This window comes from Hylobates moloch, unplaced genomic scaffold, assembly GCF_009828535.3.
Source record: "Hylobates moloch isolate HMO894 unplaced genomic scaffold, HMol_V3 SCAFFOLD_12, whole genome shotgun sequence".
NCBI lineage: Eukaryota > Metazoa > Chordata > Mammalia > Primates > Hylobatidae > Hylobates > Hylobates moloch.
In genome coordinates, this window is record NW_026652287.1 from 41,643,395 (window position 1) to 41,713,006 (window position 69,612).

General features: G+C 52.3%; 2 protein-coding genes across 8 annotated transcripts in view; both read right to left on the reverse strand.

Annotated features, from left to right (window-relative positions):
- Window positions 1–1,336, reverse strand: part of LOC116479491 (unconventional myosin-If) — a 42,509-nt gene extending 41,173 nt beyond the window's left edge. The window contains exon 1 of the mRNA XM_058424578.1: window positions 1,206–1,336. Within this exon, the coding sequence (XP_058280561.1) occupies window positions 1,206–1,208 (3 nt within the window). The 5' untranslated portion in view covers window positions 1,209–1,336. The remainder of the gene's footprint in view (window positions 1–1,205) is intronic.
- A 2,930-nt stretch (window positions 1,337–4,266) lies between these two features.
- Window positions 4,267–35,501, reverse strand: ADAMTS10 (ADAM metallopeptidase with thrombospondin type 1 motif 10). Of its 7 annotated transcripts, none has more exons than XM_058425418.1 (26): window positions 35,450–35,501; window positions 30,392–30,578; window positions 29,781–30,127; window positions 28,492–28,648; window positions 25,384–25,601; window positions 21,466–21,549; window positions 21,219–21,364; window positions 20,770–20,813; window positions 20,535–20,640; window positions 20,301–20,447; window positions 19,990–20,131; window positions 17,110–17,217; window positions 16,304–16,449; window positions 16,146–16,209; window positions 14,229–14,331; window positions 13,792–13,925; window positions 13,583–13,706; window positions 11,161–11,241; window positions 10,903–11,066; window positions 10,689–10,815; window positions 10,469–10,598; window positions 9,795–9,999; window positions 9,446–9,622; window positions 9,209–9,368; window positions 5,930–6,047; window positions 4,267–5,019 (listed from the first exon to the last, which is right to left on the reverse strand). In XM_058425418.1, exons 2-26 carry the CDS (start codon window positions 30,477–30,479, stop codon window positions 4,290–4,292), a joined length of 4,050 nt encoding a protein of 1,349 aa, XP_058281401.1. In that variant the 5' UTR covers window positions 30,480–30,578; window positions 35,450–35,501; the 3' UTR covers window positions 4,267–4,289. The 7 variants fall into 7 exon arrangements, 6 of the variants coding, with proteins under 6 accessions (XP_058281401.1, XP_058281400.1, XP_058281404.1 ...); XM_058425417.1 differs by lacking the exon at window positions 35,450–35,501 and adding an exon at window positions 32,911–33,027; XR_009209012.1 differs by lacking the exons at window positions 5,930–6,047; window positions 35,450–35,501 and adding exons at window positions 6,994–7,134; window positions 32,911–33,027 and having other exon boundaries at window positions 4,941–5,019.
- Window positions 35,502–69,612: the final 34,111 nt, after the last annotated feature.

The window sequence follows — 69,612 nt, forward strand, 5'->3', positions numbered from 1 at the left end:
CTCTTGCCTCAGCCTCCTAAGTAGCTGGGATTACAGGCGTGTGCCACCACGCCTGGTTAATTTTTTGTATTTTTTAGTAGAGACGAGGTTTCACCATGTTTTTCCAGGCTGGTCTCGAACACCTGACCTCAAGTGATCTTCCTGCCTCAGCCTTCCTAAATTGCTGGGATTACAGGTGTCAGCCACCACACCTGGCCCTCACTGACTTCCTGAAAGAAGGTGTCCCTGAGACTAACACCACTCTTGCCCTATGTCCCTGACTCCACCCTGGTAAGCTGTACCTGCCAAGAATCCTGCAGTGGCCGCTGTCCCAGCCAGATGCTCTCATCCTCATTGACCAAATGACGAGAAATGAAAGCTGAAGTGGTCTACACAGCAGAGAGCTGTGGGGTGGGGTTTGTAGTCAGCCCTGGCCACCTCTTACTTTTCGTCTTATGGTGCTGCGATGCTGCTAGGAATAGCCCCATGATCACGACAGTCGTCTCCCCATTGCCACCATCAACAGACCTCAAACTCGACAGGCAGCAACACCTCTGGCTGCCATCCTCGTCTTGGGATAAGGGATGGCCACCAAAGGGTGGCATGGACGTATTCAGCCTCTCCTGCCTCTGCTGCAGCCACACCGCCCGTCACCGGCACAGGGAGGGCGTCACTCCACCCCATAGCCTGTTAGACACAGCTTCCCATCTCAGCTGAGAACTCTGTGCAGAACCCACAGACCCTGAGAATGTTGCAACTGAAAGACCCCTGAAGAGCAACTTCCGCTTCTAGACGGACTTCCAAATATGACATCTGTGGGAACCGGGGCCAAGAGAGGGGAAGTGACTGGCCCAAGGCTACACAGGGAGACGAGGGACTGGGCTGGACTGGGAAAGGGCTCCCTTAATTTGCAAGCAAAGGAGAGTATGTCCTTGTCCCTGCAGACTCTGTGATTCTCCCTGGGCCACCTTCTGTCTTCCAGGTCCTGCCCTATCCTTGGATCTCTGTCTACCACCCTGGCATCCCCACCAGCTACAGATGGGAGCTTGCTCCCTGGTAAGGGATGCTGGAGGCACCTGAGCTGCACTGAGAGACACCCCCGCCCCCACAGAAGTCCACCATGCCCCTCCCCTCACCCCAATTTCTGATGGTCATTTTCAGGACACCTCCACCTGGCTGGTGTCCCTCATCTTTGCACTTCCAGATCCCATCCTTGAAGGACTTACCATGGTGGGGGGCTGATGTCTGGGCTCCTGGAGGCACCTGAATGTGTTGTGATGGAGGTGCAGGTTCAGGGGGATCTTGGGGGTGGCTTGGGCATGGCCCTGCTTCTGCCCCTTCACCGGACTCCCAGCTTTAGTTCCTCTTACAACAGCCCCTTCTCACTTCCTTTGGCGGGAGGGGCCGAGGCCATGGGGGAGGGAAGCTGGGTGTGGAGGGGGGCGGGGAGCTGGCTGTTTGGGGCTCTGAGCCTGAAGGGAGGGGTCAGAACTTGATGGCAGCCACTACTGGACCTCAGAGGCCCCTTCCCCAACTCCTTGGGGACAGGGCTGCTGCAGGAACATTCGGGTCAGCTGGCTGCAGGACCGACCACCTCTTTTCAGGGCGATTCAGGAAGCATTTGGGCTTCCCAGGTCTCTTTTTATTTTTTTATTTTTTATTTTTTTTTTGAGACGGAGTCTCGCTCTGTCACCCAGGCTGGAGTGCAGTGGCGCGATCTCGGCTCACTGCAAGCTCCACCTCCCGGGTTCACGCCATTCTCCTGCCTCAGCCTCTCCAAGTAGCTGGGACTACAGGCGCCCGCCACCACGCCCGGCTAATTTTTTTGTATTTTTAGTAGAGACGGGGTTTCACCGTGGTCTCGATCTCCTGACCTCGTGATCCGCCCACCTCGGCCTCCCAAAGTGCTGGGATTACAAGCGTGAGCCACCGCGCCCGGCCTCCAGGTCTCTTTTTAAAACGAAGGAAGGGGCCCAGGGGAGGTGGCTCATGCCTGTAATCCCAGTACTTTGGGAGGCCAAGATTGGAGGATCACTTGAGTCCAGGAGTTCGAGACCAGCCTGGGCAATATAGCAAGACCCCATCTCTACAAAAAATGAAAAGAAAAAAAAAATTAGCTGGGCATGGTGGCATGAACCTGCAGTCCCAGCTACTCAGGAGGCTGAGGTGGGAGGATCGCTTGAATGGAAGGTGGAGGCCTCAGTGAGCCATGATTGTGCCACTGCACTCCAGCCTGGGTGAAAGAGTGAGACCCTGTCTCTAAAAACAAACCAGAAAAAACCAAAAACCCAAAAAAACAAAAACAGGGAAGGGTGCCTTCTTCAGCTGTGTCTGCTCTGGGCATCCCTGGACAACCTCCCTCATTATTATTACTATTATTATTATTATTTTGAGACAGAGTCTAGCTCTGTCACCCAGGCTAGAGTGCAGTGGTGCAATCTCAGCTCACTTTAATCTCCGCCTCCTGGGTTCAAGCGATTCTTGTACCTCAGCCTCCTGAGTAGCTGGGAGTACAGGTGCCCACTGCCACGCCTGGATAATTTTTGTATTTTTAGTAGAGACGGAGTTTCGCCATGTTGGCCAGGCCGGCCTTGAACTCCTAACCTCAGGTGATCCTCCCAACTCGGCCTCCCAAAGTGCTGGGATTACAGGCATAAGCCACCATGCCCGGCCCAACCTCCCTCTTTAGATGACCCTCAGAAGTCACACGTGTTTGTGTGCAGAAGTGGAGGGTACCAGGAAGCAGGTGCATCTGAAAGGTCCCTGACTTTGGACGTCACATCTAGATTTAACAGCCACCAGCTTGGCCACTTCCTAGATGACTTAGTCACTCCCTTTTCTCACTGTAAAATGGGAACGTGGGTCCCCCCCAGCAGAGCCTGGCCCATGTACATGTCAGCCCATGAGATGGTCTTTGGGACACCAGCCAACCACCTGAGGATCCTCTTGACATGTGAGGAAATGGCAGTTCTAAGAGGTTGTTACTTCCCCACGCCACCCAGCAAGGAGGTGGCCGAGGCAGGACCCGACCCTGGGAGACCGTGGGGGGACCCATGTTCAGATCCATCTTTGGTCCAGGGCGATAAACCCGCATCCCCCTTGAAGATGTTAATATGCAGCGCCCCTAGTGGCCACAGCTGGGAAGGAGCCCGTCTCTGCTGGAATCTCTTGAGCGAGTTTGCAGAATTGATGGGCTTGGTGCATGCAATTCTCAGCAATGCCTCCAGGCACTCAAGAGTGAATATGAATGGGTAGGAGGGCCCCACTTTGCTGGGGGCCATCAGGGGAGGCTTCTAGGAAGAGACAACGTTTGTGCTGCACCGACGTGTAAGCTGGAGTTAAAAAAGGTAAAGAGGGGCAGGAGCGTGCACCTGGCCATGCTAACCGCTCAAGCAAAAGCCCAGAGATGGGAAAACCACAGGGCAATTGAGGAAGTTCAGGGAGGCTGGTGTGGCTGGAGCATGCGGAGTGACGGAGAGTGCGATGGCCAGGGTGGCAGGTGCTAGACCGTGTGGCTTTAAGAGCCTCTGTGAGGGCCAGGCATGGTGGCTGATGCCTGTAATCCCAGAACTTTGGGAGGCTGAGGTGGGAGGATCGCTTGAGCCTGGGAGTTCCAGACCAGCCTGGGCAACATAGCAAGACCTCGTCTCTACAAAAAATTAAAAAATCAGCTAGGTGTGCTGTTGCACCTATAATCTCAGTTACTTGGCAGGGTGAGGCAGGAGAGTCGTTTAAGCCCAGGAGTTCAAGGCTGCAGTGAGCTGAGATCGTGCCACTGAACTCCAGCCTGGGTTACACAGTGAGACCCTGTCTCAAAAAAAAAAAATCTTCCACGAGAAGCTGTTGTACTTTTCTCCTAAAATCCCTGGGTTCCTGTCTGCATTGTTAAAAGTCCGCTTCTGGCTCGGCACGGTGGCCCATACCTGTAATCCCAGCATTTTGGGAAGTTGAGGTGGGAGGATCGCTTGAGCCCAGGAGTTCCAGACCAGCCTGGGCAACAGAGCGAGACCTCGTCTCTAGAAAAATTAAAAAATCAGCTGGGTGTGGTGGTGCACGCCTGTAGTCCCAGCTCTTCAGGAGGTGGAAGTGGGAGGATCGCTTGAGACCAGGAGATCAAGGCTGCAGTGAACTATGATAGGCATAGCTGGGCGACAGGGACTGTCTCAGAAAAAAAAAACAAAAAACTCCCCTTTTGCCTGCTGGGTAGACCCGGGAAAATGGGTGGTCCTTTCCAGACCTGGGTGGGGGCTACTGGATGCACTGACACACACACACACTGCAATTCGTAGAAATCTACACAAGACAGAACTTTACTGATGTAGGGCTTCCTGGCAGGAGTGTGTGGGCCCCAGGGCAGGGTCTGTAGCACCATGAGGGGGTGGCCTGGATGTCGGGGTGCCCCTGGGGCAGGCAGGGCAGAGGTTGGGGTGGATCCTCCCCCTGGTCAGGTCAGGGGAGGGTGTCAGGGAGGTGGTGCTACCCCCCTCTCCCATAGCAGACACAGACTCCCCCCCAGCTCGGAGTGGAGGGGTAGGGCAGTGCTGGGGGGCAGGGCACCGGCAGACCCCCTCCCCACCCCTACTCTTCACAGTACATATTCCGATCAAAGGAGGGGGGGAGTGTTGAGGACTCCCTAAGGGTGGGTGCAAAGGGTGCTGGGGTGAACAGCTGTCCCCTCCCCAGACCCACCCTGGAGGGGGTCTCACTATGTGAACTGGAAGGGGGGGATGCTGAAGAGGGGCCCAGGGGGGACAGCCAGCCCCTCTCCATCCCCCAGCCAGGGCCCTGCAGGGATTCCCAATAAATAACTTCCGGCTCCGTCTCACCCTTCCCTCCCAGTTCCCGCCCCCCTGGGGCCCCCTCTGGCCGGCCCGCTGCAGGGCTGGCGGCGGAGACCCCGCCAGCTGTGGCTCCGGGTGCCGCGCGCCCCCTAGTGGCCCTGGCAGGTTTTGCAGCACATCTGGCGGAAGTAGGCTCGGCTGCAGAACTGAAATTTGAGCACCAGGGGGCAGTAGGCGACCTTGTTCACATCCTTGCACTCTGCGGGGGCGGGAGAAGGAATGAAAATCAGGTCTTAGCCGCCCTCCCCGCAGGGCTGCGCACATGACCTGCAGTGCTTCCTGGCCAGTGACTTTGCCTTAGTTTCTTTCTTTTTAAATTTACTTTTTTTTTTTTTTTTTTTTTTACAGATGGTGTCTTGCTATGTTGACCAGGCTGGTCTCCAACTCTTGAGCTCAAGTGATCCTCTCACCTCAGCCTCCTGAGTAGTTGGGACTACAGGTGTGAGCAAACCACTCCTGACTTCTGTGCCTTCGTTTCCTCAACTATCAAAGGGGGCTTATAATAGCACCGATGTCACTGGGCTGTTTTGAGGATTTAAGAGAGTGTAGGGTTGGGGGCCAACACAGACACATTAGTAATGAGAAAAGGGCTGAGTACAGTGTATCATGCCTGTAATCCCAGCACCTTGGGAGGCCAAGGCAGGAGGACTGCTTGAGCCCAGGAATTCGAGACCAGCCTGGGCAACATAGTGAGACCACTGCATCTACAAAAACTAATTAAAAGAAAAAAATAGGCTGGGCATGGTGGCTCATGCCTGTAATCCCAGCACTTTGGGAGGCCGAGGCAGGTGGATCACTTCAGGTCGGGAGTTTGAAACCAGCCTGGCCAACGTGATCAAACCCCATCTCTACTAAAAATATAAAAAGTAGCTGGGCGTGGTGGCGGGTGCCTGTAATCCCAGCTACTCGACAGCCTGAGGCAGGAGAATTGCCTGAACCCGGGAGGCGGAGGTCGCAGTGAGCCGAGATCGCGCCACTGCACTCCAGCCTGGGAGACAGAGCAAGACTCTGTCACAAAACAAAACAAAACAAAACAAAACAAAACAAAACAAAACGACAAAAAAAAAAAAAAAAAAAAGGAAAAATTAGCCGGGTGTTGTGGCATGTACCTGTAGTCCCAGCTACTCAAGAGGCTGAGGCTGGAGGATTGCTTGAGCCCAGGAGGTGGAGGCTGCAGTGAGCTATGATGGCACCACTGCACTCTAGCCTGGGCGACAGAGCGAGACCCTGTCAAACAAAACAAACAAACATGACCCAATAAAACAAAAGAAGACAAATATTCCCTTTCCTTTCCATCGTTCCTTTTCATAGCACCCAGGAAAAAATGTCCATTTGGGGCTGTAATCCTCACTCATTTTCTTTTTTAATAGAGTGAAGACAGGCCGGGCGCGGTGGCTCAAGCCTGTAATCCCAGCACTTTGGGAGGCTGAGTCGGGCGGATCATGAGGTCAAGAGATCCAGACCATCCTGGCTAACACGGTGAAACCCTGTCTCTACTAAAAATACAAAAATTAGCTGGGCGTGGTGTCGGGCACCTGTAGTCCCAGCTATTCAGGAGGCTGAGGCAGGAGAATGGCGTGAACCCGGGAGGTGGAGCTTGCAGTGAGCCGAGATCGCGTCACTGCACTCCAGCCTGGGCGACAGAGTGAGACTCTGTCTCAAAACAAAACAAAACAAAAACAAACAAAACAAAACCTGAAGATCTTGAGTCCCAGCTGAGTGGGTGAGTCGGGGTATTTTTCAGAGCATTGACTATTTTGCGTGATCAGGATGTCTGTTGATGACTATGGATGGATATGGGCTTCCATCTAGTGGCCAGTGATTTATGGCAGGACCTGGGGCAAATTAAGAGCTACAGATGGATTTTTTTTTTTTTGTCGCCCAGGCTGGAGTGTAGTGGTGCAATCTTGGCTCACTGCAACCTCCACCTCCTGGGTTCAAGAGACTCTCCTGCCTCAGCCTCCTGAGTAGCTGGGATTACAGGCGCATGCCACCACCCCTGTCTAATTTTTGTATTTTTAGTAGATCTGGGGTTTCGCCATGTTGGCCAGCTTAGTCTCAAACTCCTGACCTCAGGTGATCTGCCCACCTCGGCCTCCCAATGTGCTGGGATTACAGGCGTGAGCCACCACGCCCAGCCTAATTTTATTTTTTGTAGATACAGTTGTCTTACTCTGTTTCTCAGGCTGGTCTCCAACTCCTGGGCTCAGGCAATCTTTCCAGTTCAGCCTCCCAAAGTGCTGGGATTACAGGTGTGAGCCACCTCGCCTGGCCTGGGTGGATCATTTTATTGCATCTCCCTTCTGGGGCACCCCTGAAGTGAATATATCATTTACATCCCTTGACAGATAAAGAAACAAAAACACAGAGGTGGAAGATGAACCCAGGTAGTTTGGTTGCAGTGCCCAGAGTAAGAAATTAATCGTTCTCTATCAAAAATAAATTTATGCCGGGCGCGGTGGCTCACGCTTGTAATCCCAGCACTTTGGGAGGCCGAGGCGGGCGGATCATGAGGTCAGGAGATCGAGACCACGGTGAAACCCCGTCTCTACTAAAAATACAAAAAAATTAGCCGGGCGTGGTGGCGGGCGCCTGTAGTCCCAGCTACTCGGAGAGGCTGAGGCAGGAGAATGGCGTGAACCCGGGAGGCGGAGCTTGCAGTGAGCCGAGATCGCGCCACCGCACTCCAGCCTGGGTGACAGAGCGAGACTCCATCTCAAAAATAAATAAATAAATAAATAAATAAATAAATAAATAAATTTATGGGCCTGGTGCGGTGGGTCATGCCTGTAATCCCAGCACTCTGGGAGGCCAAGGCGGGCAGATCACCTGAGGTCAGGAGTTCAAGACCAGCCTGGCCAATATGGTGAAACCCCATCTCTACTAAAAATACAAAAATTAGCTGGTCATGGTGGCACGTGCCTGTAATCCCAGCTACTCAGGAGGCTGAGGCAGGAGAATCACTTGTACCCAGGAGGTGGAGGTTGCAGTGAGCTGAGATCGTGCCACTGCACTACGGCCTGGGCGACAGAGTGAGACTTCGTCTCAAAAAAAGAAAAAAAAAAATTACAGCCAGGTGCAGTGGCTCATGCCTGTAATCCCACCACTTTGGGAGGCCGAGGTGGGTGGATTGCTTGAGGCTAGGAGTTCAAGACCAGCCTGGGCAACATGGCAAAACCCCGTCTCTATCAAAGAATACAAGAATGCAAAAATTAACTGGGCACTGTGGCTCTTGCCTGTAGTCCTTGGGGAGATTTGGGGGGCTGAGATAGGAGGATCGCTTGAGCCTGGGAGGTGGAGGTTGCAGTGAGCCAAGATCGCTCTACTGCACTCCAACGTGGGTGACAAAGTGAGTCCCGGTCTCAAAAATAAATAAGTAAATAAGGCTGGGCATGGTGGCTCACGCCTTTAATCCCAGCACTTTGGGAGGCCAAGGCCGGCGGATCACAAGGTCAGGAGTTTGAGACCAGCCTGGCCAACATGGTGAAACCCCGTCTCTACTAAAAATACAAAAATTAGCTGGGTGTGGTGGCGGGCACCTGTACTCCCAGCTACTCAGCCGGCTGAGGCACGAGAATTGATTGAACCTGGAAGGCAGAGGTTGCAGTGAGCCGAGATCAGGTCACTGCACTCCAGCCTGGGTGACAGCGAGACTCCATCTCAAAAAAAGAAAAAAAAAAAGTAAATAAAAAAATAAAAAAAATTAGGCATAAAAAATGTGTATACTTAAATGTGGTGGTTCTCAAGGGAAGTGATCGATTTTGACCCCCAGGGGACATTGGGCAATGTCTGGAGACATTTCTAGTCATCATAACTTGGGAGAGGGCTGCTACTGGCACTCAGTGGGTAGAAGCCAGGGATGCTACTAAACATCTTACAGGCTGGCACAAATCCCAGCACTTTGGGAGGCTGAGGTGGGAGGATTGCTTGAGCCCAGGAGTTGGAGACCAGCCTGAGTAACACAGCAAGACCCCATCTCTCCAAAAAACAAAAACAAACAAAAACTGTACACTGCATTGGACAGCTCCCCACGACAATCATCTAGCTCAAAATGTCACCAGTGCCTGAGGTTGAAAAACCGATTTAAAGGAAAAATATTCAGGAAAGTGTGCTACAGGTGGAGATGAATAGGTACAGGTTATGAAAGTGACTGGAGAAATGTCACAAGTTTGGGTGCACAGAAGGGTCAGGTGCCTGAAACACTCAGCATACAGTGGCACTTAATAAATGCTTGCAGGGAGGGGATGGTGAAGGATGGCCTGGCAGAGACAAAGCAATGCATTTCCGAGGTTCCAGAAGTTCTAGGATGAAGTCAGGATCCCCAAAGCCCTCTGTGGCTGGCTCTGGCCAGGACCCTCCTGGCGCACCCTGGCTGGTCACCCACATACCTTCAGGGCCGTCCCCGGGGGTTGGGCTGTCGCACTTGGCCTCACACTGCTGCGTGGTGGGCGGCCGCAGGGCCTCCGTGCACTCGTGCGACGACTGGCCCGTGTGGCTGGTGCAGCGCACGGAGCGCTGCCGCTGCCCGACGCCGCACTGTGCAGAGCACTGCGAGGGGGCACCACTCAGTTGCTGTCCCGCAGTCCCTGCCCTGGCCCCCACCCCTCTGGGGCGCGCCCTCCTACCTCACCCCACTCGCCAGCCACCCAGCGGGCCGGGGGACAGCGGCGCAAGTTGCAGCGCATGGTGGCCGGCGGCTTGGCGGCGGGTGAGCAGTGCGCCGGGGGCAGCGTGGCGCGGTGGTCTGCGCTCTTGCAAACGACCACGCGGTGGCGGAGGCCCGGCCCGCAGCTGGGGGTGCACTGCAGTTGGAAGGGGCGTTTCGTGCTCAGGGTGCTGCCCCAGTGCGAAGTGAGGAGGGGACAGCTAACCTGGAGATCGCGCAGAGGCGTCTCCGTGGACACCCCACCTAGGCATCCCAGTCCCTGCCCCTCTCTGCACAGGGAGTGGGCGCGAAGGAAGGGGGCAGCTGACCTCAGACCAGTCGAGGGCCGCCCACTCAGGAGGGCAAGTGGGGCCGTGGCAGGCCTCCAGCACAGGTGGGCGCGGCTGCGGGCATGCGCTGTCGTCCAGCGCCTTCTCCTCCTCGGCAGAGACGCGGCGCTGGCACACGACCGAGCGGCTGCGCACGCCTGCATCGCAGCTGCGGCTGCACAGCGACCAGTTACCTACAACCCAGCTGTAGGAGATGAAGGGGTCTGAGCAAGTAAGCAGGGCAGGGGGTCCCAACACTAGAGCAGGGGACACTATAGCCTACCCCCACCCTTCCAACCACCAAGCCGTCATGTGGAAACTGGCACCAGTCACCTCCACATTCCACACCTGGGGCATCGTTAGCCTGCACCCAGACTTGGGGCAGAGAGCAGAGAGGTGCATTACCCTAAGGAGAAATAAATCTTTGGACAATGCGAGTGACCAGGCAGCGCCATCATTCTGACTCCAGGGCCATGCAAACTTGACCCCCACCTTGGGGGCACTATTACCTTGGACTCCCCCACAAGTCCTATAGAACCATTACTGTAGCACTCGGCCCACTGTCACTCCGACTCTGCACTAACCTGGTCCCCACCCCCCTGGAGCACTCGCTCTTGACTCCAGGGAGTACTCTCCTCTCACCCTGAGCAACACTGCCCCCTGGCGGCACTCACTCTGGCGGACAAGGCTCCGTGTTGCAGGCGCGCTGCCTTTTGGGCAGCTTGCTGTGGGCACTGCAGTAGTGGGGGGCGACCGCGGAGCTGTCCAACTGGTTGCGGCACTCCACCGCCTGCACCTGGCTACCTGGGGGAGGGTGAGAGGCCTGCTCAGCCCCTCCCGGCCCAGAGAACCTCAGCCCAGGTGTCTTGTGCCTTCCCCCACCCCCGGCCTCACCGCCTGCACACTGGGCCGAGCACTTGGTCCAGGGCGCATAGTGCCAGGAGTAGGGGGGCAGCGAGTCACGGGCGATGGGGGCATTGAAGCGGTAGCGGAGGGCGGGCAGCTCGGTCCGGGCCAGCACCTGGAGGAAGGGGGCGGCAGCCAGTGGAAGGATCGCATGGAGTCTCTGATTCCAAAGGCTGCACCTTGCCCCCAGTCTCCCTGTTACCATGACGATAAGAGATGCATTTATCGGTCCCAGAGCTTCGAGGCTCTGGACCTGGTCTGGCCCCTGTCGCAGCTGAAAGGTGGTCCCAGCCAGGGGCAGGCGGTGGGGCTGCGGGGTCCCGGGCAGCCCCTCCAGCAGCAGGGACTCCTGGTCTCCCTTCAGGGCTAGGGGACAGTGCAGGGTTCAGAATTCTAGTCATGCTAAAACCTCCCTCCCCACTGACCCCTAATCCTCATCCCCTTCCCACCATCTGCTCACCCAAGTGACTGAGAGAGAGGTTCAGATCCTGGATGAAGATGTGGACGGAGCCTTTGGGAATCCAGACGACATCCTCGTACCCTGAACAGCAGAGCTCAGATGTCACCCACTTGGCATGTCCCCAACACTTGCCTGCCTCCCCTGTCCCCGGCCCATGAGGATAACAGCTAACTGTTACTGCGCTAAACGCACATCTAACTGCACCTCTGCCCCACCCTTGTGAATCAGGTGTTTCACTGTCCCCATTTTAGGGATGAAAAAACTGAGGCACAGAAAAGCTAAAGAACTTGACCAGGTTTTACAGCTAGGAAATGGCTGCGTTGGGATTATTTTTTTCTTTCTTTTTTTTTGGAGACAGGATCTCTCTGTTGCCCAGGCTGGAGTGCAGTGCAGTGGAGTGATCTTGGCTCACTGTAGCCTCAGACTCCTAGGCTCAAGTGATCCTCCCGCCTCAGCCTCTCGAGTAGCTGGGACTACAGGTGTGAGCCACCACACTTGACTGACTAAAAAAAAACTTTTTTTTTTTTTTTTGTAGAGTTGGGGTCTCCTTAAGTTGCTCAGGCTGGTCTCAAACTCCTGGGCTCAAGTGATCCTCTTGCCTCAGTCTCCCAAAGTGCTGGGAGTACCGGAATTAGCCTGGCCAGCTTTTTTTTTTTTTGTTTTTTTAGACAGAATCTCACTCTGTCACCCAAGTTGGAGTGCAGTGGTGCGATCATAGCTTACTGCAGCCTTGACCTCCTGGGCTCAAGGGATCCTCCTGCCTCTCAGCCTCCCGAGTAGCTGGAACTACAGGTGTATACCACCACACCCGCCTAATTAAAAGAATTTTGTAGCCTGGCGTGGTGGCTCATGTCTGTAATCCCAGCACTTTGGGAGGCCGAGGCGGGCAGATCACGAGGTCAGGAGATGGAGACAATCCTGGCTAACACGGTGAAACCCTGTCTCTACTAAATATACAAAAATTAGCTGGGCGTGGTGGCGGGTGCCTGTAGTCCCAGCTAGTCAGGAGGCTGAGGCAGGAGAATGGCGTGAACCTAGTAGGCGGAGCTTGCAGTGAGCCGAGATAGTGCCACTGCACTCTAGCCTGGGTGACAGAGCGAGACCCCATCTCAAAAAAAAAAAAAAAAAAAAAAAGAATTTTGCAGAGTTTGGCCGGGTGTGGTGGCTCACACCTGTATTCCTAGCACTTCGGGAGGCCTAGGTGGGTGGATGACTTGAGGTCAGGAGTTCTAGACCAGCCTGGCCAATATGGTGAAACCCTATCTCTTCTACAGATACAAAAATTAGCCGGTTGTGTAGTGCATGTCTGTAGTCCCAGCTACTCGGGATGGTGAGGCAGGAGAATTTCTTGAACCTGGGAGGCAGAAGTTGCAGTGAGCCGAGATCAAGCCACTGCACTCTAGCCTGGGTGACAGATTGAGATTCCATCTCAAAAAAAAATTTTTTTTTTTTATAGAGTTGGGGTCTCCCTATGTTGCCCAGGCTGGTCTCAAACTCCTGGGCTCAAGGGATCCTCCCGCTTCAGCCTCCCAAAGCACTGGGATTACAGGCGTGAGCCATGGTGCCTGTCTCACTTTTGATGCCAGCGGCCAGGCTGCTTATTATAAAACCCCAATGGGACTCTACCTAGGGAATGAAACTCACACTCTGCAACCTACTCCTGCCTCACCTGGATGCACTCCTTCCCTCTGACAGTGCCTACGGCTTCCTCAGCCTTCCAGATATTTCCTGAGCCTCCTCCCCTCTTGCCCACTCCCTGGGCTCTCTCTCACTCGCCCAAAGCCCAAGCTGGAAAAGGTGCTTTCTACACTCTCTGAATATCCCCTCTCGTTGTAAGCCTTTCCCTGCTAGCACAGAACATTCCTGCAGCTCCTCTGGCTCACAGAGGATGGAAAGTGACGCTCACTTCCACCCAGATGTGGCATAAGCTCCTCCAGGAGGCAGAGGAGACAGATTTAGGCTCCTATCTCCTGAGACACTCTTTTTTTTTGAGACAGAGCCTGGCTCTGTCACCCAGACTGGAGTGCAGTTGTGTGATCTCGGCTCACGGCAGCCTCCACCTCCCAGGTTCAAGCAATTCTCATGCCTCAGCTTCCTGAGTAGCTGGGATTACAGGTGCTCGCCACCACACCCGGCTAATTTTTGTATTTTTAGTAGAAACAGGGTTTCACCATGTTGGCCAGGCTGGTCTTAAACTCCTGGCCTCAAGTGATCCTCCTGCCTCGGCCTCCCAAAGCGATGGGATTACAGGCTTGAGCCACTTTGCCTGGCTGAGCCCCCAGGACTTTTGGGGACTCCTGACACTCCACGGGGCCCCTGGGGTCTGAGGAGTTAGTGATCTCAGCTACTGCACTGAGATCAGCTCCACCCACAGCCAGCTGGCCCATGCAGGGAGTGTGGGAGGGAAGCTGGAGACTCTCACCTGCCCCAGGTGAGGCTGGGCTGAAGACGCCCTCGATGGTCTCGCAGGCACTGCCGTCACCACCACACACTCGGCACTTGTCCTCCCGCAGGTCGGAGCCCAGGACTCGGTCGCAGCCCACGTGCTGCATGGAAAAGGCATGAGTGAGGCGACCCCCTAACCCACCCCTGCTCCCCATCCCGTCTCCACCTCCCTGGGAGTCCCTCCACCTTGCATTCGCCACTGACGCAAATGTCCACTGTGTCTGGACGGCAGGGTGTCCCGTCCACCACGGCTGCCGCCCTCTCCGTGTAGAAGTTGAAGCCTTCTGCTAGGCACGTGAGCGAGCAGGCCTTCACGCCCCCTGGGGGGCACGGCCCCATCACACCACGGGCCAGACCACCCCGGAACTCCTTGCTCGCTCCCTGGGGGAGTGAGGCCAAGAGAGACAGACCCGAGACCCAAGAGGAAGGGCAGCTTGGGCAGAGGGAGTGGGAGCTCCTAGCATCATGTTGAACCCCCATAGTACCGTATCCCAAGTACTCTGGCTCCCTAGGTGGGGACAGGGCTCAGGGCAGACCCCGGGATGCTGCATTCATCCACCTGCTGCTGGACACTCCCACAGCTGCCCTTCACAGCCCCACAGCCTTCGGAGTCCCACACTCACCTCCCCGGTACGTTTTCCACGTGTAGAATTTCCCACGGAAAGGGATGCTGTCAAATTCAGAACACTGCACTTCTCTGAAGTCCTGGGAGCCAGGGGGACAGTCCTGGGGGCAGGAGAGGAGAGATGGAGGGAGGCCAGGCTTGGGGGGATGAAGTCAGAGCAGAAAAAGGGGTGCTTGGAGAAGGATGGTGTGGAGGAGGGAGGCTAGAGGCAGGGAGGCCAGGGAGGAGGCTGTGGTGGTCTGCGTGAGACTAGGCCTGGAAGGTAGCCTGGGCTGGGCATGTAGACACATCTGGGATAGGACTGGATCCCTCATTAGAGGTCTGAGGGTGAGCTGGGCAGGACACACCTGGGTTTCCGGTTCCAGACTATGGAATCTTTCTTGCTCGCATTTTTTCTTTTTTTTTTTTTTGAGACAGAATCTCACTCTGTCGCCCAGGCTGCAGTACAGTGGCATGATCTTAGCTCATTGCAACCTCCATCTCCTGGGTTCAAGCGATTCTCCTGTCTCAGCCTCCCGAGTAGCTGGCATTACATGTGCATCCCACTATGCCTGGCTAATTTTTGTATTTTTAATTTATTTATTTATGTTTAGACAGAGTTTTGCTCTTGTTGCCCAAGTTGGAGTGCAATGACGCAATCTCGGCTCACTGCAACCTCCGCTTCCCGGGTTCAAGTGATTCTCCTGTCTCAGCCTCCCGAGTAGCTGGGACTACAGGCTCACGCCACCAGGCCTGGCTAATTTTTTGTATTTTTAGTAGAGACGGGGTTTCACCATGTTAGCCAGGCTGGTCTCGAACTCCTGACCTCAGGTGATCCGCCCGCCTCGGCCTTCCAAAGTGCTGGGATTGCAGGTGTGAGCCACCGCATCTGGCCTAATTTTTGTATTTTTAGTAGAGACGGGGTTTTGCCATGTTGGCCAGGCTGGTCTCGAACTGCTGACCTCAGGTGATCTGCCTGCCTCAGCCTCCCAAAGTGCTGGGATTATAGGCGTGAGCCACTGCGCCTGGCCACATGGAGTCTTTCTTGAGAGATAAGGTCTGGAAGGGATCAGGGTTTATAGAAGGTGCTAGCATGTGGATTCTCTGAAGACCTGGGTCCCCCCAGCCAGGAGGCTGAAGAGTCCAAAGCTCTCACTGCCCTCTGAAACACCCCTTCCGCAGTAAACTTCTTACTGCTCACTGGTGGTCCCAGGTCAGCTGAGGGCAGAAGCAGAGGACAGACACCTGTCACTGGGTTTGGTGAGAGGAAGCTTCAGCTACAACTTTGGGGGATGACAGAAGGCAGGGGTGGGACTCTTCCGGGGACGTTGGGCTGTAAAGGGAGGGGAGAGACTGGATGGTAGGGGGTTGTGAGGGCCAAGCAGTGATTTCAAGATGGGGGCTTGTAGTCTAAACGTAGGAGGAAAAGAGAGCTGGAAGGAGCCAGGTCTTTAAGGAGGAGGAGTTGGGGACTAGAAGGTGGTGGGGGTCAGGGAGAGGAGGGAAGAGGCGGGGGGTGGCGGCTGCAGGTTCCCTAGGAGGCAGCGGGTGCCCGGATGAAGCACTCTGAGAGCTTTTTTTTTTTTTTTTTTTTTTGAGATAGAGTTTCGCTCTGTCACCCAGGCTGGAGTGCAGTGGTGCGATCTCGGCTCACTGCAGCCTCCGCCTCCCAGGTTCAAGCGATTCTCCTGCCTCAGCCTCCCGAGTAGCTAGGATTACAGGCGCCAGCCACCACGCCCAGCTAATTTTTGTATTTTTAGTAGAGACGGGGTTTTACTGTGTTAGCCAGGATGGTCTCGATCTCCTGACCTCGTGATCCGCCTGCCTTGGCCCCCCAAAGTGTTGGGATTACAGGCGTGAGCCACGGTGCCCGGCCTCTGATAGCTGTTTTTTAGTGCTTCCTTCCCCCTTCCTCAAGGGGTTTGGGGGAACTCACATCCGTGTTGCAGGAGCGGTGTCGCCTTCTCTCACCCAGACAGTACTTGCCCCCGATGGTTGGCCTGGAAAGGGTGGTGGGATAGGAGAGGGATGAGGCAGGGGGCGATGGGGGCGGGGGTCGCTCTGCCCTCCCGGGTGGGGGTCCTGAGGGCTGACCTGGGGCTGTCGCAGTGACGGCTGGAAGAGGACACGCCGCCGCCACAGGTCCGGCTGCAGTCGCCCCACGGAGTCCAAGGCCCCCAGGCTCCGTCCACGCCCTCTGGGCGGGACCCAAAGGGGACACAGACCCGCTTGTAGCACCACTGGGTGGGGGGAGACAGGAAGGAGTGAGTCCAGCCCGGGCCCCGTGCACCGTTCCCTACTCCAGGCCCCAGCCAGAGAGATATCAGCCTCTTCGGGATGGGGCTGGAAGGGGATGGGCAGAGGCGGAGTCTGAACATGCGGACAGGGTCATGTTACGTAGGAGAGTGGTCTGGGAGACAGACAAGGTACAAGCGAGAGATGTGTCCTGAGCACAGGGTGCTGAATGGGGAGGGGTGTAGACAGGACCACGATAAGCGTGGAGACGAGGTGGGGCGTGGCTTCAGGCCGGGGAGGGGTCTACAGGCAGTAGGCGTGGCCAAAGCCGAGGGCAGCACAGGGGATGGGCGTGGCCAATGAGGGAGCGAGCAAACAGTAGGCGTGGCCAGAGCCGTGAGAATCATTAGACGGTGGGCGTGGCCAACGCGGGAGGGAGTAAACAGCAGGCGTGGCCAGAACCAAGGGCAGCATAGACGGTGGGCGTGGCCAACGCGGAAAGGAGCAAGCAGTAGGCGTGGCCACAGCCGAGGGAGCACAGATGACGGGCGTGGCCAATGCGGGAGGGACCAGATAATAGGCCGATGGACAGGCGGGTAGGCGTGGCCAACGGGGGAGGTGGAGCAGGGGGCGTGGCCAGGTTGGGGGTCCTGGCCGGCGCTCACCCCCTTGTCGATGGTGTGCGTCTGGCACAGCGTGCCCTCGGCGGCCGGGATGCTGTTGGTGATGCACCGGTTGCTCTTGCTCAGACACCACAGCTCGCTGCAGACCTCCTGCGGGCCGAGGCGCCCGCTCAGGCTCGCCCCCCTCCCTTCCTCCCTGGGGCAGCCCGCCCGGCTTGGGAGGACCCAGATGTCCGGCTCACTGCCGGTCCCGGAGCAGAGAGCCCCACACTCCCTTCCTGGCTCGCAGTGGGTCTTCGTGCATCCCCTTGCAGGGCATGGCCTGTGACTTATCCTCTGCCAATAAGCTCCATTTATGGAACACCTTATACATGCCATATACCCCTTTAGGCAGTACTACCCCATCTTACTGGGAGAAAACCAAGCTTCAGACTTGCTAGAGGTCACACAGCTACTAAGGGAGTAGCCTGGAGTTTAACCCAGCTCTTTAATTCAGAGTCTGTGCTCTAACGAACTTTGCAATTCAGCTCCTGGTGCCTTCTGAGTTTCTGGAAGGAAACTTGGGACCTGCTGAGGAAGGAACAGGAAGGATTTGGGGTTCTTTTATGGGACGGGCAAAGTAGCCGAAGGGAAAGTGGTGGCTCTGAGAAATCGGCCTGGATGTTGACTAGGCCAAAGGCCTCATCTCTGGTTTTTTCCAGCTGTTGGTTCTCTGTTACCCCATCTAAACTGGAGAAGCTCCCAACACTTTTAAGCTATGGGGAGGGGTAGGAGTTTGGGAGGGGATAATGCCAAGTTAGGTCTGTGTGCGACATTCCTCTTTCTCCAGGTGAAAAATCAGCCCAATCTTCTTCCCGTCTGAATGCTGGATGGGCTGGACTAGTCCCAGGGACTCACTCTGACTCTTAAAGTCCAGGTTAATATCCCTGGAGAAGCCTCACTGAGTTCAGGTGAAGCAAAATCTCTGACCCTCTTGGCCCACATCCTAAGCAATCTCCCAGGGTCTTTCCTCTAAGAAGTAGGTGGTCTTTCTGTAATTATCAAGTGTAATCCCCTCTTTGAACCCAATTCTTGTAAGCTTTCCAGATGTGGGACTGGATCGATCAATGGCCATTGGAAGGGACCCTTCCTAGGTCAGCCCCTGAGAGATACCTGTACATACGTGAGAAGTTCTCAAACACATTCTCCCTCAAAGGTCCTCTAGAGTCTCTGCCTTCTGCCTTACAGAAGACACTTCTCAGCTAAAAACCCAGACTGTGTCCTCCTGGCCATATCTAAAAATATCACATCAGTCCAGTCGCAATCCCACTTCTGACACCTCTTCAAGTGAATGACTTCAGCCCTGCTTTTGTCCTCCTCTCCACAAGGAGGCACTGTGGTATATATGAGTTGTGCAGAGACCTCAATTCTGCTACCGACTTACAACATATTTCCTCTCTCTGGGCCTCAGTTTACTCATCTACTAGATGGACAGCCTAATGCCTGCCTTGCCTATATAAATGGCTATGAGGCACGTGATAGGATAGATAAGAAAGGACTTGCACCAATGCCATTATCGGGTAACAATGACCACTGCTATCTCTGGACCAGGCACAAGGCTGAACCCTTTACATATATTAACCAGTTCACATGAAGCAAATAAATCCCCCTTTGCCAAGATGGCTTGAAAGATGTTCCTTCAAAAACTAAAAGGAAGGCTCAATTCAACATATAGCCGCTGCCAGCCCAAGCTTGATATTTTGACAGCTCCTCCCCTCCCCTGCCCCTTTGTAAAATTTAGAGAGTCATGAGAGACCTGGATTTAAATCCCAGCTCTGTCATGGTCTCGAACTGTGGCCTTGGACAAGTCATCCTCCCTATGCTATGCCTCAGTCCCTTCCTCTGTAACTTGGGGGCTAATAGGATTGTCAGGAGTTTAGATGATGATACACAGCACATGCTTAGCACATAGAGCTCAGTAAATGTCAGATACCACGATCATTGTTAGGATACCTGGGTCACAGCAGATGTTGAGGAGTAGCTTCGGAATTCTTTAGGAATTCCTTAGAGAGTGCTGTAGTTACCAGTTAAGTTAGGGTGTTGGGGGGTGTCAAGGGTGGAATGTCAATGAAACAGAAATTGTTCCAGGGTTTGTCTCTGTCTTGCAGTGGAATGGAGGGAGGGCAATTTGGCAGCTGCTTGCCCTCTGCTTTGCATTAACATGGCATCACAAAAACTCTGATCCTTTGAGTTGTGATGGTGTGAAGAACTGGGGCTGAGCCTGGGCCCCTAGGGCTGAGACTGTGAGGAGCTTAGGGGTGCATTTAGGGAATCGAGGCGGGTGGGTGGCTGAAGCAGGAAGCCAGTAGGTCTTCAGCTTCCTGGGGGGAGCTGGGAGTGGAACCCCCTGCCCCCAATGCCCTTCTCTATGCACGAATGGGGCTTTGGGAGTCTAAACTTCAGGAAAGAGTGGGGAGTGGTCAGGAGGCTCAGAGCTCCTCCAGACAGGGAGTCCCTGGAAGGTTCTGTCTAGTTCTTTGCCAAGTAGGGAAGATGGCTCATCCCCAGGGAAATTATTTCAATCAGGACTGGATGTTTAGTTAAAAACTGCCCCGTGAGAGGTCTTGAGACTTTGATCCTGCTGTAGCCCACAGGGGGTGTGATGTGCCAGACAGAAGGTGGCCCCCCAGCCCAGCCCTCAAATCGGGGGTCTGGAGAAGCAGGTGATCCCATTTTTGTTCCCAAGCACTGTCTGATTGCTTGGGACATTTTGCACACTCCATGCACCTCTGTCCTCCCAGGTCCCCACGGGGGCTCACCTCACCCCCTTTCCCGGCTCTCCCACCCCCCCACTTCCCAGGTGGGTGCCCTGGTGGAGTTCCCTCCCCCAGCCCCAGCGGCCCCCTCCCCTCCCAGGAAGGAAAGCAGGAAGGCTCTCTCTACCCCGTATTTACACTGACGCGATTTGACTCCATGCTGAAAGCGGCATTGCTCATCTGCATCGTAGGCTTGGCCCGGCGCCACTGTTGGGTACACAAAGTCCTGTCTGGGGGGCCGGTTGTTCAGGCAGAGCCCCAGGCCTGAGCTGCCTCGAGAGAAAAGCAACTGTCATGCTAGGTGGCTGCAAATCAAGAGCTCAGGAGCCTCAGCTGGATGGGGGTCCCAGGGAGCAGCCCTGGTTTCTATTCTCTCCCGTGCACCCTGCCCCACCATGAGTGTGACCCGCTCTGAGGGACACTCAAGTGCATCCTCACTCTAGAAAGCTGGTGATGTAGTCACGGCTGCAGGATGACCACACGAATGGGTTAGTCTTCATGGTAATGTGGGCAGCCATGAGCTTGGCTGGGTCCTGACCACGGGCCCCACAGCTGTTTCCCACGCCGTCATGGTTCATGCCGAATCTGGGGAAAGGGGTGTCGGCTCTGCCGGGCGCTGAGGGACCCGCCCAGCTCCTCCCGTCCTCCCCCTCCTGTGTGCCCCGGCCTCACGTGTGCCCGATCTCATGGGCAATGGTGAACGCTGTGGCCAGGCCAATGTCCTCATTGACGCTGCAGCTTCTCTCGCGCTCACACATTCCGCCCACCGGGGCCAGGCCTGGGAAGACGGACATGTGGGGATGGGGCTGGGAGGCTCAGGACGGTGCTGGCTGGCCCCATCCACTTGCCAGGTCTCACCCCAGCCCACTGCCTCCATAGGCGCCTGAAACCTACGGGGCTCAGGTACCTAGTGTGCCGCAGGGTTTGTTCTTGTAGATGCAGATGTCATAGCTGTAAAAGGAGACGGGGGCAGTGAGGGGGCTGGGGTGTCTCCCTAAGCCCTGCTGATGCCACCATGCCCAGCTCTGGGGGTTGAGTCCTGCCTTGGAGGTGCCATCTGCCTCTCACCTGAAGCTGCATACAGGAGTGACTGACCACTTGAATGAATGAATGAGTGCATGCATGCATGAGCGGGAGAATGAGTGAATGAGGGCATCAGTGCCCAGATGGTCCCAAACCTCCCTTACCCATTATTCTCATGCAGCCCCTCCCCATCCCTGGCTCCCTTATGGGTGGCCCAAGCTTCTCTGCTCCTCGCAAACCCAGCAGAAGTGATCTCTGTTTGGACTCTCACGGTTCCCTGGACCACCTGTTTTCTCAGCCCGCCCCAGTCCTAGACCTCTCCTGTCCCCTCACCGTGTGATGAGCACTGCTGTGTCATGGTCAGCCACACCGTTCTCTGGAATGGCATTGCCATGGCCGCTGTGGTTCACGATGGATTTCTGCCACTTACAGAAGCTGTCCAGGGACTTCCCGGCATGGTGGGTGATCTCCAGAGTCGGCTGGGGATGGACAGAGGGAAGTGCGTGGGCACCCACCACCCAGGGGACGGCAGGACATGCTGGTATGAAGGGGAAGGGGAAGGGGAGGGAGCCCCCCGCACCTGGTCCTCCGTGAGCAGGATGAGGCGAGTTACGAGGATGTTAACGGTGCTTCCCAGACTCGAGTCCTGGAAAAGTTTGGCAACCTGACCTCCAAGAAACAAGAGAGACCGAGTCTTAAGAGGAGCCCAGGGTAGAAAATGAAAAGCAAAAACCATGATAACAGCTTTGCTTTCATCAGGCACCTACTGTGTGTCGGGTCTTAGGCTAAACCTGCTATTAGGGTTTTTATTTTGTTGTTGTTAAAGATGGGGGTCTTGGTATGTTGCTCAGGCTGGTCTTGAACTCCTGACCTCAAGTGATCCTCCTGCCTGGCCTCCCATAGGGCTGGGATTACAGGTGTGAGCCACCACATCCAGCCATGCATCAGTCTTTTCATGAATAGGTAGCATTTGTTGTTGTTACTATTTGTTGTTGTTGTTACTATTTGTTGTTGTTGTTGCTATTTGTTGTTGTTGTTGTTTTTTGAGATGGACTCTCGCTCTGTTGCCCAGGCTGGAGTGCGTGGTGCAATCTCAGCTCACTGTAACCTCCATCTCCCGGGTTCAAACGATTCTACTGCTTCAGCCTCCCAAGTAGCTGGGACTACAGGCGCACATCACTATGCCCACTTAATTTTTTTTTTTTTTTTTGAGACAGAGTTTTGCTCTTTTTTCCAGGGTGGAGTACAATGGTGTGATTTCAGCTCACTGCAACCTCCACCTCCCAGGTTCAAGCGATTCTCCTGCCTCAGCCTCCCGAGTAGCTGGGATTACAGGCGTGAGCCACCGTGCCCAGCCATGTCCGCCTAATTTTTGTATGTTTAGTAGAGACTGGGTTTCACCATATTGGCCAGGCTGGTCTCGAACTCCTGACCTCAAGTGATCCTCCTGTCTTAGCCTGGCACAGTGCTGGGATTACAGGTGTGAGCCACCACGCCTGGCCATGCATCAGTCTTTTCACGAATAGGTGCTATTATCATCCCCAATTTACAGATGAGGAGACATGCAAAGAGAGGTTAGGACACAGCTGGTAGGTGTCAGAAGTGAGAGTCAAGTCCCCCAACCCCTGCTTACCCCACTGACTGCCTCAAGCGTCTTTGTCCAGAGGCGACCTGAGGGATATACATGTCTGGGTTCATTCCACAGCTGTCTGAAGGTACCAATTTGCCCATCACCACAGGAAAGTAAAACTGTGAGGGCAGGAGGCTCTGGAGACAGTGGTCAGAGGAAAGTAGGAAGCAGCCCCAGGGATGAGTTGGCACAGAAGTCAGGGGCCAGGCTGTGCAGGGATCTTGGAACCCTGAGTAATCATTTCCCTGTCTGGAAATCCCCAGCATTTTTTTTTTTTTTTTTTTTTGGAGATGGAGTCTCTCTGTTGCCCAGGCTGGAGTGCAGTGGCGCAATCTTGGCTCACTCACCTCCACCTCCTGGGTTCAAGCGATTCTCCTGCCTCAGCTTCCCGAGTAGCTGGGACTACAGGTGCCCACCACCATGCTCAGCTAATTTTTGTATTTTTAGTAGAGATGGGGTTTCACCACGTTAGCCAGGCTGGTCCCGAGCTCCCGACCTCAGGTGATCCACCTGCCTCGGCCTCCCAAAGTGCTGGGATTACAGGCGTGAGCCACTGCGCCGGGCTGGAAACCCCCAGGAAATTCTGAACGCCCTAGGGAGAGAGGCCAGGCTCAGGCACAACAGAGTGCCATCAGGGACGACACTACAGAACATTTTGGACCCTCTGCCTGTCTGCTAAACTTTTTGTTTTCCCTTTTGCTTCAGTGAAACAAGAGCACCATTCATCAAGCCCTTACTATGTGCCAAATAGCCTACCTGGCTTCCCTCCCACCAATCCCTACTCTCTAGGGTAGCTACCATTATATCTCCATTTGATACAGTGGTACGCTGAGGCTTAGAGAGGTCAAGAATCTTGCCTGAGATCTCGGATGGAAATGGACTATATCTGAATGTGGGTCGGGGAGGTCAGCCTGTAGGAATTTATAAGTAGGTGCTTGTGCAAGAATGCTGCGTGAATACAGATGTGTGCCTGTGTGTGTACTGCTAACCTCAACGAGTACCTGTGAGCGAGCTATCTATCTATCTATCTATCTATCTATCTATCTATCTATCTATCTATCTATCTATCTATCTATCTATCTATCTATCTATCTATCTATCTATCTTGAGACGGAATTTCCCTCTTGTTGCCCAGGCTGGAGTGCAATGGTGCGATCTTGGCTCACTGCAACCTCTGCCTCCCGGGTTCAAGCAATTCTCCTGCCTCAGCCTCCCAAGTAGCTGGGATTACAGGCACCCACCACCACGCTCAGCTAATTTTTGTATTTTTAGTAGAGATGGGGTTTTACCATGTTAGCCGGGCTGGTCTTGAACTCCTGACCTCAGGTGATCCACCCACCTTGGCCTCCCAAAGTGCTGGGATTACAGGCGTGAGCCACCGTGCCCAGCCTACTGCGATTTATTTATTTATTTATGAATGAACGAATGACAGGGATCATAACCCATTGCAGTCTCAAACTCCTGGGCTCAAGTGATCCTCTTGCCTCAGCTTCCTGAGTAGCTAGGACTATAGGCGTGTGCCACATGCTCCGCTAATTTATAAATGTTTTGTAGAGATGGGGTTTCACTATGTTTCCCAGGCTGCTGTGTGCTTATTTTTTAATTTTTTTTGAGACAGAGTCTTGCTCTGTTGCCCAGGCTGGAGCAGAGTGGCGTGATCTCAGCTTACTACAACCTCCACCTCCCTGGTTCAAGCGATTCTCCTGCCTTAACCTCCTGAGTAGCTGGGATTACAGGTGCCCACCACCACGCCCGGCTAATTTTTTGTATTTAGTAGAGACGGGGTTTCACCATGTTAGCCAGGCTGGTCTCGAATTCCTGACCTCAAGTGATCTGCCCACCTTGGGCATGAGCCACTGTGCCCAGCCTGTGTGTATTTTTACACACAGCAAACACTTATATGCCACCTACTGCATGCCAAGAACTGTTCTATATACTTTATGAATGCACTGGATCTACCTTAGCTTTATAAAGTAGGTACCACAATTATGCCCATTTTACAGATAGGTAAGACAAGGCAGAGAGGTGAAGTAACTTGCTAAAAGGCAGATAGTTAAAAAGTGGCAGAGTGGAAATTTAAGCCCAGGCAGGTTCCCTCTGCCCAGGGCACCTCTGCATCTAGTCACTGTGCTTATGCTCTTTCTCCTCCTCGTTCATTGCCATATGCAACCCTCCTTCCTTTCTTTCTTTCTTTCTTTCTTTCTTTCTTTCTTTCTTTCTTTCTTTCTTTCTTTCTTTCTTTCTTTCTTTCTTTCCTTTCTCGTTGCCCAGGCTGGTCTTGAACCCCTGGGCCCAAGTGGTCCTCTTGCTTTGGCCTCCCAAAGTGCTGGGATTACAGGTGCGAGCCACTGTGCCTAGCCACTAATTGTTGACTTTAACAATTTTCTCTCTCTCTTTCTTTCTTCTTTCTTTCTTTCTTTCTTCTTTCTTTCTTTCTTCTTTCTTTCTTTTTTTTTTGAGACAGAGTCTCGCTCTGTCGCCCAGGCTGGAGGGCAGTGGCGCAATATTGGCTCACTGCAACCTCCGCCTCTCGGGTTCATGCCATTCTCCTGCCTCAGCCTCCCGAGTAGCTGGGACTACAGGAGCCCGCCACCACGCCCGGCTAATTTTTTGTATTTTTAGTAGAGATGGGGTTTCACCGTGTTAGCCAGGATGGTCTCAATCTCCTGACCTTGTGATCCGCCCGCCTCGGCCTCCCAAAGTGCTGGGATTACAGGCATGAGCCCCCGTGCCCAGCCTGCAACCTTCCTTTCTACCCGTGTCCCCACGTCAGGGATTGGGGTGGGATGGTAGCCACCCCCTTGCCTAACACTGGAGGCTGGCTCCAAGTCCTCAGGGCTGCGTGCCCAGGGAGGGGAAGGCACTTACAATGTTCATAATGGCCAGCACGTACTGCTCCACATCCCGGCGCCCATGATAGGCCACCATCATCTTGTCAGCCACCACCAGGGTCTCCACGTAGCGCTCTCGGCTGACCGATCGCTTCAGGCCTGGCTGGCCACGCTCTGTTTCATTCCCCAGGGGCCTGGCAGGCGGTGGCTTCAAGGTCCGCAGCCACCATGGCCGCCCTTTCCACGGTTTCTCATCTGGGGAACCCAGTAGAGCAATTAAGCCCTGCCTTGCTGGTGGGATGCAGAGCTGCCTGACAACTGTCTTGTCCAACCTCTGACTGGCTACCTCTCTCCCCAACAGTCTGGACAGACAATTTCCGGTCATTCTGCTGCCTTCTCTTGTTGTCCAGCTACCTGTGTGATGGCCTGTCTGCCCAATGGGCTGCCAAACACTTCATCGTTTTTCTTATTCTTTTTTTTTTTTTTTGAGACAGAGTCTCATTCTGTCACCCAGGCTGGAGTGCAGCGGTGCGATCTTGGCTCACTGCAACCTCCGCCTCCCAGGTTCAAGCAATTCTCCTGCCTCAGCCTCTCGAGTAGCTGGGATGACAGGCATGTGCCACTGTGCCTAGCTAAGTTTTGTATTTTTAATTGAGACTGCATTTCACCATGTTGGCCAGGCTGGTCTCGAACTCCTGACCTCAAGTGATCCACCAGTCTCAGCCTCCCAAAGTGCTGGGATTACAGGTGTGAGCCACTGTGCCCGACTGCCTGATTGTTTGTCTACAGGGCATCTTGGCAATACCATCTCTATTTTTTTGTCAATGTCCTACTTCTTGAGAATATTGTAGTCTACCATGATGTCACTGTCCCACTGTCAAACTGTTGAGTTGAATAACAGCCTGACTTCTCCCACTGTTGGTTGTATGGCTGTTCCACTGCCTGTTTGCCAAGCTGTTCAGCTACCAGCCTGCCCCCCTGCCTAAATGTCCAACTGAACACTTGCATGACTGTCCCACAGCTAAGCTGATTTGTTGAACCACTGTCCCATGATGACCAGCATGATTGTACAATTCACTGACAATTCCACTGCCCGAATGGAATGGTGTGAACCAGCCTGTTTTGCAATCTGAACTGTGTGCGTGGACAACACGTTGTCCTTCTAGCTGAGCAACTTTCCAATCAATGCACTGCCCAATTAGATCAGTCAGTTCTAACTGCAAAGCATTGCAGTTAGAACAATCATACTGCCTGATGTACTACAACCAGATGGTCTCATGGACCACCCAACTGTGACATCGTATGTCATCCACCTTTTTTCTGTCTGTACTGCCGACTGTGGCTGTATGTCTACCACAGCATCCTACTCATAGAGTATCTGATTATATACTTAATTCAATATCACACTGTTCTGCTTTTCCATCTAACATTCATCTGATTTTCTTTTTTGAGACGGAGTCTTGCTCTGTCGCCCAGGCTGGAGTGCAATGGCACAATCTCAACTCACCGCAACCTCTACCTCCCGGGTTCAAGTGATTCTCCTGCCTTAGCCTCCTAAGTAGCTGGAATTACAGGTGTGCGCCACTACGCCTGGCTAACTTTTTCATATTTTTAGTAGAGACGGGGTTTCGCCATGTTGGCCAGGCTGATCTCGATCTCCTGACCTCAAGTGATCTGCCCATCTTGGCCTCCCAAAATGCTAGGATTATGGGCGTGAGCCACTGTGCCTGACCCTGATTTTCTATATATATATTTTGAAACAGGACCTTGCTCTGTTGCCCACGCTGGAGTGCAGTGGTGTGATCAAGGCTCATTGGAGCCTCAACCTCCCTGGCTCAAGTGATCCTCCTGCCTCAGCCTCCCAAGTAGCTGGGACTACAGGAGTACACCACCATACCTGGCTTAGTTTTTCTATTTTTGGTCAAGATAGTGTCTCACTATGTGGCCCACACTGTTCTCAAACTCCTGGGCTCAAGTGATCTTCCTGCCTCAACTTCCCAAAGTGCTAGGATTACAGGTGTGAGCCACCATGCCCGATCTGACCTGGTTTCCTAGCAGTACGATTGTGTCGGTAAGTATTTTGTTGGTATATAGCTTTCCTTCTCTCTCATTTCTTAAATGCCTGATTGTGCAACCATCCTCCTACCAGTCTGATCGTAAATCTGGCCTTTTGGCTGTATAACTGCTGGAGTATCTGATACAACCACCACACTGTCTAACTGTCTGATCGGATGATAATCCTAGAGAAGGAATGGTTTTATGCCTGAACACCTTTCTGGCTGTCTTACTCAGCGCTGGGCTAGGTGACTACAGCAGGGATAAGATTATTCCATAGCTCCACTGGTTTGCCGTCTGAGGATATGTCTCTGCTGGCCCCTGGATAGAACTCCCTATTTTTTTTATTTTTTTGAGACGGAGTCTTGCTGTGTCGCCCAGGCTGGGGTGCAATGGCACAATCTCTGCTCACTGCAACCTCTGCCTCCCGGGTTTAAGTGATTCTCCTGCCTCAGCCTCCCGAGTAGCTGGGATGACAGGCATGCGCCACCACACTCGGCTAATTTTGTATTTTTAGTAGAGATGGAGTTTCACCATGTTGGTCAGGCTGGTCTTGAACTCCTGACCTCAGGTGATCTGCCCATCTCGGTCTCCCAAATTGTTGTGATTACAGGTGTGAACCACCGCGCCTGGCCTGATTTTTTTTTTTTTTTTTTTGAGACGGAGTCTTGCTGTCACCCAGGCTGGAGTGCAGTGGCGCGATCTTGGCTTACCACACCCTCCACTTCCCTGGTTCAAGCGATTCTCCAGCCTCAGCCTCTGAGTAGCTGGGATTACAGGCACCCACCACCATGGCTGGCTAATTTTTGTATTGTTAGTAGAGACGGGGTTTCTTCATGTTGGCCAGGCTGGTCTCGAACTCCTGACCTCAGGTGATCTGCCCACCTCGGCCTCCCAAAGTGCTGGGACTATAGGTGTGAGCCACTGCACCCGGCTGGAACTCCGTAATTATATCACTGTGTCCCCTTCTCAGCAGCTCCATTCTTCCCCTCACATAACTGCCTGCTGACTTTCTGGATAAAAAGACACTGCTGCCTCAAGGGAAAGACACTGTGTAGCCCTCTGCCCATCCCCAGAAAGACCAATGTACCTCTCACTCCACAGGCTGTGTCCAGGTGGGGGTGACGCAGAGAGGAACGCTTGTACACCACATGTGGTCCACTTTCCTCCGGGCCCGGAGAACCCTTGGGCCCACCGTGCAGGGGCTCAATCAGGTACTCTTCGTCGTCTGCCACAATCAGGCCGTGCTGGGTTTTGAGAAGTGGGACAGAAAGCTCTCAGGATCAGGTTCTGGAGCTTAGGACCCCTGGGACCTTCTCTCTGTCTTTATGATTTCATTCTTATCAGATTTATTTTGCTATTTCTTTTTTTTTTGGCATAGGTAATTAGTATCCATGCTATTTATTTATTTTTTTCTTTTTTTGGAGACAAGGTCTTACTCTGTCATCCAGGCTGGAGTGCAGTGGTGCAATCATAGCTCACTGCATCCTCAACTTCCTGGGCTCAAGCGATCCTCCTGCCTCAGCCTCCCAAGGAGCTGGGGCTACAGGAGCACACCAATATGTTTGGCTAATTTAAAAAATTTTTAATTTATTTTTCATAGAGATGGTGTTCCACTATGTTGCCCAGGCTGGTCTCGAATTCCGCGCCTCAAGTGATCCTCCTGCCTCGGCCTCCCAAAGTGCTGAGATTACAAGCATGAGCCACCATGCTCAGCCTCTAATTTCTTTTTATTTTAAAATTATATATAGTGTATGTGTATATTATGTATGTATGTGTATATATACACATACACATATATAATTATATATTATATATATTTATACATATAAAAAATATATATAACATATATATATATATATTTAAAGAGACAGGGTCTTGCTCTGTCACCCAGGCTGGAGGGCAGTGTTGCGATCTCGGATCACTGAGACCTCCCCCTCCTGAGTTCAACTGATTCTCCCAGCTCAGCCTCTTGAGTAGCTAGGATTACACACACACACCACCATGCCTGGCTAATTTTTATTTGTATTTTTAGTAGAGACGGGGTTTCACCATGTTGGCCAGGCTGGTCTCGAACTCCTGACCTCAAGTGATCTGCCCGCCTCACCCTCCCAAAATGCCAGCACTACAGGCATCAGTCACTGCGCCCAGCCTCTGATTTTTTGAGATTGATGTTCAGCTCATTCATTTTCAGCCTTACCTAAGGCTGTACATTTTCCTTTAAGTACTGCTTTAGCTGCATCCCCAAAGTACTGATTCGCTCAAAACACTTAAAAAATGTCCCACTATCATTCCTTCTCTGCCCTTTATGCAGAAGTGTTTTTCTTAACTTCCAAACTTGTGGGCATTTCCCCCCACTTTCCAGAATCCTCAGCTCACCAGGCCTCCACAGGTGCTGATGGCCACATGGGAGCTGCTGGCCTGGCCCTGCAGGTGACCAGCGTAGAGGCAGTGGGGCCGGGCAGCCCTCTGCCAGGCCAGGCCCTCCCGTGTCCAGTACTCCACGGAGACGTGCCCTGCCAGTAGACGGGAGCTGCGGGTCAGGTTCAGCAGGAAGTGGGTGCTGGGCGCGGCCACTTTGTAGAAGAGGCGGGACTCGGCTGTGGCCCCTGTGCCCCGGCGCTGCCTCCGGGGAGGAGGTGGCGAGAAGGCCAGCAGTGCCCCGTTGTGGTCCACGCGGGTGGGGAAGGCGATCTCATAGCTCTCCAGACTGGACAGGAACTCATCTGTGGGTGAGGGTCAGAGGCCTGGGGTGGGCCCTGGTTTTAGTGGACCCCTGTGTCCTGGCTGTTAGGCTGCTGGAGCAAGTGATGCTGGCCTCACTGACCCCCGAAATCCAGGGAGTTGGCTGCAAGGCTCCCGCCTATTGACCCCAGGGCCTTCCCCCATTGACCCCCATGCCAGCCCCCTGATACCTCTTTCTGTTGGAGCCCATCTGGTCTCTTACATTTTTCGCTCCCTCCCCACCGCCACCACCGGACATCCCCTACCTTGAGACCGGAAGGCGTGCGTGACCTCGAACATGAGGCCCAGCCCCAGGGCGAGGGCCCAGCGGAGGATCTGGCAGGCGGGAGCCATAGAGGCCACGTGTCCACATGTCTCTCCCCAGCCCCGGCTGCCGGCAGCCCCCACAGTGCCGCCTCCCCTGTTCACAGCCTGCGCAGCATCACCGGGCTCCTGGGAGGGGGGAGCCAGGTAAGGGGGCGCCTGGTCCCGCTGTCCAGCACAACCAATGCCAAGGCCAATCATGGCCAAAGCTTTTCACCTGACTCTGAAGATTCTCAATGCATTTTCTCACTCAGTCACTCCCCTCTCCCCACCTCCCCTTCCAATCCTTCCTACACGCCTACAAGAGGACAGGCAGGGACTGGGACGCTGGGAGTACCTCCTATGTGCCAGCTACTGGCCCTAGTTTTCACACCACTGCATTTCTGTTCTTTTGTTAAGAGACAGGGTGTTGCTCTATCACCCAGGATGGAGTGCAGTGTTGTGATCATAGCTCACTGCAGCCTCCACCGCCTGGGCTCAAATAATCCTCCTGCCTCAGCCTCCCAAGTAGCTGAGATTGCAGGTGCAAGCCACCACACCTGGCTAATGTTTCTGTTCTTTTGGAGAGACGGGGGTCTCACTTTGTTGCCCAGGCTGATCTTGAACTCCTGGCCTCAAGGGATCCTTTCACCTCGGCCTCCCAAAGCACTGGGATTACAGGCGTGAGCCACTGCACCCAGCCCATCATATTTCATTTCCAAAATAACTGAGAAGTCATAGTCATCACGCTCTTTTTTTTGAGATGGAGTCTCACTCTGTGGCCCAGGCTGGAGTGCAATGGCGCAATCACAGCTCACTGCAACCTCCGCCTCCCGGGTTCATTTGAGTCTCCCGCCTCAGCCTCCTGAGTAGCTGGGATTACAGGCACGTGCCAACATGCCCAGCTACTTTTTTGTATTTTTAGTAGAGATGGGGTTTCACCATGTTGGCCAGGCTGGTCTCGAACTCCTGACCTTGCATCACACTCGTATCACTCATCTTTTTATAGATGAGGAAATAGACTCAGGAGTGACAGAGTTTGCCGTGGGTCACATTGCTAGAAAGTGGTGGAACCTGGGTTCATTCATTGGGTTATAGCCTCCGGTGGAGGGTGGAGGGGGGCATGACAGCCAGGCATGCTAAGGATAGCAACCCCTACTTGCCCTAGCCCTGTGGGGTTCCATCTCTTAGGAGTGACAGATAACAGTCAAGTGAATGGACAATAGTTCAGATTGTGACATGTTCTCTAGAAGGTATCAATGGGGAGACTGGGAAGCAGAGGTTCAAAGCATAAGAAATCAATGGTGTGAAGAGACAGGAGAAGGTGCACCAGGAGGGGAAACAGCAAGGTCAAAGGTCTGGAAGTGGGGTAGAGCCTGGCATGTGCCCAGGCAAGGTGGGTGCAGAAGAGCAAGGGGAGGCTGGCATCAGAGGCACTTGAAGGCTGGGGTGGTCAGTGTGAATTTTCAAGCCAGATTAGAGCTAAGGCTCCCACCCACGCATCCACTGTCCTGGGCCCTGTCTTTGGATTCTCTGAAATGGGTAGCACCATTCAAGCCAGATTTTTAAAGCTAAGGCTAGTACTCCAGTCCTCCAGACTTTCATATGCCCACCCACGCACCCACTGTCTTGGGCCGTCTTTGGATTCTCCGCACCGGGTAGCACTATTCACTCCCACCCTCCCAGGCCTCTCCTCCACCCTGTGTTTCCGTCCCCGTCCTCTATTCAGATTCTTTCAAGGCTTCAAGCCAGCCCGCCCCGCAGGTCTCAGTCTCTCCAGCATCTGCCCCAGGCCAGCCTGCCGCAGACACCACTTTGGGCCACCACCCTGTGCCAAACCCTCTTCCCCCACCCTCCTGTCTCCACCCTCCTCCTCCTCTGTGCAAAATCCCTTAATCACAGAGTCTTGTTTTCTTTGCAGCCCAGCCAAGTCTGAGAGTCCAAGTCTGAGAGTCAATCCCCAAACAGGGCAGTTCAGCCCCGAGGGAGGGAGCCAGGTTTTTGCCAAGTTGCTGATGGACCGAGAAGCCCACATTCCCCACTTCTGCTTGGATCCCTCTAGTGACGGGGAGCTCACTCATAGATATTCTATGACCCCGCTGCACTCTTTAGCTGGGCTAATGTCCATTCCTTTTGTTGTTGTTCTCTCTCTGTCTCTTTCTTTTTTTTCTTTGAGATGGAGTCTCACTCTGTCGCCAGGCTGGAGTGCAGTGGTGCGATCTCTGCTCACTGCAACCTCTGTCTCTAGGGTTCAAGTGATTCTCCTGCTTCAGCCTCCTGAGTAGCTGGGACTACAGGTGTGCGCCACCATGCCCAGCTAATTTTTGTATTTTTAGGAGAGACAGGGTTTCATTATGTTGGCCAGGATGGTCTCAATCTCTTGACCTCATGATCTGCCTGCCTTGGCCTCCCAAAGTGCTGGGATTACAGGTGTGAGCCACAGCACCTGGCCTCTCTCTCCTTTTTATTTTTATTTTTTTACCTTTTGGGGGCTTCAGTTGGTGGAGTGGTGTTGGGCCCCTGTACGGATCCTTCCCTCGCCTGCTCCCTGCACCTGGGCCTCTCTGGGCCTTGGTTTCTTCTTCTTTGGAGCCTGGGCAGGGAGGGGTCAAAGAAGAGGAGCCGGGCTGGTCTTCAGCACTGAGCTGGGTCTGTAGTTGAGGGATCGCTGAGGAAATTCTGACCCTCTCTCTGCCCCTGGAGAAATTCCTCTTAGACTTCTTCTTTCTTCTGTTCCTAATGAACCCCCTCCAACAAAAACCTACCTCCTCTCCCTCTCCCTCTCTTCTTGCTTCTTCTCCCCTATTCCTTTGGAAGTGTCAACCAGCTCCCACATCAAGGCCCTTCCTGGTTGGGCACCTCTGACCCCTGCTCCTGCCCTGAGCCACCCCCGAAAGGTGGCAACATTCTCATTGCAAGTGAAGCAGGGACCTCACCCCTTTCTCCCATTGGCTCCCTCCCTCCTCTCCTGTTCTTGCACTGCCAGGCCTGGTGCCCCGTCCTCGTCCTTCAGGGGCTCTCTCTGCTCTTGTCTAGAGTGTCTTTGGGTCTGTCCCGGTCCCCCTAAGACCCTCAGTCCTCATCACTGTCCTCTGAAGTGAGGCGCTCCTCCCAAAACCCTCACACCCCCTTCCGTGCTTTGGGCTCAGGAGGGGTATGAGGGACAAGGCTTGGGACATTGTGGAAGGACCCAGCATAGGGGATGAGGACAGGGGAAGGGGACTCACCTGTGCACAGTGTATGGGGTAGGGGGAGGAGGGAGGTCTGCAGAAGGCTCACAGGTGTCTGAGCTGGGGCCCAGCCCACAGGGTGGTGGGGAGGTGTGACACAGCCCAGGGCACTGGGTGGTGGGGGGACATGAACAAGGCAGTGGGTCTGGGGCAGAAGATGAAGCTTGAGAGAGGCTCAGGGACAGAGATGGTGGTGGCCAACAGGATGTCAGTGAGGGATGTGCACTGCGGCGTGTGTGTGTGTGAGTGCATGTACATTACAGCATGTATGTGAGTGTGTGACCCTGTGTGTGACTGTGAGCGTGTGACTGCATGTGCATTATGGCTTGTGTGTGTGACCCTGTGTGTGTGCGTGACTGCATGTGCATTACAGCATGTGTGTGTGACCCTGTGTGTGTGTGTGTGTGTACCCAGGCCTGGCCATTCCTCCAGCCCCTCCTCCCCGAAGGCAGGAGGGAGGTGGCCAGCGTGGGGGAGGGTGCCAGGCCTGGAGGAGGAAATGCCTCCGGGAAATGGAAATGGCTTAGAAACAGAGGCTCGGTCCCGTCCCATCCCATCCCGGGGATCCTGAAGGGACCCTAAGCTCCACACCCAGACCTCTCCGGCCAGGCTGCGGGGACAGGGCCGACGGACGGTCCCCTGTGGAGGCCAAGGCCGAGTCTCCCCAGGCAGAGGCCCCAGCCTGCCGGCCTCCTCCCGGCTGCACATCTGGCCGGGCCGGCAGGAGGCAGCCCCTGCCTGAGAGCAGACAAAGGCCCAGCCGGGGCCTGCAGGAGGAGGGGGCCGGCGCCCGAGCTGGTCCCCCACAACCGGCCGCTAATTAAAGGCCCTGAGCCCGACCGCTGGAGACACCCTGAGACAGACGGCTGTGGCCTCAGTGACCAACTCAGGGGAAGTGGGCGGCGCCACTCCCACACCCAGACACACAAACACACACTGGCAGCGACACACACACCCCGCACAACCAGAGACCGGCGCTCGGGCACTGCAGACCCACAAAAGACGCCAGGACGCCTCCACCGCAGACACACACGCCGACAGGCTCAGTGCACACTCACACACCCAGAGACAAACACATGGAGACACAACCACACACTCCAGACATGTGTAAACACACACTCATTTACACGCGCACACACGGGACAAGACAGAGAAACACGCGGACACACAAATACACACACCTGGGGCCTACACACACAGAAACACACACTCACATACATACACAGACAACCCAAGGAGACAGACACACAGGCCTACACGCTGACACATACACACTCATTTGCATGCTCACACCAAACCAGAGACAAACTCACGAGTCCCACAGACCTAGACACCCCCCCCACACCAGACACACACACAGGCATTTACACACTCATCACACTCAGAGGCAAACGCACACATGCTTGAGGACACACACACAAACCCAGACACACACACACTTACCTCCAGATCTGCGCGCACATAGCAAACCCCTATGCGCACACACTGTCCAAACAGACACACAAGAGACTCATCCCCAGGCACTGACACACACATGTAATGCACAACCACTCTGCCCCTACGTGGACGGACACACACACACACACACACATACACACAGCGCAAACCCACGGCAACCCCGGGCGCGATCAGTGGCGCGCGCACTTGGGGACCTCAGGCACCGACCGGAGTCGCACAGCGGGACGCCCTCCCCCATCCAGGGCACCACAGCCCCACGCCCTCACGGCCCGATGCGGACACACGAAGTCCCACTGAGTCACACACCCCCGGGCCCCCCGCCCGCGCCGCTACCTGCGCCGCGCCCGGGGCCTCCGCGCCGTCGCCGCCGCTGTCTCGCCGCCCCGCGCGCGCAGGAAGGGAGGGAGCGAGCGAGCGCGGCGGCGTGGCCGGGGGAGGGGGCGCGGGGAAGGCACTTCCTGAGCCGCCTGCCAGGGTTATAAAAAAACCCCCAAACCGCGCGCGGCCAGAAACCCCGCCCGCCCGCCGCCGCCCGGCCTGGGCCGCGGGCTGGACCCCAGCCAGGGACCCGGGAACTCGGGCCGCCCCGCCCGGGACCAGCGCCCCCGCCGCGGGGGAGGGGGCTGGGGAACCGCGGGAGGCGGGGAGGGGACGAAGCGGGAGAAATCGAGTGGCGGCGGGGAGAATGGGCGGGGGAGGGGAGAAAGAATCAGGTGGGGGATGGGGATGGAGGCAGAATTGGGCGGGTGGGGGTTCGGGGAAAGGGAGGAAGAGGAGAAGGGAGAGGTTGGGGGAGGGGGAAGTTTGAATGGGAAGGGGTAGGGGGAGATGGAGGCCTGGAGGAAGGGGCTGAGTGGGGTGGGGGGAGGTGGGGCCCTGGAGGAGGGGTTGAATGGGGTGGGGAGAGGTGGGGCCCTGGAGGAGGGGCTGAGTGGGGTGGGGGGAGGTGGGGGCCTGGAGGAAGCGGCTGAGTTGGGTTGGGGGCCAGGGGAAGGAGTGGAGGGGGGTAAGGAATGGGGCAGGAGGGGGGATGGGAGCATGAGATGCTGGGGTTGGGGAGGGGAGAGCCCACTTCCTCGCCAGCCTCTGCGGCATCAACAACAGCTGTTATTTATTGAGGGCTGGGCCTGGCTCAAACAAGCATTTATTGGGCGCCTCCCGTGTGCCAGGCACGGTGCCCGGGGCGGGAAATAAGTCCCAGCTCGGCCCCGCCCTCTCTGAGCTCTCAGGGGGTTTTGATGGGTCCTGGGCCTGGCCTTCGTCTCTGTGCCTTAACTCCTTTGCCATGATGTAGGCCCAGCTGGTCCCATTTCACAGATGAGGAAACTGAGGCCACAGAGATGGGGGAGAGTGAAAATTCTGTTGGAACCGGAGCCCTCTTGGTCTTGGTCACTCTGAGTCTCCATAAAATGAACAAATGCGTGAATGATGAGGACCTGGATGGTTGGGGCAGGGCTGGGATTTGAACCCCAGGCGCCTGGTACAGTGCCTGGTTCCAGGGAAGGGCGGTGACCCCCAGGCCTCACAATTGCAGGCATTTCCCAGGAACGCCCCCCCAGGGAGCTGGGCAGAACCTTGGCCTTGGCTTTGTCTGAGTCTGGGTTTACTCATCCACACAGTGGGGGTAATAACAGCCTTCCCAGGGCTGGAGTAGGGGGTGGAGGAGGGGTTTCATTCTGCAGCAAAGATTTGTTGTTACGTGCTGGGTTCCAGGGACACAGCTGAGACCGGGAGGGCAGCTTCCCAACTCGGAATTTTTCCTTTTGAACTTGGAATGACATGTCATTACTCACGCATACAGCAGGCGCTGCATAAATACCAGACTCCTGGAGTTCTCACCACACTACCTTACCCCAACCTCCTGGGACTCCAGGCTAGACCAGAGGCGCAGCCCCCACCCTCCTGTTTGCTCCCCACACTCCCTCCTTCCCACCAGGGCCTCTCGGGCCCCCATTTGAGGAACGAGTCTAAGTCAGCCATTTCTGGCCTCTGTTAGCTCTTCTTCTACTACCTATGGGGCCCTCTTTCTCCATCAAAGAGGTGGTGGCTTCCTTTCTTTGCCGTAGATGCTAAAGGCTCTTACTCTTAGCCTAGTAACTGGTCTAGCCACCTGTCCCTACTTTTTTTTTCTTTTTTTTTTTTTTTTGAGATGGAGTCTTACTGTGTTGCCCAGGCTGGAGTGCCATGGCGTGATCCGGCTCACTGCAACCTCCGCCTCCCGGGTTCAAGCAATTCTCCAGCCCCAGCCTCCCGAGTAGCTGGGATTCCAGGCACCCGCCACCATGCTCTGCTAATTTTATTTTAAGTAGCGATGGGGTTTTACCATGTTGGCCAGGCCAGTCTTGAACTCCTGACCTCAAGTGATCCGACCACCTTGACCTCCCAAAGTGCTTGGATTACAGGCGTGAGCCACTGCGCCCAGCCCACCTGTCCCTCCTCTTAAGGATGGGTGGCTTCCAGACCGCACTGGGAATTTCAGGGTTACTTTGAGCCAGGCGCTCCCAGGTTCTGGAACTCCTAGCTGTGAAACCTCTCATTATAATTACTCTGTGAAACTTTGACAATTCTACTCCCGCTACTTCCCACCACAGCCCCAGACTTCCCGGGGGTGGGGGGGGGTGTCTCTTTTTTCCCTCGAGGGTGTGTGGCCCTCTGGGGCCTGGCCGATTGTTTAGGGGATGCACTTTCCCCACCTGAAGCCTCCAGTGAGCTGTGTTGAGGCTTTTGTGGTGAGTCTTGGGAAACAAACTTTTGTGTTTTTTACTTTTTCCTTTTTTTTTTTGAGACGCAGTCTCACTCTGTTGCCCAGGCTGGAGTGCAATGGCGCGATCTCGGCTGACCACAACCTCTGCCTCCCGGGTTCAGGCAATTCTCCTGCCTCCGCCTCCCGAGTAGCTGGGACTACAGGCATGTGCCACCATGCCTGGCTAATTTTTGTATTTTTAGGAGAGATGGGGTTTCACTATCCTTGGCCAGGCTGGTCTCAAACTCCTGACCTTGTGATCTGCCCGCCTTGGTCTCCCAAAGTGCTGGGATTACAGGCGTGAGACACCGCACCTGGCCCTTTTGTGTCTTTTTCTTTGGAGACAAGATCTTGCTCTGTTGCCCAGGCTAGAGTGAGGTGGTGTGATGACAGCGCAATGCAGCCTTGAACTCCTGAGTTCAGATGATCCTTTCGCCTCAGCTTCCTGAGTATCTGGGACCACACATGTGAGCCACCATGCCCGATTAAGTTCTTTTTTTTTTTTTGAGATGGAGTCTCGCTCTGTCGCCTAGGCTGGAGTACAGTGGTGTGATCTCGGCTCACTGTAACTTCCACCTCCCGGATTCAAGCGATTCTCCTGCCTCAGCCTCCCAAGTAGCTGGGATTACAGGCACAAGCCACCCACGTCCGGCTAATTTTTGTATTTTTAGTAGAGATGGGGCTTTGCCATGTTGGCCAGGCTGGTCTTGAACTCCTGGCCTTAAGTGATCCGCCCACCTCAGCCTTCTAAAGTGTTGGGATTACAGGTGTGAGCCACTGTGCCTGGCCTCAAATTGTAGAGACAGGGTCTCTCTCTCTTGCCCAGGTTGGTCTTGAACTCCTGGCCTCAAGCAATCTCCCTGCCCCGGCTTCGCAAAGTGCTGGGATTTACAGCTATAAGCCAGTAAGTCTGGCCTGACTTTTGCGTCTTGAGTGGGATGGATTTGAAGCTGAGTCCCTATCTTAGACAACAGAGGGAGGCCTCTTATAAGAATGAAGCCAGCTGGGAACGTGGGCTCACGCCTGTAATCCCAGCACTTTGGGAGGCCAAGGCAGGTGGATCGCTTGAACTCAGGAGTTCGAGACCAGCCTGGACAACATGGCAAGATCCCATCTCTATTAAAAAATACAGAGAAATAGCCAGGGCGTAGTGGTGCATGCCTGTGGTCCCAGCTACTCAGGAGGCTGAGGTGAGGGGATGGCTTGAGTCCAGGAGGTGGAGGTTGCAGTGAGTTGAGATTGGACCACTGCACTTCTGCCTGGGTGAGGTGATGGAGTGAGACTCTTTCAAAAAAAAAAAAAAAAAAAAAATTAAGTAAATAAATAAAATAAAAATAAAAAGTTAATGAAGTCACCAGATGGAGAGGATGGAGAGAGTAATGGCCCTGGGGCCATCATCATTTGAGCCCTGAGCAAGCTGTTCCTGAAGCCCATGATGGGCTTTAATCCAGTCACACTCTTTATTGAGCATTATATTGTATCAGGTGCTGATCCAGGTACTGGGGACATGGCCAGGAACAACAATCTCCATCCCACAAAGGTCACCGTCCTGCCTCAAGGCCTTTGCACTTGCTGTTCCCTCTGCCTGGAACACCCTCCCTCCCCACCCCCCATATTCCATGGCCAGCTCTGTTTTGTCTTTGAAATTTTTTTTTTTTCTTTTTGAAACAGAGTCTCGGTCTGTCACCCAGGCTGGAGTGCAGTGGCGTGATCTCAGTGGAATGCAGTGGCACGATCTCAGCTCACTGCAACCTCTGCCTTCTGGGTTCAAGCGATTCTCTTGCCTCAGCCTCTCGAGTAGCTGGGATTACAGGCGCATGCTACCACGCCTGGCTAATTTTTGTATTTTTAGTAGAGATAGGATTTTGCCATGTTGGCCAGGCTGGTCTCGAACTCCTGACCTCAAGTGATCTGCCTGCCTCAGCTTCCCAGTGTGCTGGGATTATAAGCGTGAGCCACTGCACCTGGCCATCTTTCAAGTTTTGACTCAAACATCATTTCCTTAGGGAGGCCTACACTGATCCCCTCCCTTCAACAGGACACCCCAACGGGCTTCCTTTCCCACTCCCCGATTTATTTTACTCTTAGTGTGAGTCACTACTGGACATACTCTATGGAATACTTATGTCTGCTGACTTCCTGTGTCTCCCACCGGAATGCCAGCTCCGTGAGGGAAGGGGTTTTCCTCTGTGTGGTCCACAGCGGTATCCTTGGTGCCTAGCAGGGTCTCACCCACAGTTAGTGCCCACTGTTGAATAAATAGGCTCACTAGTAAGTAAAAGGGCTCTCAGAAGAGGTGACAATGACATTGTGGTTTGAATGTTAAGAAAGAGAGCCTGTTACTGATAAAAAAAAATTAGCTGGGCATGGTGGTGCGTACCTGTAGTCCCAGCTACTTGGGAGGCTGAGGCGGGAGGATCACTTGAGCCAGGGAATTCGAGGTTGCAGTGAGCCGTGAACGTGCTGGCGACAGAGTGAGACCCTGTCTCAAAAAAAAAAAAAAAAAAAAAGAAGCAGTGTGAGGATGAAGGCATTCTAGGAGGAGTGCACAGTAACTGCAAGGTTCCTGTGCCCATTCTCTTTTTATTTAAACCAGCCTGGACTGACTTAAAAGAAAAAAATTGTTTTTCAGATTGTTTGCAACCTTTAGAATCCTGAGTGGTTGTGCCTAGGGATGCAGTACTGCAGCTTTGCCACAGGAGGGCGCAATGGAACTCCATTGTTCCCTTGGAAAGTAGGAACTAGGAAAATAGAAGTAATGATAATCGGCAGGGCGCGGTGGCTCACGCCTGTAATCTGTAATCCCAGCACTTTGGAAGGCCGAGGCGAGCGAATCACGAGGTCAGGAATTTGAGACCAGCCTGCCCAACATGGTGAAACCCCGTGTCTACTAAAAATACAAAAATTAGCCAGGCGTGGTGGTGTGGACCTGTAATCCCAGCTATTCAGTAATCCCAGCTACTCAGGAGGCTGAGGCGAGAGAATCGCTTGAACCTGGGAGGCGGAGGTTGCAGTGAGCCAGGGTCGCGCCACTGCACTCCAGTCTGGGTGACAGATTGAGATTCCGTCTCAAAAAAAAAAAAAAAAAAAAAAAAAAAAGAAGAAGAAGTAGCAATGATAATGGTGATAATGATGGTGATGGTGATGGAGCATGGGCCGTGAGGTCTGTCTTAACTTCACGACAGCCTTTCAAGGTAGGTGCCCATTTTGCAACTGAGGAAACAGGCCCAGAGAGGTTGAGTAACTTGCTCAAGGTCTCTCAGCTAGGAGTGGTAGAACTGGAATAGAGCAACCAAGGTAAAAGTCACCCATAATTTGACCACTTAGGAGGAAGGCAGGTGAACTTTGAGGCTGAAGACCTTCCCATGGGATGGGGGGGAGGAGGGAGTCCTGGGGGGGCCCTGGGATCATTGTGCTGAGGGCTGACCCTTTTCCCAGTGGGTAGAGCTCCCATCTCTCTCTCTCTTTTTTTTATTTGAGACAAGGTGTTGCTCTGTTGCCCAGGTTGGGATGCAGTGGCGCACTCATGACTCACTACAGCCTCAATTTCCCAGGCTCAAGCAATTCTCCTACCTCAGCCTCCCAGGAAACTGGGACTACAGGCATGCACTATTTTGTCTGGCTATTTAAAATTTTTTTTCTTGTAGAGATGGGGTCTTGCTATGTTGCCCAGGCTGGTCTCAAACTCCTGGTCTCATGCGATCACCCCACCTCAGTCTCCCAAGTAGCCAGGACTACAGCATGTGCCACCATGCTCGCTTGATTTTTAATTTTTTTTGTAGAGATGGGGTCTTGCTGTGTTGCCCAGGCTGGTCTTGAACTCCTAGGCTCAAGTGATCCTCCCGCCTTGGTCTCCCAAAGTCCTGGGATCACAGGCATAAGTCACTACACCTGACAATGGAGCTCCTAACCCTTAGCCCATCCGCTGGGCGTTTTTCCCCAGCTCTGTGGCTTGGTATCCCCTTAAATGTGGAGATAAGTTATGCCTTCTCAAGGTCAGTTGAAATCAAAATTCACCTCCAAGTTTCAGGGGCAGGGAAGCCTTAGGCAGTTAGAGAGGAAGGGAGTTTCAAGCTGGGGGCATGGCCTGCCCGAAATCCTGGATGTGGGAGAGAGGGAAGGGCAGGTCTCAGTTTCCTACGGGATTCTCTTGGAGTGAATATTTATTCAAACCCCTCCCCGCAGAGGCAACGCAACTCTCCCACCCCCACCCCCCTTCCTCTCGAAATTCAAAACACACATTTGGCCAGGCATGGTGGCTCACGCCTGTAATTCCAGCACTTTGGGAGGCCCAGGTGGGTGGATCACCTGAGGTCAGGAGTTCTAGACCAGCCTGGCCAACCTGGTGAAACCCCCGTCTCTACTAAAAATACAAAAATTAGCCCGGTTTGGTGGTGCGCGCCTGTAATCCCAGCTAATTGAGGGGCTGAGGCAGGAGAATAGCTTGAACCTGGGAGGCAGAGGTTGCAGCAAGCCGAGATCGCGCCATTGCACTCTAGCCTGGGGGACAAGAGCGAGACTTCATCTCAACAAAACAAAACAAAACAAAACAAAAAACACATTAATCGGCCTTCACTTGGATATCACAGATAATCTTATCTTGCAAGCTGAGCCCAGAATGATCTGAGGGCTGGGTCCACCCCCTTCACCTCTGCCCCATGCAGTTTTGGGGCCCAAAAGGGTTTGGTGGCTGCCAGGTCAGTGTCCTACAACAGTTGAAAGTCCCCATGGCTGGAAGCCCCCAGCTATCTGGAGGTTTCTCAACCCACACAGCACCTAAATGCTCCACGTGCAACATGCTCGCCTCAAGCCCCTCTAGACCTAAACCTTTACACCTCTGTAAGCCTGGTCCCTCTGTAGGGTGATATTTCACAACTAATGTTTCATCCTCCTTCATCTTTTAATGCCGAGGACTGGGGGTTCAAATCCCACCTTGCTGATCTTTGCCCATTATTTAAACTTCTCCACACCTCAGTTTTCTCATCTGGAAAATGGGCTTAATCAGGTGGCTGTGAGGATTCAACGCTATTAATGGTAAAGTGCTTATTACCATAGTGCCAAGCACAAAGTAAGTGGTAGCTATTATGATTATTTCTGTTTTTGTTGTTACTATTTATTATTTTGTTTTGATTTTTAATTTTTTAAAGTTAAAAACTTTTTTCTTTATCTTTTTTTTTTTTTTTTTTCCCGAGACAGAGTTTTGCTCTGTCACCCAGGCTGGAGTGCAGTGGTGCGATCTCAGCTCACTGCAACCTCTGCCTCCTGGATTCAAGTGATTCTCCTGCCTCAGCCTCTCAAGCAGCTGGGATTATAGGCACCCGCCACCACGTCAGACTAATTTTTGTATTTTTAGTAGAGAAGGGGTTTCACCATATTGGCCAGGCTGGTCTTGAACTCCTGACCTCAGATAATCCACCAGCCTCGGCCTCCCAAAGTGCTAGGATTACAGGCTTACTTATTTATTTTTTTTTTGAGACAGAGTTTCACTCTGTCGCCCAGGCTGGACTGCAGTGGTGCTATCTTGGCTCACCGCAACCTCTGCCTCCCAGGTTCATGCTATTCTCCTGCTTCAGCCTCCTGAGTAGCTGGGACTACAGGGGCCTGCCACCACGCCTGGCTAATTTTTTTTTTTGGTATTTTTAGTAGAGACGGGGTTTCACCACGTTAGCCAGGATGGTCTTGATTTCCTGAACTCATGATCCTCCCGCCCCAGCCTCCCAAAGTGCTAGGATTACAGGCATGAGCCACTGTGCCTGGCCTTTTTTTAAAAAAAGAGACAAGGTCTTTCGCTGTCACCCAGGCTGGGGTGCAGTGGCACCATCATAGTTCACTGCAGACTCCAACTCCTGGGTACAATTAATCCTCCTGCCTCAGCCTCTTGGGTAGCTGGGATTACGGACATTCACCACCATGACTGGCTAATTTTTAAAAATTTTTTGTAGTGACAAGGTATCACCTACCCAGGCTGGTCTCAAACTCCTGGCCTCAAGTGATCCTCCCACCTCAGCCTCCCAAAGTGTTGGGATTACAGGCAGGAGCCACTGTGCCCAATTTGTTTTTGTTTTGATTTTTTTGTTTATTAATCTTACTCATTTTTCTGTTTTGATTTTTAAAATACTTTATTAACATTTATTTGTTTTTGATTTGATTTTTAGAAATGTTTCTGTTTATTAATCTTTCTTTTTCTTTTTTTGGTTTTAAGCTTTGTTTAAATTTTTTTTTTGTTTTTAAATATTTGTGGTTATTATTATTCTACTCTGTTCTTTCCCTGAGCAAGGGCACTGGTCTCATATCCCCAAGAAGGGAGTGTCCACCTTGGAAAAAAAGAGGCATTTTCTGGACCCGAAGTTCCATAATGCCTACGGGGATAGGGAAGGCTTCCAGCAAAAACAGCTTTGAGAGAATGTTTTTATTTTTATTTTTTTTGGGATGGAGTCTCGCTCTGTTGCCCAGGCTGGAGTACAGTCCTGATGCAATCTTGGCTTTCTGCAACCTCCACCACCCAAGTTCAAGCGATTCTCATGCCTCAGCCTTCCGAGTAGCTGGGATTACAGACATGCACCACCACGCCTGGCTAATTTTTTTATTTTTAGTAGAGACGGGGTTTCATCATCTTGGCCGGGCTGGTCTCAAACTCCTGACCTCAGGTGATCTGCCCACCTTGGCCTCCCAAAATGCTGGGATTGTAGGTGTGAGCCAGAGAGAATCTTGTATAGGAAACAAGTAGGCCGGGTGTGCTGGCTCACGCCTGTAATCCCCGCACTTTGGGAGGCTGAGGCGGGCGGATCACTAGGTCAGGAGTTTGAGACCAGCCTGGCCAACATGGTGAAACCCCATCTCTACTAAAAATACAAAAATTAGCTGGGCATGGTGGCGTGCCTGTAGTCCCAGCTACTTAGGAGGCTGAGGCAGGAGAATCACTTGAACTCGGGAGGTGGAGGTTGTGGCGAGGCGAGATGGTGCCACTGTACTCCAGCCTAGGCAACAGATCCAGGCTCCGTCTCAAAAAAAAAAAAAAAAAGAAAGAAACAAGTATCCCAGCCCAGAGTCCAGGAAAGAGATTTTCTGGGTGGGGAGAGGAAGAATAGAGACCTGGTGGGGAGGTCTCTGGATGGGAGGCTGGAGTGTGGGCATGGAGAAAACCTCAGGCAGGCTGGGGACCAGGTCACAACACGTGGGCTGGACAGCTCCGTGCAGGTCCCTGAGGCCACATGGAGGGAGCAGTGCTGGTGAAGTAGATAGAACGGGCGGAGACAGGTCGTAGAGCGGGCGGTCCCTACAGGTCCCTCGTCGCAGGGAGCAGACGTGAGGTTTGTGTGCCTGGCCTGAGTGTGGGGTGGATGCTGTCACAGTTTGGGGGTGGGAGTGCCCCAAACTGCCCAGGTGTCCAGGTTGCATGGGCCAGGAGGAAGATGAGGATAAGGCAGGAGGGGGTGTTTGGGTGCAGCTGTGTTGAGGAGGTCTGAGTGCTGGGTACTGTGGAGACGCCCTGTCTCTGCGACTTCATGCAATGTTAATTTCTTCTGATCCTTCCTTGATATCCTCCTGACTGCATCTGGTCTCCTCTGGGCATCCCTGGCTTCCCAGTCTCAGCCCGTCCCAGGAGATGCTCTGATCCTGCTTCATGTGTTTCCCCGCCCTGGCTCCCATGTTGGCTCCTGGTGGGATAATCACTCCTGTTGCACAGACCTGGCCTGGGGTTGGCTTCAGTTCCCCCTCTGCAGCTGGGGCAGATGCGATGCAGCTCCCGGCATCCCCCGTGATTTTCCTCGAGCCCAGCACTTTGTGATTTCGATGTAAACTTCAAACACTGCCCCCTTTCTTGTCCTGTTCTAGGTGGGCCTCTGTGCTGCCCCTGGTACACCTGGGGCAGGGGGATGGCTATCTTTGCACCTTCTGGTCCTGTTCTGCCACCTTGACCACCCCAGAGGTTTCTCAGGGGACACTTGGCAGAAGGTGACTAAAATTCCCATCCTCACCTGGGTGTGGTGGCTTATGCTTGTAATCCCAGTACTTTGGGAGGAGGAGGCGAGAGGATTGCTTGGGCCCAGGAGTTGGAGGCTGCAGTGAGCTGTGATTGCACCATTGCTTTCCAGACTGGACAAGCAAGACCCTGCCTCAAAAAAAAAAAATCCCCCACCCCTGAGTGAGAGACCCCGGAGTGTGACCTCCTTACCCCTTGCCTGGAGTGGAGGGGTGGTGAGTGAGCATGGAAGAAGGTCTCAGGCTGTGGGTCCAACTTCAGAAAAAACCCGAGTTGGCTTCTGGGGCTCCAGTTCTTCGTCTAGAACCAGCTCTCTGTTGGTGCTGAGGACCAGAGATGCCCAAGTGGTTTGCTTGCCCGGGCATCCATCTCCCGGTCCTCCAAGGAAGTCATGCCTGGATGGAGTAGCCCGTGGCCACCTTTTCTGGGGTGGCCTGGGTCTGGTAGAAGGGGCCAAGTATTTTTTTGTTTGTTTGTTTTGAGATGGAGTCTCGCTCTGTCGCCCAGGCTGGAGTGCAGTGACGCGATCTTGGCTCACTGCAAGCTCCGCCTTCTGGGTTCAAGCGATTCTCCCGCCTCAGCCTCCTGAGTAGCTGGGATTACAGGCATGTGCCACCACACCCAGCTAATTTTTGTATTTTTAGTAGAGATGGGGTTTCTTTGCCATGTTGGTCAGGATGGCCTCGATCTCCTGACTTCGTGATCTGCTCACCTCAGCCTTCCAAAGTGCTGGGATTACAGATGTGAGCCACCGCACCTGGCCCAAAGGGGCCAAGTATTAACCAGGCGTTGGGAGGCTGCTGGGGAGGATCAGGAGGGATGAGGGAGTCTGGGGTTGGTGGAGTCTAGCTGGGAAAAGAAGCAGACATGGTGGGCCGGGCGCTGTGGCTCACGCCTGTAATCCCAGCACTTTGGGAGGCCAAGGTGGGCGGATCACAAGGTCAGGAGATCGAGACCATCCTGGCTAACATGGTGAAACCCTGTCTCTAGCGCGCCTGTAGTCCCAGCTACTCGGGAGGCTGAGGCAGGAGAATGGCGTGAACCCAGGAGGCGGAGCTTGCAGTGAGCGGAGATGGCGCCACTGCACTCCAGCCTGGGCGACAGAGCCAGACTCAGTCTCAAAAAAAAAAAAAAAAATAAGCAGACATGGTGGACGTCCCGAGGGAAGCAGCTTCTGCTCCAGAGGGTCCCCTGAGGGGTAGCGTCTAGGAGACCCCAAAACTCCTCCCCTCAAGTCTATAGCCTTTTGCTGGGCCCCCATCAGGAGAGAAAAGCAAACACATACTCTGGACTCAGACCCTGCCAACACCGAGGCAGTTCCCCAGGGCTGTGGACTTGAAAGTGTGGATCGATGATTGCCAGGACGGTCAGGGCTGCTGTAGGGGCCGGGGAGGCTGTAGATTCTTGCTGACAATTTATCACAGGTGAAAGAGGGACCTGGAGAAATGGAGGGAGAACCTCTTAGTGCCTGCCCGACTGCTGTGTGTCCCTGGCAAATTGCTTGGCCTCTCTGAACCCCAGTGTGTGCATGTGTTAAATGCGGATGCAAATATTGGTACTTCATAGGTTCTCCGCTCTTTTCTGGCTGTTGGATTGAGAGGCTGGGAAAGGAATCCCAGACAGAAGAGGGTTCAGGCAGGAAGGTGAAGAGCTCAAGATCAGCTTTGTCGCTCTCTTTTTGGCCAGGGAATGGAGCACCCAGTGGGTCCCCAATAAAACCTAGCAGAAGGCTCTGCTGTTGCAAATTTAGAACTTATTTTCCCCTGTTCTCACCTGTCTTGACCAGCATCACCTCTGCAGTCAGGCAAAAGTGTCGTGGCCTCAGGGGAATCCTTCCTCCTCCCTCTGCTCCTGGTTCTGCGCCTGCAAATCGGATTCATTGTCCTCCTCCCTTGGCAAGGTCCTTGTGAAGATGACATGAGGGAAGAGACTTCAAAGGTCTGGTGCATAGTAGGTGCTATATCACTGTATTGTCATCATGCTGATTATTAGTATCTTTTTCTGATACAGAGTTTCACTCTTGTCACCCAGGCTGGAGTGCAATGGTGCAATCTCGGCTCACTGCAGCGTCCGCCTCCTGGGTTCAAGGGATTCTCCTGCCTCAGCCTCCCGAGTAGCTGGGATTACAGGTATGTGCCACCACGCCCAGCTAATTTTTGCATTTTTAGTAGAGAGGGGGTTTCTCCATGTTTGCCAGGCGTATCTCGAACTCCTGACCTCAGATGATCACCCACTTTGGTCTCCCAAAGCGCCGGGATTACAGGTGTGAGCCATCATGCCCGGCCCATGCTAATTATTATTACTGGCTCACATGGCAGGCTCTAGATTATTCTGGGGCTGCAGCAGCCAGATCTCAGCCATATGAATTGCTCCCTGCCTCATCCCAAAGCACAGGGTTAAGGCAGTGGCGCTCAACCAGGGGGCAATTCTGCCCTCCAGGGGACATCTGACATTTTTTGGTCATTGCAACTGGGGGAGGATCCTCCTGGCACTTAGTTGGTAGAGGCTGATGATGCTGTGAAACTTCCTACCATGCACAGGACAGCCCCCGTCACAAAGAATGATCCAGCCTCAAGTGCAAACAGCAGATGGATGTGGAGAAACCCTGGGTGAGGCTGGGCGTGGTGGCTCATGCCTATAATCCCAGCACTTTGGGAAGCCGAGGCGGGCAGATCACAAGGTCAAGAGATCGAGACCATCCTGGCCAACATGGTGAAACCCCGTCTCTACTAAAAATACAAAAATTAGCCAGGCGTGGTGGTGGGTGCCTGTAGTCCCAGCTACTCGGGCAGGCAGGAGAATCACTTGAACCCAGGAGACGGAGGTTGCAGTGAGCCGAGATTGCGCCACGAACTCCAGCCTGGCCACAGAGTGAGACTCTGCCTCAAAACAAAAACAAAAACAAACACACACAAAAAGAAGCTCTGGGAGAAGAGCAGGGGCCTTGGAGCCACACCCTCTACCGCATGGCTCAGGGCAGGTGGCTTGATCTTGTTGAGGTTCAGTTTCCTCATCTGTAAAGTGAGGCTGATGAGTAGCATCGATTCCACAGGGCTTTGGGGATGGTTGAGTTAAAAAACCTAACGGATATAGGACAGGGCTGGGTTCATGGTAGGTGCTCAATTAGTGTGAACTGTTGTTATTGTGGAGTTATTAATAATGATGATGATGATGAAGATGGCAGCATGTGGGTCCTGCTGCACTGTCCCTCACGCCCCCGAATTTCTTTCTTTTTTTCTTTTTTTGAGATAGGGTCTCCTTCTCTTGCCCAGGCTGGAGTGCAATGGCACGATCTTGGCTCACTGCAACCTCTGCCTCCCAGGTTCAAGCAAATCTCCTGTCTCAGCCTCCTGAGTAGCTGGGATTACAGGCGCCCACCACCACGCCCAGCTAATTTTTGTATTTTTAGTAGAGACGAGGTTTTGCCATGTTAGCCAAGATGGTCTCAAACTGCTAATCTCAGGTGGTCCGCCCACCTTGGCTTCCCAAAGTGCTGGGATTACAGGCATGAGCACCGTGCCCGGCCGCACCTTCCAATTTCTGAACTAGCTCCTGGAATAACTAGCCCCATGTTTAGTCCCAACACAGACCCCCATCGCCCCACAGCCAAGCAAGATTATTTCTATAATAGCAAGAGCTCAGCTTATTCATAGCTGGAGCAAATGTCCCACAAGTACCAATGTGGGGGCTTGGTAGTCCCAGAGGGAGGCACAGAGACATGAATCCTAAAGCTCAGGTGCGTGAGGAATAGGATGAATACTTTATTTTGTTACTTCATTATCATTATTATTTTGAGGCAGACCGAGTCTTGCTGTGTCACCTAGGCTGGAGTGCAGTGGTGCAGTCTTGGCTCACTGCAACCTCCACCTCCCGGGTTCAAGCGATTCTCCTATCTCAGCCTCTCGAGTAGCTGGGATTACAGGCATGTGCCACCATGCCTGGCTAGTTTTTGTATTTTTAGTAGAGACGGGGTTTCACCATGTTGGCCAGGTGGGTCTTGAATTCTTGGCCTCAAGCAATCTGCCCACCTTGGAATCCCAAAGTGCCTACCTTGGCATTCCAAAGGTGTGAGCCACTGCGCCCAGCCCTGTTATTTTATATTTTTGAGACAGGATCTTGCTCTGTCACCCAGGCTGGAGTGCAGTGGTGCAAACATGGCTCACTGTAGCCTCAACCTCCTGGGCTCATGTGATCCTCCTACCTCGGCCTCCTGAGTAGCTGGGACTACAGGCATGTGTCACCATGCTTGGCTAATTTTTAGTTTTTTGTAGAGATGGGGTCTCATTATGTTGCCCAGGCTGGTCTTGAACTCCTGGGCTGAAGCAGTCTTCCTGCCTTGGCCTCCCAAAATGTAGGGGTTACAGGTGTGAGCTACTGAGTCTGGCAGAATGAATATTTTATAATCCCTCTTAACTCCTATTCCAAGTCTTCATTCAGCTACAGGAGAAAAAATGTAAGCCCAATTGATCCAATTGTTTTGGGGTATTCTGCCACCCCTACCTGGGGGTGGCCAGGCATCTGAGTTGGAATCTGTCTTTGCTGTTTACCAGTTGAGTGACTTTTGCTTACTGTAACAAACTACTGTAAACTGAGTGGCTTATAAACAACAGAGATTTATTTCTCATTGTTCTGGAGGCTGGGAAGCCCAAGATCAAGGTGCCAGAAACTTCATATCTGGTTAGGGCCCACTTCCTGGTTCATAGGGCAGTGCCGTCTTCTTGTTATAGCCCCACATGGTGAAAGGGGTGAGTGAGCTCTCTGAGGTATCTTTTATGAGGGCACTAATCCCATTCGTGAGGGCTCCACCCTCATGACCTAATTACCTCTCAAAGGCCCTGCTTCCCAGTAACATCACCTTGGGGGTTAGGATTTCAACATATAAATTTTGGGAGTACATAAACATTCAGTCCATTGCAGCCAGTTACTTACCCTCTCTGAAAATGAGGACTGTAATAGTACCCACCTTATAGTGTTTTTATGAGGGTTAAAGGGTCAATGTATGTAAAGCACTTAGAACAGGACTTGATATCCAGTAAGTGCACAGTGAATCTCATCAATATAATGATGATGGTGATGGTGATGGTGATGATGATCATGGTGCTGATGGTGCTGATGAGGGTGGTGCTGCTGCTACTGATGGTGATGATGGTGATGGCCATGATGATGGTGATGATACTGATGATGGTAATAGTGATGATGATGGTGATGGTGGTGATGATGATGGTGTTAATGGTGTTAATGGTGCTGCTGATGATGGTGATTGTTATAATGATGAGGGTGATGCTGGTGATGATATGATGGTAATGGTGGGGTGGTGATGATGATGATGGTGATCATGATGATGGTGCTGATGATGGTGATGATGGTGATGATGGTGGGGATGATGATGATGATGATGGTGATAATGGTGCTGCTGCTGATGGTGATGGTGGTGATGATGGTGATGATAGTAATGGTGATGATGATGGTGTTGATGGTGCTGATGATGACAGTGATAATGGTGATCATTATAATAATGATGGTGATCACAGTGATGAGGATGGTGAAGATTGTGATGATGGTGGGGATGATGATGGTGTTGGTGGTTGTGATGATGATGATGATGGTGACAATGGTGATGATGGTGGTGGTGATGACAGTGGTGGTGATGACAGTGATGGTGATGATGGTGATCATGATAATAATGATGGTGATGATGATAATGATGTTGGTGATAGTGATAATGATGATGATGGTGATGATGTTTATGCCTGTGGTGGACCACACGATTTCCAGCATGTGGTTTCTCACCCTTAGCACTGCTGATGTTTTGGGCCAGATAGTTCCTGGCTGTGGAGGGCTGTCCTATGCATTGTATGGTGTTCAGCAGCATCCCTGGTCTCTACCTACCAAATGCCAGTAGCACCTCCAAATTTGACAACGAAAAACATTTGCAAACACTGTCCAATGTCCCCTGCAGGTGTGGGAGTGGGAATGAGAACAACCAGTCTGATCCTGGGTCATCTTCTGCTTATGCTGCCATCCACTAGGAAGAGTAGATTTCCTCTCAGCCCAGGTTGTTAATTATTCCAGTATCCCTATTTTATTTTATTTTATTATTTTATTTTTTGAGATGGAGTCTTGCTCTGTTGCCCAGGCTGGAGTGCAGTGGCATGATCTCAGCTCACTGCAACCTCTGCCTCCCAGGTTTAAGTGATTCTGCTGCCACAGCCTCCTGAGTAGCTGAGATTACAGACACTCGCCACCATGCCCGGCTAATTTTTTTTTTTTTTGTATTTTTAGTAGAGATGGGGTTTCACCATGTTGACCAGGCTGGTCTTGAACTCCTGACCTCAAGTGATCCAACTGCCTCAGCCTCCCAAAGTGCTGGAATTACAGGCATGAGCCACCGTGGCCAGCCAGTATCCCTACTTTAGACATTCATAAGACATTTTGTTGTTGCTTTTTGTCTTGCTAAGGCAGCCTCTCTCTAAGACAGTAGGAGCCAATCATTGGCTGTTAGTCGGATGAAGGAATGGGACCCAGGATGAGACAAAACTCAGTGAGTTTTTTTTTTTTTTTTTTTTTTTTGAGATGGAGTCTTACTCTGTAACCCAGGCTGGAGTGCAGTGGTGCGATCTTGGCTCACTGCAACCTTCGCCCTCCGAGTTCAAGCGATTCTCCTGTCTCAGCCTCCCAATTAGCTGGGATTACAGGCATCTGCCACCGCGCCTGGCTAATTTATTGTGTTTTTAGTACAGATGGGGTTTCACCATCTTGGCCAGGCTGGTCTTGAACTCCTGACCTCGTGATCTACTTGCCTTGGCCTCCCAAAGTGCTGAGATTACAGGCGTGAGCCACCGCGCCCGGCCTCTCAGTGAGCTTTTTTTAAATAATTAGTTTTATTTAAGAGGAAGGGTCTTGTTTTGTCACCCAGACTGGAGTGCAGTGGCACAATCATAGCTCACTGCAACCTTGAATTCCTGGGTTCAAGTGATCCTCTCCCACGTCGTACCTCAGTCTCCTGAGTAGCTGGGACTACAGGCCGAGCTAATTTTAAAATTTTTTATAGAGATGGGGTCTCACTATGTTGCCCTGGCTGGTCTCAAGATCCTGACCTCAAGCAATCATCTTGCCTCAGCCTCCCCAAAGTGCTAGGATTACAGTGAGCCACAGAGTCTGGCCTTTGTGAGCATTTAAAACCCTGCCCCACCAGCCCTCCAACAACAACCAGGTGAAGACACAGAGAGAAGGTGGCCATCTACAAGTCAAGGAGAGAGGCCTCAGAAGAAACCAACCCTGCTGACACCTTGAACTTGGACCTCCAGCCTCCAGAACTGTGAGAAAATGAATTTCTGTTGTTTTAGCCAGGTCTGCGGTGCATTTTCTTGGCAGCCCTAGCAAGCTCGTATACGTTTTTTTTTGTTTTTTGAAGCAGAGTTTCGCTCTTATTGCCCAGGCTGGAGTGCAATGGTGTGATCTTGGCTCACTGCAACCTCCACCTCCTGGGTTCAAGCAATTCTCCTGCCTCAGCCTCCCAAGTAGCTGAGATTACAGGCACCTGCCATCACGCCTGGCTAATTTTCGTATTTTAGTGGAGATAGGATTTCACCATATTGGTCAGGCTGGTCTCAAATTCCTGACCTCAGGCGATCCACCCGCCTCGGCCTCCCAAAATGCTGAGGATTACAGACGTGAGCCACCGTGCCTGGCTGCTGATACATGTTTTAAGTTTGAATGATATTCCGTTGTACATATAGACCATGATTTGCTCCCTCTTGCTTCCATGCCAGTGTCCCCTGGAGCCGTCTCCCTGCTGTCTCCTGCTGTGTCTGGGCTGGGCTGGGACCTGGGCTCAGCTGCAGCTATCTCCCCTGAACCCCTGTCTCCAAAAGGCTCTGAGCTCCCACCGCCCTCTTCCACAGCCCCTAAGCCTTTTCCTATCTCCACTTTTCAGCCACAGAATCTGAGACCCAGATTGGCAGCTCCTTGTGCTGAGTGTTAGATTAAATATGTAATTCTTATAAAAGACTTAGAATGGTGCCTGGCACAGAAGCTATTATTATTATTATTTTGTGTGTGTGTGTGTGTGTGTATGTGTGTGTGACAGAGTCTCTCTGTCTCCCAGGCTGGAGTGCAGTTGTATGATCTTGGCTCACTGCAACCTCTGTCTCCCAGGTTCAAGCAATTCTCCTGCCTCAGCCTCTCATGTAGCTGGGATCACAGGTGCCCGCCATCATGCCCAGCTAATTTTTGTTATTTTTAGTAGAGACCGGGTTTCACCATTTTGGCCAGGCTGGTTTTGAACTGCTGGTCTCAGGTGATCCACATGCCTCAGCCTCTCAAAGTGCTGGGATTACAGTCATGAGCCACCATGCCTAGCCTTTTATTTACTATTATTTTTTGAGACAGGGTCCTACTCTGCCACCCAGAGGCTAGAGTGCAGTGGTGCCATCATAACTCACTGCAACCTCAGACTCCTGGGCTCAAGCAGTCCTCCAACCTCAGCCTCCTGAGTAGCTGGGATTACAGGCACCCGCCACCATGCCCAGCTAATTTTTGCATTTTTAGTAGAGACGGGGTTTAACCTTGTTGGCCAGGCTGGTCTCGAACTCCTGACCTCAGGTGATCCACCTGCCTCCGCCTCCCAAAGTGTTGGGATTACAGGTGTGAGCCACCGTGCCCGGCCACTCTGATATCATTAATTAGTTGATTGATTCAACAAACCTTTATTGGGCCCCTACTGTGTGCCTTGTTCAGGCAGAAGAAAACAACATCTCCACTCTCATAGCAGGAGAAAAATACAAAAGAAGCAATAAACGAATACACACAGAGTAGATTCTCTTTATTTGTGGTAGTTCTGTTCTTTAGTGTTGCCATGGACACTGAATTAGGGAACACTAAACTGTTGTTCCTGGGGAAATACAAGGTTAGGTTCCTGTGACCCTCTGGTCACAGCATTTTAATCAACTGATCAATACATAACCTTGCTTTATATGTGTTATTTAATTTTATTTAATTTTATTTTATTGAGACAGAGTCTTGCTCTGTTGCCCAGGCTAGAGCGCAGTGGCAGGATCTTGGCTCACTGCAATCTCTGCCTCCCAGGCTCAAGTGATTCTCATGCCTCAGTCACCAAAATAGCTGGGACCACAGGTGCGCACTATCATGTCTGGCTAATTTTTGTATTTTTAGTAGAGATGGCATTTCGCCATGTTGGCCAGGTTGGTCTTGAACTCCTGGCCTCAAGTGAACTGCCCACCTTGGCCTCCAAAACTGCTGGGATTACAGGCGTGTGAGCCATTGCACCCGGCCCTATATGTGTTTATTTATTTTTTATTTTTTGAGACGGAGTTTCGCTCTTGTTACCCAGGCTGGAGTGCAATGGTGCAATCTCGGCTCACTGCAACCTCTGCCTCCTGGGTTCAAGTGATTCTTCTGCCTCAGCCTCCCGAGTAGCTGGGATTACAGGCACCCGCCATCACGCCTGACTAATTTTGTATTTTTAGTAGAGACAGGATTTCTCCATGTTGGTCAGGCTGGTCTCGAACTCCTGACCTCAAGTGATCCGCCTGCCTCAGCCTCCCAAAGTGCTGGGATTACAGGCATGAGCCACCGCACCCGGCCTATATGTATTGATTTTTAAAGACACCTTGTTAAATATATATAGTTGCTTCATTCACATTGAACTCAACGGCTAACAACAAGACCACTCGCGCCTGAATGAAGCTTCTCTAACACATGGATTTTCTCCGTGAGACTCATCACAGTATTCTGTGTACTGTGGTTTGAATGTGTCCCCACAAAAGACATGTGTTGGAAACTCAGTCCCCAGTGCAACAGTGTTGGGAAGTGGGGCCTAAGGGGAGGTGTTTAGGTGATGAAGTTTCCACCCTCATGAATAGATTAGGACCAATTTGAAAAGGGGTTGAGGGCTGGGTGCAGTGGTTAATGCCTGTAACTCCTACACTTTGGGAGGCTGAGGCAGGAGGATCCTTTGAGGCCAGGAGTTTGAGACCAGCCTGGGCAACATAGCAAGACCCTGTCTCTAAAAAAAAAAAAATTAGCTGGGTGTGGTGGCATGAGTCTGTAGTCCCAGCTACTTGGAAGGCTGAGGCAGGAGGATCACCTGAGCCCAGGGAAGTTGAGGCTGCAGGAGCTGTTATTACATCACTGCATTCCAGCCTGGGCAACAGAGGAAAACTCTATCTCAAAAAAAGGGGATGATTAGGCTGGGTGCAGTGGCTCACGCCTGTAATCCCAGCACTTTGGGAGGCCAAGGCGGGCGGATCGCCTGAGGTTGGGAGTTCGAGACCAGCCTGACCAACATGGAGAAACCCCGTCTCTACTAAAAAAAATACAAAATTAGCTGAGCGTGGTGACGTGTGCCTGTAATCCCAGCTATTTGGGAGGCTGAGGCAGGAGAATCGCTTGAACCTGGAAGGTGGAGATTGTAGTGAGTTGAGATTGCGCCATTGCACTCCAGCCTGGGCAACAAGAGTGAAACTCTGTCTCAAAAAAAAAAAAAAAAAAGAGAGGAGGATTGAGGCTATGAGCCTGATTTTTCTTGTTCTCTCACACTCTCTCTTTGCCCTTCCAACACATGAATTTTGGGGGACACATTCAAACCATAGCACCATCTAATGGAGTTGTGGTAAGGATTAGATTAAATACATAATTCTGGCCAGGCGAGGTGGCTCATGCTTGTAATCCCAGTGCTTTGGGAGGCTGAGGCAGGAGGGTTGCTTGGGGCCAGGAGTTTGAGATCAGCCTGGGCAATATAGCGAGGCCCCGTCTCTACAAAAAAACAGAAAAATTAGCCAGGCAGGGTGGCACATGCCTGTAGTCTCAGCTACTTGGGAGGCTGAGGTGGGAGGATCACTGGAGCCAGGGAGGTCGAGGCTGCAATGAGCCATAATTTCGCCACTGCACTCCATCCTAGATGACAGAGTGAGACCCTGTCTCTGAAACAAAACAAAACAAAAAATGGAAAAGTGTGATTTTTCTTTTTCTTTTCTTTTTTTTTTTTTTTTTTTTGAGACAGAGTTTTTGTTCTGTTGCCCCAGCTGGGGTTCAATGGAGTGATCTCGGCTCACTGCAACCTCCACCTCCTGGGTTCAACAGATTCTCCTGCCTCAGCCTCTCGAGTAGCTGGGATTACAAGTATCCACCATCATACCTGGCTAATTTTTGTATTTTTAGTAGAGACGAGGTTTTGCCATGTTGACCAGGCTGGTCTCGAACTCTTTTTTTTTTTTTTTTTTTTTTTTTTGGGGGGGGTTTTCTTTTTTTGCCCGGGGGGGGGGGGGGGGGCGCGATCTGGGCTCACTGCAAGCTCCGCCTCCCGGGTTCACGCCATTCTCCTGCCTCAGCCTCCTGAGTAGCTGGGACTACAGGCGCCCGCCACCACACCGGCTAATTTTTTGTATTTTTAGTAGAGATGGGGTTTCACTGTGTTAGCCAGGATGGTCTCGATCTCCTGACCTTGTGATCCGCCCGCCTCGGCCTCCCAAAGTGCTGGGATTGCAGGCATGAGCCACTGCGCCTGGTCTGGAAAAGTGTAATTTTTCTAAGAAACTTAGCCATGGGATGATGGGACAAGAAGGCCCTTGCCAGGTGCAGGCCCCTTGACCTTGGACATCCCAGCCTCCAACTGTAAGAAATAAATCTCTGTTCTTCATAAAATACCCAGTCTACGAAATTCTGTGATGGCAGCACAAAGTGAAATAAGACACTGTGAGCAGGAACACAGGACTCCACACCAGCATTGTGCTTGGAGCCATTGTGAACAGCAAAATCACCAAAAACAAAACAAAACAAAAAAGCACAGAAATGAAAAGAAAAAACAAGCCACAAAAAAACCAAAAAACCCCAGCACCACTCAATAGACTCCAAAAGGGCACTTGTTTATACGATGAGAGCTGAGACAGGAAGGCAGAGTGTCACCTTGGTGACCTCAGCTGGGGACAGGTGTGTAGCGCCATTCAAAGTTTTTGCTGCTCTGTCTGCACATGACTGATGAGAGCCCCACCAGTACTGATTTTGGGGTTAAATACATTTTAGCAAGCAGGCCAATTTGTTTGTTTGTTTGTTTGTTTTGATGCTCTGTTGCCCGGGCTGGAGTGTAGTGGTGTGATCTCGGCTCACTGCAATCTCCGCCTCCCGGGTTCAGGTGATTCTCCTGTCTCAGCCTCCCAAGCAGCTAGCATTACAAGCACCTGCCACCATGCCCAGCTAACTTTTGCAGTTTTAGTAGAGATGGGGTTTCGCCATGTTGGCCAGGCTGGTTTTGAACTGCTGACCTCGGGTGATCCGCCCGCCTTGGCCTCCCAAATTGCTGGCATGACAAGCATGAGCCACCACACCCGGCCAAGCAGGCCAATTTGTGATGGCAGAATCCATGAATAATGAGCATCAGCTGTATCTTATTACAGGTGGAAATGAATGTTGTGCGGGAAATAAAAGGCTGGGTTGAAAACAGACTCACGCCTTTAATCCCATTGCTTTGGGAGGCTGAAGTGGGAGGATCGTTTGAGGCTAGGGGTTTGAGACCAGCCTAGGCAACATAGCAAGACCCTGTTTCTGCCAAAAGAATGTTTTTTAGAAAAATAGCTGGGTGTGGTGGCACGTGTCTGTAGTCCCATCTATTTGGGAGGCTGAGGCGGGAGAATCGCTTGAGTCCAGGAGTTTGAGGCTGCAGTGAGCTATGATTGCACCACTGCACTCCAGCCTGGGTGACAGAGCAAGACCCTGTCTCTAAAAAGATAAAAATAGGCCAGGTGCAGTGGCTCACGCCTGTAATCCCAGCACTTTGGGAGGCCGAGGTGGGCGGATCACAAGGTCAGGAGATCGAGACCATCCTGGCTAACATGGTGAAACCCCGTCTCTACTAAAAATACAAAAAAAAAAAATTAGCCAGACGTGGTGGTTGGGCACCTGTAGTCCCAGCTACTCCGGAGGCTGAGGCAGGAGAATGGCGTGAACCTGGGAGGCGGAGCTTGCAGTGAGCGGAGATTGCGCCACTGCACTCCAGCCTGGGTGACAGAGCGAGACTCTGTCTCAAAAAAAAAAAAAAAAAAAGATAAAAATAGGCTGGACGCGGTGGCTCATGCCTGTAATCCCAGCACTTTGGGAGGCCGAGGCTGGTGGATCACCTGAGGTCAGGGGTTGGAGACCAGCCTGGTCAATACGGCAAAACCTGTCTCTACTAAAAGTACAAAAATTAGCTGGGCGTGGTGGCACACACCTGTAATCCCAGCTACTTGGGAGGCTGAGGGAGGAGAATTGCTGTAACCGGGAGGCAGAGGTTGCAGTGAGCCGAGATGGCACCACTGCACTCCAGCCTGGTCGACAGAGCGAGATTCTATCTCAGAAAAGAGAGAAAGAAAAAAAGGATAAAAATACATAAAACGAAAGAAAAGAAAACAGGGAGACAAGGGGAGAGAGTGTATGTTAGTTACCTAGGACCACTGTAACAAAATACTAGAAACTGGTGATTTTTGACAATAGAACTTTATTGTACAGTTGAGGAGACCAGGAGTCCAAAATCAAGGTGTCAACAGGGCCATGCTCCTTCTGAAGGACCCTCCCTCGCCTATCCCTGGCTTCTGGTGGTGGCCAGCTATCTTGGCTTGTAGGTGCATCACTCCAATCTCAGCTTCCGTCGTGTAGCCTTCTCCTTTGCGTGTGTCTGTCTCTGTTTCTGAATTTCCTTCTTCTTCTTTTTTTTTTTTCCTTTTTGAGACGGAGTTTCACTCTTGTCACCCAGCCTGGAGTGCAATGGTGCAACCTTGGCCCACTGCAACCTCTGCCTCCCGGGTTCAAGTGATTCTCCTGCCTCAGCCTCCCAAGTAGCTGAGATTACAGGCACCGGCCACCACTCCTGGCTAATTTTTATTTTCAGTAGAGACAGGGTTTTTCCATGTTGGTCAGGCTGGTCTTGAACTCCTGACCTCAGGTGATCTGCCTGCCTTGGCCTCCCAAAGTGCTGGGATTACAGGCATGAGCCACTGTTCCTGGCCATTTCCCTCTTCTTATAAGGACACGAGTCACATTGGATTAGGACCCACCCTCATGCAGGAGGACCTCATCTTAAGTTGATTTCATCTGCAAAGACAGTATTTCCAAATAAAGTCTCATTCACAAGTTCTAGGTGGGCATGAATTTAGGAGAGGGGACACTATTCAACCCAGTCCAGGGGGCTCTTTTAGAGAGGGAGTTCATGGAAGCATGGAAGGCTTCTTGGAGGAGGCAATATATGATCAGAGGCCTGATTGAAGTCAAGGGGATCTGGGGCAGGAGCATTCTAAGTGGAGCAAACAGCGTGTGCAAAGGTCCTGAGGTTGGGCTGTGCCTGTTTTGTTATCTGTTCTGGCATCATAACAGGGTCTGTGTGTATAGCTGGAAGGAAGTGAGTTGATAGGGGAGAGGTGAGGACAGGGAGGTGACAGGGACAGGTCATGAAGGGCCTTGTGGCCTGCAGGAAGGACTTGGGCTTTTACCCTGAGGGAGGTGGGAGCCATGGAGGACTGTGGACAGAGGAAGGATGTGAGACCCCAGAGAAGGACAAGATAGCACAAGGGCAGGCTAGGGTCCGGGTTCAGTATCTCACAGAAACCCCACAATCTCCTGGTGTTGGACACTTTATCTCACTCAGATAAAAATACATAAAATGAAAGAAAAGATAAAAATTAATAAAAAGAAAGAAAGGATAGGCCGGGCGCGGTGGCTTACGCCTATAATCCCAGCACCTTGGGAGGCCAAGTCGGGTGGATCACCTGAGGTCAAGACTTAGAGACCAGCCTGACCAACATGGTAAAACCCCGTCTCTACTAAAAATACAAAATTAGCCAAGTGTGGTGGCACATGCCTGTAATCCCAGCTACTTGGGAGGCTGAGACAGGAAAATTGCTTGAACTGAGGAGGCGGAGGTTGCAGTGAGCCAAGACTGTGCCGTTGCACTCCAGCCTGGGCAGCAAGAGCGAAACTCCAACTCAAAAAAAAAGAAAGAAAAGATAAAAATAAATTAAAAAAAGAAAAGAAAACAGGGAGAGAAAGGGAGAGAGTGTATGTTGACTGCTATAACAAAATACTACAAACTTCTAGATGAGGTCTGGTAGTTTAACTCACTCCCCAGGATCACACAATTGCGCAGTGGTAGATGCACAGTTCAAATCCACACTGGTGTGTGGCATCAGGAATAACTTATGAGTGTTCATAGTGTCCACGAACATTGTATTCACTAGCTTCAAACTCCTGTCACTGATATTTATTTATTTATTTTTGAGTTGGAGTCTCACACTGTTACCCGGGCTGGAGTGCAATGGCATGATCTCGGCTCACCGCAACTTCCGCCTCCTAGGTTCAAGTGATTCTCTTGCCTCAGCCTCCTGAGTAGCTGGGATTATAGGCGCGTGCCACCATGCCTGGCTAATTTTTTGTCCTTTTAGTACAGACAGGGTTTTACTATGTTGGCCAGGCTGGTCTTGAACTCCTGAGCTCGTGATCCACCTGCCTGGGCCTCCCAAAGATCTGGGATTAAAGGCGTGAGCCACCGCACCCAGCCTATCACTGATATTTATAATGTCACCTCCATGGCACTTTGTTGGTTGACAATATGTGGGATATCTCCATTATAGCCCTGTTTGCGGGCACAGAGTTCTCTGCCATGGCTGGGGACTAGGAAGTGGGAAAGAGCTCTGGGGGAACCTGTGGGCTTGGGTGGAAGACTGGAGAGCCAGGAGGAGCAAGGAGCAGGAAGCAAGGTGGTAATGATGAGAGGCTGAGTCCTCCTTCCCATGCCTTGGGTGGGACATTTCTGGTCTCTGACACAGGAGGGCATGCAGACCTGGGTTAGGCTCCCCTCACCCCCACATAGGTCCGGTTGGATCAGCTCACGCCCCCTGCAGCTTAACTGCCTCCATCTCCCCTCTGGGATCTCATGATGTGTCTTTAATTGGGGCCTTGGATGCCTGGGTCATGTTGCATGGAACTGTGGCCAAGTGAGGGGATTAAGCAAAGCTGACTAGGATCATTTCGTGCAGATCTTTTCAGAGCCTTTAATAGACACCTGTGCTTCGCACAGCTTTCTCAAACTTACCTAACTCCCTTGATATTTTTTCCTCTGTGGCATTTTGGGGTACCAGGGGTTTCTGGAAGGGATACAGGAATCATTGCTTTAACTCGAAGAGGGTGCCTGAATGGTGGAATTTCAGGCAGAGGCTTCTGGCTAAGCATCAAAGGTTTCCTCCTGCTCCTCCCTCTCTACTTCCCCCTCCCAGGACCCGGGCACTGAGAACAAGGCTGGCACCCCACAGCTCTCTCTGGGGTGGCCCAGTGGGGTTGCAAATTCTAGGCAGGCCAAATTAGGAGCTCACAGGGAGGCTGGAGGGGGTCAGCCCAGGTAGGGCTGGGGGCTGGGCTTGGGATGAACAGGGGGACCGAACAGAGAGGCAGGGTTCTGAACTGGAGTTCTGCCTCTGCTTGTCCCTTGATCTCTAGGGGGTCTGGAGGCAGGCGTGTCTTCCGGGAAGGCGGCGGAGTCCCATGGGACAAAGCCCAGGGATTAGCTCAGTAGACAAACATCTGAGTCTTGGCCCCCTCTTCCCCCGAGTCCAGGGTCACAGTGGGAGGCCGCAGATTGGCCCTGTTCTTCTGAAAGTAAACAGGCCGTGCTGGCCTGGCTTCCCGTCCGTCCAGCCGCCAGGCCTTCGTGTCCAGCCCCTTTCTGCGGCGGCTCCAGCCTCTCAGCCTCCTGGCCTTTCACTTTCTGCCTCCTCTGTCTACACCCGCTGACCTCTTGAAGCATCTCTAGTGATGGGGACCCTGGGGGCTTGATCACTCCAGTCCTCGCCCTTGTGTGTGTGTGTGTGTGTGTGTGTGTGTTTTGTTTTTTTTTTTTTTGAGATGGGGTTTCGCTCTTGTTGTCTGGCTGGAGCGCAGTGGCTAGATCTCAGCTCACCGCAACTTACGCCTCCCAGGTTCAAGCAATTCTTTCGCCTCAGCCTCCCCAGTAGCTGGGATTACAGGTGCCTGCCGCCACGCTTGGCTAATTTTTGTACTTTTAGTAGAGATGGGGCTGCACCATGTTGGTCAGGCTGGCCTCGAACTCCTGACCTCAGGTGATCCACCTGCCTTGGCCTCCCAAAGTGCTAGGATTACAGGCGTGAGCCACTGCACCCAGCCGCCCTTGTGTTTTATTACTGGGGATGCTCTAGAGGAGCCAGAGGGAGAGGCAGGTTCAGGGCTGACTGCCCGGCCATGCAGTGTGTGTATGTGTTGGGGGGTTATTATTGCTGCTATTATGTCAGAGATGTGTGAACCAGAGTGACTCCATCTTGAATGGGGGCTTGGTAAAATGAGCCTGAGACCTACTGGGCTGCACTCCCAGACAGTTAAGGCATTCCAAGTCACAGGATGAGAGGGGAGGTTGGCACAAGATACGGGTCATAAAGATCTTGCTGATAAAACCGGTTACAGTAAAGAAGCCGGCCCAAACCTACTAAGACCAAGATGACGACATGAGTGACCTCTGGTTGTCCTCACTGCTACACTCCCACCAGCGCCCTGACAGTTTACAGATGCCATGGCAACGTCAGGAAGTTACCCTCTATGCTCTAAAAAGGGGAGGCATGAATAATCCACCCCGTGTTTAGCATATCATCAAGAAATAACCATAAAAATGGGCAACCAGCAGGCCTCGGGGCTGCTCTGTCTGTGGAGTAGCCATTCTTTTATTCCTTTTTTTTTTTTTTGAGATGGAATCTCGCTCTGTTGCCCAGGCTGGAGTGCAGTAGTGCGATCTCAGCTCACTGCAACCTCTGCCTCCCAGGTTCAAGCGATGGTCCTGCCTCAGCCTCCTGAGTAGCTGGGACCACAGGGGCACACCACCACGCCCGGCTAATTTTTGTATTTTTAGTAGAGACAGGGTTTCACCATGTTGTCCAGGCTGGTCTCGAACTCCTGACCTCAGGTGATCCGCCCACCTCAGACTTCCAAAGTGCTGGGATTACAGGCGTGAACCACTCCGCCGGCCTTTTTTTTTTTCTGAGACAGTGTCTTGCTCTGTCACTCAGGCTGGAGTGCAGTGGTGAGATCTTGGCTTACTGTACCCTCTGCCTCCTGGGTTCAAGGGATTCTCCTGCCTCAGCCTCCTGACTAGTTGAGATTACAGGCATGCACCACCATGCCCAGCTAATTTTTTGTATTTTTAGTCGAGACGGGTTTTTACCATGTTGGCCAGACTGGTCTTGGACTCCTGACCTCAGGTGATCCACCCACCTCGGCCTCCCAAAGTGCTGGGATTATAGGCGGGAGCCACTGCGCCCGGCCTCCTTTACTTCCTTAATAAGTTTGCTTTCACTTTACTCTGCGGACTCGCCCTGAATTCTGTCTTGCACGAGACCTAAGAACCCTCTTTTGGGGGTCTGGATCGGGACCCCTTTCCAGTAAAAGTTGGTGGTGTTGGCAGTGAGATAGAAAAGCTGTGGCTAAGCTGAGGATGCACAGGGAAGGTGTCTTGACCTTGAACTTGACACCTTGACCTTGGGCCCTTGCCTTAGGCTCTGAGGGCCAGCTCCTTTCCCTCTCTCTACCTTCCCCCACCTCTGGCTATTGGAAGTGCACCTGCAGCTGCCGTGGGAAGAGGCCTCCAGCGGCCCCGAAGATGATTTCCTGCCTCCCTTCCTGCCCCCTCTGAAGACCAGCTTAGCTTTGCCCAACTCAACTCTTGTCCTGGGACAAGGGCCCCTGCCTCCTGGTCAAGGGAGCAGGGTCCTGGGGAGGGAGAAACAGATGTCGAGGCTGGACAGGAGGTTGTGGAAGGGGAGGAAGTGGATTTGGGGAGTATGGCTTTCTTTCTTACTCAGTTATCATTAGCATAACTTTCCTTCCTTCCTTCCCTCCCTCCCTCCCTCCTTCCCTCCTTCCTTCCTTCCTTCCCTCCCTCCCTCCCTCCTTCCCTCCTTCCTTCCTTCCCTCCCTCCCTCCTTCCCTCCTTCCTTCCTTCCCTCCCTCCCTCCCTCCTTCCCTCCTTCCTTCCTTCCCTCCCTCCCTTCCTTCCTTCTTTCCTTCTCTCTCTCTCTTTTTTGCTTTCTTGCTTGCTTTCTTCTTTCCTTTTTTTTTTTTTTTTTTTTTTTTTTTTTTAGATAGAGTCTCACTGTGTCACCCAGGCTGCAGTACAGTGGTGCCATCTCAGCTCATTGCAACCTCCACCTGCCGGGTTCAAGCGATTCTCCTGCCTCAGCTTCCCGAGTAGCTGGGACTACAGGTGTGTGCTATCATGCCCAGCTGATTTTTGTATCTTTGGTAGAGAAGGGGTTTCACCATGTTGGCCAGGCTGGTCTTGAACCCCTGGCTTCAAGTGATCTACGCCCTTGGTCTCCCAAAGTGTTGGGGTTACAGGTGTGAGCCACCCTGCCTGGCCTCTTTTTTTTTTTTTTTTTTTCTTTTTGAGACAGGGTTTCACTCTGTTGCCCAGGCTGGACTGCAGTGGCACAATCCAGCCTTGAATGCCTGGGCTCAAGTGATTCTCCCACATCAGCCTCCTGAGTAGCTGGAACTATAGGCGCGTGCCATCACACCCAGCTAATTTTTATTTTTTGTAGAGATGGAATCTCTCTCAAATTCCTGGCCTCAAGTAATCCTCTTGCCTCAGCCTACCAAAATGCTGGGCCTTATTATTATAGTGTTTCTTCCTTTCATTTAAGTAAAAATTAAATTGTAATTTACTGGCCAGGTGTGGTGGCACAGGCCTATAGTCCCAGCACTTTGGGAAGCTGAGGCGGGCGGATCGCTTGAGCTCAGGCATTGGAGATCAGTCTGGGCAACACAGTGAGACCTTGTCTCTACAAAAAAACAAAGCAGAAAATTAGCTGGGCGTAGTGGTGTGCATTTGTAGTTCCAGCTAATTGGGAGGCTGAGGTGGGAGGATCACTTGAATCCAGGAGGTCGAGGTTGCTTCAAGCCAAGATGGCCCCACTGCACTTTAGCCAAGACCCTATCTCAAAAAAAAACAAACAAAAAACAAAAAAACAGTGTAATTTACTGACAGTAAAACCCAAACAATTAGTATTCAATTCTGTGATATTTGACAAATCACACAACCATATAACCACAGCCTCAGTAGAAATACAGAATACCGGCCAGGTGTGGTGGCTACGCCTGTAATCCTAGCACTTTGGGAGGCTGAGGTGGGTGGATCACTTGAGGTCAGGAGTTCAAGACCAGCCTAGCCAACATAGTGAATCTCCGTCTCTACTAATAATACAAAAATTAGCCGGGCGTGGTGGTGGGCGCCTGTAATCCCAGCTACTCAGGAGGCTGAGGCAGGAGAATCGCTTGAACCTGGGAGGTGGAGGTTGCAGTGAGCCAAGATCGTACCACTGCACCTCAGCCTGGGCAACAGAGCGAGACTCTAAAAAAAAAAAAAAAAAAAAAAAAAAAAGGTTTTTAAGCTTCAAATGTCATTGATGTCATTGTACAAAGATATCTTTGTCAGAAACAGAAAAAAGAAAACATGAGAGAACAAACTACTAGGAAAAAATCAAAATGACTAATGCAACCACTAAATAGTATAAAGTGAGATTCTTTCCATGGCAAATAAACTACCTGTTTTGTGACATTTAATAAGTCCAATACACAACTCAAAAAAAAAAAAAAAAAAAAAAAAAAAGAAATACAGAATACCCTTTTCTTTCCCAATTCCTGCAATTCCTGCGTGCCCCTCTGGAGTCAATTTCTATTCCTTAGTCGCAGGCCCTGGCCCCTGCTGACTTCCTCTCTGTTGCTATATTTCTGCCTTTTCCCAGGATATTTTGTCAATGGAATCGTACCATAGGCAGCTTTTGGCGCATGCTTCTTCCAGGCAGCAGAATGCATTTGAGGCTCATTCATGTTGTTGGGTGTCAGCATTTTTTGTTTCTTTTAATGTTGAGGAGTCCCGGTATGGATGTGTCACCATGCATCCATTCATTTGTTGACAGACACGTGAGTTGTTTCCAGTTTTGGCGACGAATAGCTAAATTCATAGGCGATGATAAACAATAATGTGCCAGACATTTATGTGCAAGTTTTGGTGTGAAGGTAAGTTTTCATTTCTCTACAGTGAATACCTATGAGTCCTTATTCTCTCTCTCTGTCTCTGACTTTCTCTTTCTCTCTTTATTTATTTGTTTATTTATTAGACAGGGTCTTGCTCTGTCACCCAAACTGGAGTGCAATGGTGCAGTCTCAGCTCATTGCCACCTCTGCCTCCTGGGCTCAAGCTATTCTCCTGCCTCAGCCTCCAGAGTAGCTGGAATTACAGGTGCGCACCACCACACGCAGCTGATTTTTGTATTTTTAGTAGAGAGGGGGTTTCACCATATTGCCCAGGTTGGTCTTGAACTCCTGGCCTCAAGTGATCTGCCCGGCTCAGCCTCCCAAAGTGCTGGTATTACAGGCATGAGCCACCGAACCCAGCCAAAACCAGCCTTTTAAAAAAATTTCATTTTCAGCTGGGCATGGTGGCTCATGCCTGTAATCTCAACACTTTGGGAGGCCGAGGCGGGTGAATCACAAGGTCAGGAGTTTGAGACCAGCCTGACCAACATGGTGAAACCCCGTCTCTACTAAAAATACAAAAATTAACTGGGCATGGTGGCACACGCCTGTAGTCCCAGCTACTTGGGAGGCTGAGGCAGGAGAAATGCTTGAACCTGGGAGGTAGAGGTTGCAGTGAGCCGAGATCGTGCCAATGCACTCCAGCCTGCGTGACAGAGTGAGACTCCATCTCTTTTTTTTTTTTTGAAACAGAGTCTTGTTCTGTCGCCCAGGCTGGAATGCAATGGTGCAATCTCAGCTCACTGCAACCTCTGCCTCCCAGATTCAAGCGATTCTCCTGCCTCAGCCTCCCAAGTAGCTGGGATTACAGGCGCGTGCCACCATGCCCAGCTAATTTTTGTATTTTTAGTACAGACAGGGTTTCACCATGTTGGTCAGGCTGGTCTCGAACTCCTGAACTTGTGATCCACCCGCCTCGGCCTCCCAAAGTGCTGGGATTACAGGCGTGAGCCACCGCGCCCGGCCCCGACTCTATCTCAAAAAAAAATTTTTTTTTCATTTTTGGGGGTACATAGTAGGTTTATATATTTATAGGGCACATGAGGTATTTTGATACAGGCATGCAATGCATATAATCACATCATGGAGATGGGTCTCCATGTCCTCAAGGGTTTATCCTTTGTGTAACAAACAATCCAATTGTACTCTTTTAGTTATTTTTAAATGTACAATCAAATGATTATTGACTATAGTCACCCTGTTATGCTGTCAAATACTAGGTCTTATTTATTCCTTGTAGCTACTTTTTTTTTTTTTTTTTTTACATGGAGTTTTGCTCTTGTCGCCCAGGCTGGAGTTCAATGGCTCCATCTCGGCTCCCCGCAACCTCTGCCTCCTGGGTTCAAACGATTCTCCTCCCTCAGCCTCCTGAGTAGCTGGGATTACAGGCATGCACCATCACGCCCGGCTATTTTTTTTTTTTTAATATATATTTTTAGTAGAGACGGGGTTTCACCATGTTGGTCAGGCTGCCCTTGAACTCCCGACCTCAGGTGATCCGCTTGCCTTGGCCTCCCAGAGTGCTGGGATTACAGGCGTGAGCCACTGCGCCTGGCCTATATGGAGGCTTTTGTAGGGAGAGACAGGACGCTGGTCCCCTGGGTACTGCAGGGGGACAGTCAGGGATAGAGCTGGGGCCAAGGGGAAGATATAGAAGTGCGAATCAGGTGAGGTATAGGGTAAGGTGCCTGGAGGGGAGGCCAGAATCTTCATTCTAACCAAATCCTTGCCTAGTTTTAAAAAAAATGGGCACGGCTGAGTGTGGTGGCTCACACCTGTAGTGCCAGTACTTCAAGAGGCCAAGGCAGAAGGATCACTTGAGCCCAGGAGCTCGAGGCTGCAGTGAGCTAGGACTGTGCTCTCCAGCCGGATATGATGACGTGCACATATAATCTCAGCTACTCAGAAGGCTGAGGCAGGAGAGTCACTTGAACCCAGGAGGCAGAGATTGTAGTGAGCTGAGATCACACCACTGCACTCCAGCCTGGGCAATAGAAAGAAAACCAAAACCAAAACAAAACAAAATCTTAAACACAAAGTTACCATAGAACTCAGCAACTCTTGAGGTCAGGAGTTCGAGACCAGCCTGACCAACATGGTGAAGCCCCTTCTCTACCAAAAATACAAAAATTAGCAGGGAATGGCAGTGCACACTTGTAGTCTCAGCTACTTGGGAGGCTGAGGCAGGAGAATAGCTTGAATTGGGGAGGTGGAGGTTGCAGTGACCTGAGATTGCACCACTGCACTCCAGTCTGGGTGACAGAGTGAGACTCCATCTCAAAAAAAAAAAAAAAAGGCCGGGTACAGTGGCTCATACCTGTAATTCCAGCACATTGGGAGGCTGAGGTGTGTGGATCACCTGAGGTCAGGAGTTCGAGACCAGCCTGACCAACATAGTGAAACTCTGTCTCTACTAAAATACAAAAAATTACCCGGGCGTGGTGGCAGATGCCTGTAATCTCAGCTACTTGGGAGGCTGAGGCAGGAGAATCACCTGAACCAGGGAGGCGGAGATTGCAGTGAGCTGAGATTGCGCCACTGTACTACAGCCTGGGCGACAAGAGCAAGACCCAAGACTGTCTCAAAAAAAAAAAAAAAAAAAAAAAAGAAAAGAAAAGAAAAGAAAAAGAAAAAGCCTCCACGTAGTCCCCTTGCTCTTGTAGAACAGAGAAGGACTTCATAGACCTTTCC

What these genes read in the sequence shown, in the direction of transcription:
- ADAMTS10 (XM_058425418.1), bottom strand. Translation starts at nt 30,479, where the DNA reads ATGGCTCCCGCCTGCCAGATCCTCCGCTGGGCCCTCGCCCTGGGGCTG. An exon ending in TGCTGGCCATTATGAACATT is followed by an intron (nt 21,550 to 25,383) that starts GTAAGTGCCTTC and finishes CTTGGAGGTCAG; the next exon opens with GTTGCCAAACTTTTCCAGGA. An exon ending in TTGAGTAGCTGGGACTACAG is followed by an intron (nt 5,020 to 5,929) that starts GTACATGCCACA and finishes CCGCCCCCGCAG; the next exon opens with AGTGCAAGGATGTGAACAAG.